Source organism: Dioscorea cayenensis, chromosome 7 (genome assembly GCF_009730915.1).
Source record: "Dioscorea cayenensis subsp. rotundata cultivar TDr96_F1 chromosome 7, TDr96_F1_v2_PseudoChromosome.rev07_lg8_w22 25.fasta, whole genome shotgun sequence".
In the NCBI taxonomy this organism is placed as follows: domain Eukaryota; kingdom Viridiplantae; phylum Streptophyta; class Magnoliopsida; order Dioscoreales; family Dioscoreaceae; genus Dioscorea; species Dioscorea cayenensis.
In genome coordinates, this window is record NC_052477.1 from 18,697,229 (window position 1) to 18,755,315 (window position 58,087).

Consider the following 58,087-nt stretch of genomic DNA (forward strand, 5'->3'; position numbering starts at 1 on the left):
TAAAATAGATGACAACTTAAAGATTTAGATTTAATTTATCCAATTAAAAAAGTGTAGGGATCCAATGGGAGGAATTTGGAGTCCAAACACCAAAAGATAAGAGAGAGAAAAGTACAAGGACTATTTCAGTGATTAAACTTTTTATATTTATCCAATTCGGAGTCCAAAGTATTTTTTTAATTATTAAACATAATTTTATTTAACTTATTAATTTTCCTATATTTTCAATTTAAGCTCTAAAAGAGAAGACATTTAAGATCAGGGAGAAAAAAAATAAAAGGAAATCATATTCTCTTGTTGTGTAACTTTTAATATGTTAAATTTCACCCTTGTATTTTCAATATATATTTTGAATGATTTATAAGAAAATTTTTAAAATTATTTGCAAATAATAATATCATAGAAGAAACAGTGGCAAGTATTTTCTAATCACTAAATTTTGTATAATAGTAACAACATTAGTCATTAGAGTGGTTAATTATAATATATTATTATGATGCTATATAGTCATCATTGTAACAATAAGTAAATGATTAAGTAATGAAAAAATTACTTATCACAAAAATTGTGAATTGTAGAGACTATAATAGTAATTTCTTTTTTGAGACAACATTTAGTAGGCGCTAACTAATTAATTTCAAGGAAAAACATTTTTCTCACAACAAATAAAAATATAGTGTGTAAAATTTATTTTGTCACAAGTACATTTTATTTCTACCGATATTACTTTAACTCCAAGTTTCATATAATTTTAATTGCAAACTTTAGTGACAAAGATTGTGACACTACTAGTATATTAATGGTGACAGCTTAATTATGAGAGATGCTAAATTATCAAAATTACAATAGTATTAGTGACAAAAGAATAAATCATCCCAATTAATACAAACAATAGTATAATTTTTTTTTTCCCATTAAAAACCTCATATTTGTGACGAAATGATCGAGCCACAAAAAATTGTTACTAAATGTCTTAACTCTTGTGATGTATATAATTCATGCATCAAAGCTCATATAAATCAATCTCAAGCAAGTCTATATAAACCGATATAAAAGTATCCTAGGGTTCTATAATATTCAGATAGCAAAGGGAACTGATAGGGAATGGAAGCATTTGTGGCGATCAAGTAGTAAAGGGTGCTAAAGAGCAGGGTATCAATCAACAGGGAAAATAGAGTCTATCAGTATTAGTCCTAATTCTGAAAACTAGCCTACTCAAAGATGTTGAATGTACAAACAAATAAGGAAATCTAAATAAAAATCAATGCATATGAAAACAAGTATGGTCAAACAAGAAGGGGAAATAAGATGCTCAGGCATAGACTACTCCCTATAGGGTTTTGTAAGTCCAGGACAAAGATTGTAAGTTAACAATCCTATTTGAATTGTGAGAAATCCTAAAGTATACTATCCCTTTTCTTAAGGTGAATAGTAATTGATCCAGTACAGTGTTGATATAGACAATCCCACGATAGTTATGCACTCAATGAAATCTAAACAAGAATCAGCAAAAATTCAAAGTGTAGACATCCCTTCCCTTGAAGTGATCGCAGCTAATCCCATACAAAGTAGAAATCAGATTTCTCTCTCAATCTACTCCGTATAATTACAAAGAGAATGGAATTGCTTGCTAATTCACTTGGGAGGATTGGGGGAGGATAAATCTTACTCCAAAATACCCTATTTCTAGGCTTACTCATAAATCCCCTCAAATCACAACTTGCCTATGATGGTTGGATCTTTCAACTCGTCACACAAGAAAATCATACATGAAACTAGGGCTTTTGCCTCAATAGCATTCAAGATAATAATAACAAGAGATTGATTTCAAATATAAAGGACTACAATTACAAAATAATTAAAGCATGAATGATCCACAACCAATGTCAAATAATCCTAATCCTAGAGTTCATCTATGTTCAAACATCAACAAAATTAGTTCTCTATCAAGGGTGAATAATCGTACAATTCACAAGAGACAATAAGAATCAATGAAAGCATGAAAACCCCCTTTTCTATTGCCCTCTTGGGATTGCTGTAAAATCTTCACAAAATCCTTCCAAAGACGCCACCAGGATGCTCCTTAACCACTGCAATCTCTATCCTCAAAGGTAGGTTGCTCCTTCTCTCTGATATTTCATCTCCAAAGGTTTGTAGAGAAAACCCCCTCTCTTTCCCCAACCATCAAAAGATTCAAAGATCCCTTTCAAAACAGTCATTAGACATATTTATAGCCACTTATGACCTACTTAAAGGAGTAAGAATGAGGCTGTAAAGAGCTAGGGATGATGGGTTGTGTATCTTACGGGACCACTTATGGCCGTAAGTCTTATCAGTAAGGTTTTTTTGTGTTTGTGTTACAACCCATATTATGGCCATAAGTGCTGGGCTATCATCTTCTAGACTCCTCTTGCGATCACTCTTACAGGCGTATATTACTCCTCGTAAGCTCCTCTGGATAGCTCTTATGGTCCGTCTTACGGGCATAAGCATGCCCGTAAGATTCTCTGCCCTAAAGCTTATTACCGTAAGCAAGGATATAAGGTGCACATAAATGGTTCTGTCTTTCCTATTCTTCCATTGTTAATGCTGAGAGAGCTCCATCTTACTCATTTTGGCTTTTTCTTGCTTTTTTTTTGCTCTATCTCTCATCTTTAAACATTGCCCAATGCCTAAGAATATAATTTACACCATGTTTAGCATCATATTCCACAAAAGTATTCTAATATATGCCTAATGAGTATACAAAATGATATTAAATAACTTATAAATGTACACTCATCAGAAATTGATTCCTTATCCTAAAGAGGTTCTCAATACAAGCCAAGACAAAGTAACTCAAATGAAATGACATTATAAAAAACATCCTTGAGTTCCAAGCCTATTTGATAGAATCCCTTGTGAAGAGTGTGTCCTTCTCCAATCATACATAAGAAATGTGATATCACCATCTCCCAATTGCTCCGTTAAACCCTAGTTAACCCCATCTATAAGATGGCACAAAAGATTGATAAAAGTCCGCAAAAAATTCCTCAAAGAATTGCGACTCTGTCTTTTATACATGGAAAAACAGGCTTAAACACAGGTGTTTTAGGCCATGTACTTAAACCCTTAGAAATTTGGAATGAAGTTCTCAACAAAATATCTCAAGGTATTGTTTTATTATGCTATACATGGGCTTGAGTTTAAACAGTCGTGTACTTGCTCATGTAACTCTTAGGGATTGCTACAATGATTTTGCTAATGCCTTGATTCTAGTGCTTACGATAGTAACTGATGTAGTACATTGGCGTGTTTCACTTGTGCAGATCCCTATTTGATCATATATGACTCAAAATTACTCCAAATTTACTTTTTTTGCTCCAAGTGTATAATTTCGGGGTTGAACATGGAATGTAAACAATCAAAGTTCTAGAACCACTCAATTTGCTAACAACAACAAGCTAAGTGTATCAAATTATGATAGAGAAATATATGATCGCGAAGTTATTAATGATATTTAATTTCTTATAGCCAATACACACACCAACCTCTTACCATATGAGTTGGTATGAGTTCATTATTTTTATTTTAACTAAAGTGATGGCCCTTTGCGTAGGTACTACTTGAGTAAGACTCACCTAACAATTATTGGAGATAGGATAGATTATACGTACATCCATAAGATTGATTATTTCCATCTTTACCACTTGTTGTATGGTTGTGTTTAATTTGTTATAGGATGAATTAATGGCTTGTAGTTTTCCTACATTAAAATCTTATGCATGCAAAGTGATATAATTATCCCCTTAATACCCTTTAATGACAGTCCAATAGCCTTTCTATGTTTCCACAAAGCTTCCAATAAAAGTGTCTCCTCCTCAACTACCAAGGAAGAAGAAATAATTATGGGATATTTATTGTTTTCTCCTAAGAAAGCATATTTAGTTAAACTTTCAGAAAATCTTTCTTTTCATTACTCTTTGCTTGAATATTCTCTTTTTCTTCCATTGGTTGCATTGCATGCTCCTTCTCAACCGATTTTTCTCCGACTTTAACTTGGAGATCCTCAACTTCATTGGTGCAAGAATTCATAATGTATTTTTTCCATTACATCATCCATGAGAATATCTTGTAGAGCATCACAAACCAATTGTTCAACATCAACTACATGAAAGTAAGTTGAGGTGAGAGAATAGATGGTACACCCCTTGCATATACTTTGCAACTGAACTGGTTGTAAGAAGTAGTATAATGTACCCGAAGGTTGGGTAGTCTAATCCACACTGATTAGCTCTTCTAATACTAGTCCCCCTCCATAATCAAGCCGATGAAATAGATTAATTGTTAACCCGAATCAAGAAAATCTAACTAAGGCGAAGAGATGACAAACTTTGGGATGAAATCAATGGATGTAACAACACCCTAAGCTCACTTTTCTAAAGAGAATTGCATAGATTTCCCATATTGGCTATTGGTAGAGCACTCTTAGATCGTGGAGATTCCTAGAATAGTTGATCCCTTTGGTCCAAACAATCAACCCTAATCCCATATGGTAATAGAACATTACCCTATGATTGCATGATGCTTCATGAATCCCTCTATTAGGTTTAACCCTAATCTGGAGAGTTCGACACCACACACCCTATCCTTAGGCGTGCACTCAACCCCTATCTTTTATGTGTGACCTATCATGATTGATTTCTCGGTCCTAATCATGTCAATCAGATATGCAATTAAGGCTCTCGCACAATGTACTTTCAAGCATGAAGCAATATAGAAGATTCACAAGAATGCTCATAGGCAATATAAAAAGTAGCGAAATTAAATATAATTAGTCTTAAGATTCATGACCCGGGTCACTTAATGACAGTTTAGCTTATCATGTTCAGAAACAATAAGATTAAATCCAAGATTATAAACAAGAATTAAATCATAATGAAAACTCCCTCAAGCTCCTTTCAATGGTTTCAATTGAATCCGGGGATGGAGAACTTCGAATCATTAATTATTTCCTCCAGACCACAAGGGCAGCTTCAATGCACCCCTAAATGATGGCCTTTGGCTCTCTCTTCTAAACTCTAGCCATCCTCCCTATTCCCCACCAAAAAGTCCCTTTCAAAACCTAACTTTTAGGCCTTTAAAAGCATGTATAACTAGTGCATGGCCTTGTTGAGAGAGTGTTTGAAGCAATGCATTTTACTTACAAAGTTCGGGACTCGAATTGGCCAAAAGTATCACAACTTGGTATTTGCACAACTCCATATTGCTGAAATTTCTTTTTTCTTGTGATCTACATAGGCATAAGCACACTCGTACTTCCTTCTACATAGCCGTGGAAGGGGAATGCTAGGACGTGTTATACTATGCACTCTAATTTATCAACCCATGTGATTTGCATGGCCTAAGCATGACCATGCTTTCATCTGAGGTGCTTTTTTCTCCCTTATGAAGCTCCGATTCACTCGTATTTTTTTCTTTTGTCCCGAAACCTACATACCTATTCAATAAAGCACAAAATGCCCAAAGTAGCCCTAAAAATATAAGAAGTTGCACTAGAAGACTAGCTAAGTGCATGCAAAATACATAAAAATACTCTGTACAATATGCACTCATCAAAAACTAGAGCTTTGATTCAAATTTCAACCATCAAAGATAATTTATTCATCATTAGAATATAAAATCAACTTCCATTTAGAAATGTGCATTAGCACCCTTGCAGTCCTTTCCTAGAATGATAGGAACATCCAAGTTTGCCTCAATGTCAAATGCCATGAAATCAACACAAAAAATAAACTTGTCATTAATCGACGAGAAAGATAAAATTTTCTACTTTCACCAACACATTTTATACAATGTCCTTTAGCTTCTTCCAGGATTAGTTAGCGAATTCCAAAGAAATGTTAGTCTCACTCATGTCTTCAAGGCCAAGCTTCCTAAAAATTAGATATTGACAATAGATTAATTCTTGCACTTAAATCATATAGAGCTTTGTTAAATTATAAGCTTCTGAGATTACAAAGTATAGTAAAAGTCCCACCTTCCACTTGGGAGATAGCTTGTTTAAATGATAATGTTGCACTCCTCTAATGTGTTCTCCGCAAGTGCACGGGACGCACATAAGTAGTAAAGTAATACCCCGTGAGGGGTAGGGTTGTCGAATCCCAGGGACTGAACTTTAAGTACTAATTTATCTTCTGATATTTAGTTAAACCAGAATTAGATCAAAGTTGAATTAAAAGCAAATAACAAAGGGAAAAAATGATGGTAGTGACTCGGGAATAGGGTTGAGAATTCAACAACAAAAGAGAAATGCCCCAGGACGATCCCTATGAGCTATATGTATTATACTGACTTGATCCTAAAGCCTACTAGGTACATTCTATAGTTTCAAGTGTGTGCTCAAGTGCAATGTTGCATCTATGGTTCTCAATTACACCAAGTTTTGCTAAGGTAACTGTGGGCTTCATACACATTGAGTTTTGCAATCTCACAAGGCAACTACAACTATGGCAATCCACACACACCAAGTTTTACTTAAACAACTGTGCAAATCAAACATATTAAGTTATGCAAACACAAGATTAAACACAAGAAACCAAAAGAACTTCGTATACATTAAGATCAAGTAGTCAAAGCATACAAAACAATATAGTTCACATCTCGGGGCACCGTGGACAATTAGTCCCTCGTGGATGGGTACAACGAGGAAAACATAGATGAAAAACTAGAGAAAGAAGACATGACTCCCTTCTCTTCAAGATAATCTTCCTCGCCAATCTCCGTATGCTAGCCCCACTTCTCTTGTGTCTCTAACTTGTCCGTGATCCCTTTAAAAGGTGTGGGGAAGCCTGATCTTTGCTCTCTTCAAAGTTCTCCCGGTGGAGAATAGAGTCCCCGAACAAAGATGATTGCAAAACCTAGAAACTTGAGTTAAAAAGGGCTAAGCACAATTGTGCTTAGACCGTGTTTCCATGGTAGGGTTTTGAGTGAATCGGCTAAGTGCCAGCCTGGAATTTCCAGTGGGAGGAAGCGTGTACTTTCACTGTTTCACTTGAGTATGATCGTACTAGGAGCATCCAACGTGTACTTTCCCTGTTGAGCAAAAATTAACTCCAGCCAAAGATTTCCAGGGGGAGGGGCAAGAGCGTTCTTTGATCATGTTTGACTTGGTGACCCCCCCCCCGGCAAGCTTTATCACTCCGTTGTCATGAGGCTGGGATATTCAGGGGGATAGAGCATGACTGTGCTCTGCCCGTGCTGAGCTTGAAGACTTAGCAAATTCCCCAATCTTCACTCGTTTGGTATCCTCATTTACTCTTAATTGCTTCGAGTTCCCCAATCCCTGCATCATTAACAAACATACCCAAAATAGCACCTAATGTATATAAAAATATGCTAAGAGGCAAGCACAAGTATGAATTGAGTGTAAGAAAACATGATATGAGTTGCACTCATCATCCTCTGTTATCCATAGCATTTCTATATCTTTTATTTGCCTTTTGTTCGAAAAATTCCCTTTAAAATTTAGCATGACTCAGCATTTGAGAAAAAGCTTCAACAAAAAGAATATTAATGTGCAATTTCTTGAATATCTCAAGTAACTTACCAAATTGATCATCTAACTTCTCATTTTTTTTTTATTCTTTGAGTAAAAAGGAATGTTAGAAACATACTTTTCTTTTTGTGGTTTCATTATTTAACCTTTTCTTCTTTCCCTTTACTCATGTCTTTATCTTTATTGATTTACTTGATTGACACTCTTCTAGTGGAGTTTCATGACTTTTTTCTTTGTCTTCCTTCTCTTTCGCATCTCCCAAACGCTTCCACTTCTAAGAATCATTGGTTGCACCTGCTCTTTAGAATTTAGCTGCTATTACGTGGCAATAGGCCTTAGTTCCTGTTTGATAATAAGGCTGCTATTTGTCCTAATTGTGTTTCAAGGTTCTTCACTTATGCTTCAAAGTTATGCATCCTAGCCTCATTAGCCACATCATTCTTAGGCTTCTTTTTTTCAAGCCTTGATTGCTTTCATTGAGATTCGAATCTGGAATGAGACAACTTTATGTATTATTTCCATTCCATGAGAAATTTGGATAACTCTACAACTGATTATAGATTTCATTATATATATTCCCTTATTTATTCAGCCTCATAAAATTGTTAACAAAATTTTCTTACTCTTGCACTTCATTGATACCCTTTGAGTTCTGTAATTGACATTCATGATTCGGTCGGGTAACCATCCCACAAGAAGTCACAAATTGATTTACATTTTGAAGTTTCTTGAATTTGAAAAGTATCAAATATCTTGCTCAAAGCATCCATTTGCACAAAAAGAGTTGTATATGTATCTGCATTATGTACACTGGGTGCCCTCTTCATAGGATACCTCTTAATTGGCTATTGGTATGAATTTAAAGCCATTTCTCTGAGTAAATCATAAATTTCCGTGTCATTTCCTCTAGATTCAAATTAGTATTATAAGCCATCTAGAGGAAATAATACCTCTTTTTTTCCTCCATATGCAATAGATATTATGTTTCTAGTAGATATGGTAGCCTTATTGTACAATGTTTCTGCTTGAAAACAAACTGGTGCCATGCCTCGACCTTAGTAGGGCAGGTGGCAATTACCACGACAAGGAGGGAGTCCCATATCACCCCACATCTAAGTCACTGTAAGTCTCAACATAAACCTAATATCACAACCTTACTAAAAAGAAAAAGACAAAATCAATAATAAAAGTATAGTAGGGTTCCCCTACACTGGGACTTAAAATACAAGAAACATCAGTAGAAATACAGGTGATGGTTTAAAAATACAACCAAAGTATAAAGAGTATAAATACAACATGAGAACATAGAAAATCAGGTCTAGTGGATCTCTACAATTTACGTGCCAACAGATAAACTAACCTAGACACTGGAGGGGACACAAATTACTCTAATGACTACGCAATACAACCAAATCCAACGTCGCAATCTAAGAGAGAAGAAAAGAGAGAGTGGTGAGTAACAGGTGTTACCTAGTGAGTGGTGACAGCATAAACATAACAGAGTAATAAAACATCTCAAACAGTAATCATCATACTAATAATAACATTTAAAAGATTTTCCTAGAATTTAACAACTCAACAGTTAAAACACAATTCAAAATCATAGGTTGGCCTTAAATAATTCAAAACATAGCGTCCCTTGCCATTGAGATCCCCGTGTGGTAACCCCAGGTCTTTCACATAAATGAAGATATTATCCTTCCTAAACTCTATCAATGGCTCTACGCACCTCTTGACGAGAGATAAACACAAGATTGACCACGCCACATCCCATTAGGTTAGACCATGGGTCCCCCACTGTAGTGTCCGACCAAAGTCCTGGGTTAGGTTTTGGTTTGTAGTCACCATCAAAGTCAAACACATAAATATAAATATTTCAAATTCCCAACTCAAGAAACCCATCATACAATGGCTAAATAACTAAATACACATCAAACCATATACACTTGGAATGTAAATACATATGCATACCAGCATACTTCTTCAAAATAAAATATGTATGAGCATTATAGGTTTTGAAAGATACAACCATAAATTTCAAGTATTCAAATATATATATTCAAACTCATTTAAATAAATTCATTCTCGATAAAGAAAATGAACTACTAATTTGATATAAGAAAATAGGGTATAAAACAACCACTCACAGAGGAAGTCGTCTCACCTTGAGATGCACTCACTGCTTGGGGATTTCCTTTCCATTAGAAGATATTTCGCCACCTAGACACAAGTAGGAAATCCAAGAAGCAATGAATACAAGAACAAAAAACTAAAATGCATGCGAGGTTACATGTGGAACATGTAACACTAGGGTTATAAGGGCAAACCGACACCATTTTGGACCCACAAAAACCTTAAACTAGAGTAAAACTAATTCTAATGAAGTCAAAGTATGAAGAGCTTCATTTTTTACCAATGAAATACAAGAAACGGAAGAAGGATTTTGGTGCTACAGTAATATCGAGAATTTTACAATACCTATGAAATTGCTACAATAAAACCGCATTAAGTATGTAGTTTCTCTCAATTTACAACATCAAACATCAAAATTTCCTTACCAGTATCAAGAATAACAAATGGCAACATTGAGGGCTCCATTTTAAGACCATAATTTCACACAAAACATGGTATAATCTATGGTTTCGACCTAGGTTTTCAAACAATAAAAATGGTGGAAATACAAAGAAAAATACAAGGTGAAAACTTGAAGAAAGCCTCCTACTGTACTCAAGAGTAAGTAAGAAGAATCGGTCACCGGAAAATGGTTAAAGGTGAGGCAGTGTTTAGTTGAAGAAGAAGAAAGAAATAAAAAAGAAGGATGGAAGGCAGGTAGCTTCATTTTCTATTTTTTTTTTTTAAGAAAAGACAAATTATCATTTTGCCCCTACTAAAAGAATGAAGAAAGAAGGCTCAAAATGACCAAATTGCCCCTATTTTTTACTGAATTTCTCACAAAAACTACTATGGAAGTATGCAAGGATGATACTAGTTCTAAATAACTATTTTACCCTTAATGCATGCACAATATCTAAAAATGCTCGGAGTTCAAATTAGGACCGGGTACAATACTGGGATAACATGATGTGGGCACTTGTCTTTACAAATCTTTGAATCTCTCCCATGCTTCATACAATGATTCAAAGTCACCTTGAACAAAGGTTGTAATCTCATGATTCTCTACCTTAATGTTCTTCATGAGAAAGAAATACTTACCTAGAAATTTTTTGCGTTATTTCCTCCGATATTATGATCAAACCCTATGGTAGAGAAGTTAGTTAACTATTTGCCTTGTCCCTAAGTAAGAACAGAACTAGCCTCAACCTTATAGCATCATCTAATACTCCATTATGTTTGAAGGTTTCGCATTTTTCGAAAAATTCACTATGTGAGAATTTGGATCCTCATAAGCTAGACCTCCATCATTATTTTTAACCCAGCCTAGGCTCTAGTCATGCAACTTTATGAGTCTTAACGAGCTAAGCATGGGGTTGTTCAGGTACAGCTGGTATATCTTTCAAGCTCAAAATTTTGGCTAAAAAATCACTCATTTATTTTAATAAACAAACCTGGCTTTGACAAGTCGAGCCTCCGAGTTCATTAAGAGTTAATTAGTTTTAATGAACTCAGTGATTCATTTAATAATATTTACCTTAATAAACGAGATTCACTTTAATAATATTTATCTTAATAGACGAAAGCAATTCAGTCTTTTTTACGAGCCTTAACAATTAAATCTTTTTTAACGAACTTACAAATGCAATGATTCATGCACGTTAATAATATTCATTTAAAGGAAGGCTATGGCAGAGCATTCAACTAACATGACTTATTTACTTTTAAATGAATATTATTTATTTACTTTTAAATTAATAATATTCATTTAAAGGTTATGGCAGAGAGGCGGGTAGCATCTATGAGCCCTCTCTTAATTTTAGCATACCCAGATATTTTCATTCTTTTTTTTTTACTCACTCTGCAAAGACTGCACTATTAAACATGAAAGGAACTTTTACTAATAAGCATTATAAAGAGCCTGAAAACATAGACAAAGGTTAAGACTTTGGATTTGGAGGGGGTGCGCCGGGCCCAAGCAGTAGTGCAACGCAAGGGCGACGCGCGAGGACCCCACTAGCAAGCTAGTGTGTGTGGGCCCTCCCCAACAAGAAATTAATTTAATATTATAGTGGACCGATGACCCACGTATCAGATATTAAACTGATAAGAACAGATACTACACTTGATCTTAGCCAAAAGGCCGAGAAAGGTATGAGGTTGACAAGAAACATTCATACCCTATTTATAGGCCTTCGTACAAGATTGGCTGTCTCCATAGCCGATGTGGGGCTATATTATTATCCTTGGTGTTCTTTTTATTTTATTTTAATTTATTTAATAAAAATTTACTGCAATTATTTGAGAGGAAATTGAGAGAAGGGAAGCAAATTCCCGATTTTTCACTTGTCATATCTTTTGAATTTTGAAAATAAAAAATATTTTCTTTATCTCAAATTTTTAGAATAAAAATTTTTTTAGAGATAACTTCAAGATGGTTTTTTTTTTTGACAATGTGGTTACACATTTTATTACTAGAACCTTAATTATGCATTAGGAATATGATATTTTGATCGCTAGGCTATTGCCTTGATGGCTTTCTTTTTATTCCTTAATTTTTTTAAATTTTTATTTTTAATTTTCTTTCTTTACCTTCTCCTTTAAAACTATTTTTTAAATGAGACATAATTAATCTACCAATTCTTGGGTATATTCTTTTAAAAACAACCATTTCAAATTATGAAAAATCCAATAATTATATTTCCTTTAGATGTCATAAAGCAATAAACCAAAAGATGTCATAAAGCAATAAACCAAAAGATGAACTAGTAAAGGTTCATATAAAAAATTTCAAATTATAAGTTCTCAGTTCACTGAACTCTTTAGAGAAAGTTTTTTTTTTAAAAAAAAATACTGTTAATGAGTAAATAGTATCTCTAAAGTTAAAATATTCACAAAAAATCCCCATGACTTTGAGTATTTCCAAAGTGTCCCTCTTTTTTCTGACATGTTACTTTTCAGACCTTCCTGCCATTAAGGTTATTGATGTTGACATAAAGGTAACTGATATTAATAGGGTTGGCTCTAAGTTTTTAAGTGAAAACAACAAATTTTAAGCTGAAACCCATAATTTTAAGTGGAAAAGTCAAATTTTAAACGCAAATGTGCTATATGTTAAGTTAAAACTTATATGGTTAAACAGAAATACGCAATGTTTAATGGAAACTATATATTTTAAACGGAAAGTACATGTTTTAAGATAGAATAAACTGACGGAGTGAGCTACATTAATTGAAAAGTAAACTGTCAAAAAAAAAGAGGAGTTGTCTGGTAAATTCAAATGTCAAATGGTTTGCCTGGGATGTTTTGAAACTTTCAAGGAGTTATAATTCATTTTCCCAAAAAAAATACTTAAAAAAAAAAAATAAGAAGAAGACAATGACACCATAAACAGCTCTTTTACCAAAAAAAAAAAAATCCAAACACAATAGCAAACCCACATTCATTCACACAACAAATTCACTCAAATAGTTGTGTTTTGACAATCAGAACCTGGAATTTGATAAACGTGAAACATGAAGATATCAGACACATTTGCAAAGAGTAAGAGAGAGAGAGAGAGAGAGAGAGAGAGAGAGAGAGAGAGAGAAACCTTTTTAATGCTTTCTTTGAACTATGTTTCTTATTATGCTGGCATCAAAGTCAAATTTTACAATTGAAGGAAAGAAAAGTATAAAACTTGCGGGCAAGACTTGGCAAAGCGATCATTTAATAAATAAGGAAATCATAAAGCTAGTATATTGGATGCATTGATTATTCATTTCATCTATCTTTTGTGTAGTAAAAACAATCTTTCAACATGTGATCCTACTTTTATGTGTTTATGACCTTTGCATGTCACCTTAAGGGTGTATTAGAGTTCTTTCACGGAAGTTCACCAAGTTGCCCAAACTGCTAAATCATTGATGGAGTGCCCACAAGGAAGTCTAACAAGTAACACGGAAATCACTAACAAGAGTCACTTTAAATAGTGGAAAAGAGTTACCTTCCCTTATGAGAAGTCATTTGAGCATGAAAGTGTAGGGATGAAGGAGAGTGAGCTCTTCAGAAAGGAGAATGGGGTAATTGACCTTGAGGAAGTTACAAAGGGAAAGGAAAAAGAAGAGCTTAAAATACCGGAATATTAACTGAAGCGACCCTATTCGGGCAAGGTCAAGAAGGATTAACAAAACGAGCAAGTTAAAAAGTTCGTTGATATGTTCAACACATTACACATCAATGTGTCGTTTGTGAAGGCATTGGCGCAAATGCCACACTATGCAGAATTTTTAAAGGAATTGTTTACAAACAAGAAGAAATTGGAAAAGGTTTCCACAGTCACACTTAGCTAGGAATGTTTAGTTGTTTTAACTAATCAACTCCCGAAGAAAATGAAGTTTCCGAGTAGTTGCACTGTTCCTTGCACCAGTGGAGGAGTGGTTGATGAGAAAGTCCTAGCTACTTTTGGGGCAAGTGTTAATCTCAAGGCCTATATAATTTTCACAAACTTGGACTCGTTGTTCTAAAATCAATCACAATGATTCTCCAACTCGTCGACTGTTCCATTAGCCAACCAAGGGTATCATCGAAGATGTACATGTAAAGGTTGACAACTTCATCTTCTGGGTGGACTTTGTTATTTCAGATTTTGATGATAAGGTGGAGATACCATTGATCTTAGGACGACCATTCTTAGCTATCTCTCAAGCATTGATTAATGTCAAGGATGGTAAGTGACAACGCCCCTTGCGTATGTCCCACAAGTGCATGGGTTTGTCGAAGTAATAAAATCCCAGATGAGTGGGGTACCGTATCCACAGGGAGTAGAGAATAAAAACACTTAAATTGTTTCTTAACTAAGTGAAAGATGAATAGTGATATGTGTGACAAGATGTGAAATAACAAAAGTAAAAAAACAAGAAAAAAAACATAAGCAAGTACCCACTAGGGGGTTTAGCTCTCCATGGAGCTAATTACAATCAATGAAATCAAATGTAAAAGCAAAGAATCTATAGAAAACCCCCTTGATAGTTGTGGCGATGGTCTTGTGGAGAGTCATTTACTCGTCCAAGGGTCCCTTTGTCCAGCCTAGGATAAACCTCACCGGATCGGTGCCAACGAAAGCTCTCACACTAACCTTCTTCCAAACGGAGAGTGATGTCAGAGCCGTAGAACCTCTCCAAATCCCTAGCCAATACCTCTCAAAACCCTAGCGGAAGCCCTCTCTCAAGTTGGGGAAAATATGGAGAAAAGAATGCTGAAATCGGCCTTAAATAGGGCTAGAATCGGGAATCCACACTCCCATGTGGGTGCCCCTGTGGATTTTTCACACGGGCGTGTGGAATTTCCACACGCTCGTGTGGATTCTCTATTTTACTCCTTCTTCGGCCAGCTGTGAACAGTAGCTGCTACAGTGTTTGCTACATTACTGGCCTGAAACACTCCCGAATCCATGTTTTCATCGAGGTAACGTAAACGGGCACACGTTTACGCCGTAGATCGCTTTGCTTCTTCAATAAACGGACACGTTGGTGGAGATCTTGCTATACATGCAAAAGTCGGAATACTTGAATGTGACTGCCCTTGTGCCTCTCCAAATCGTTGTGCTAACTTGAATACAAGGAGGTTGGCACACATTCTCGCATCTTAAACCCGACTTATGTCTTCGCGTTTGAACCTTCCCAAGACTTCCTCCAAATGGTGCATTCACGATTTACATTGGCTTCTTTCTCTAACCTTCGGCTTCACAACCCTATATGCATAAAAGTAACATAAATGCACACATATTAGCGTTAAAACCCGAGAAAAGTAATGATCATCACAAGGAAAGAATACTTCGTATTCTTATCACACAAGCACATATCAGTAAGATGGTCCTAAGGGTGGTTAAGGAGAAAGTATCATTTAAGCTCGAAGATGTTATGAGCCACTCAATAGATTTTGATGACTCTTGTTATTTTGTCGATAATCATGGTTCAAGGATGAGTTGGATGACCTATTAGGCGATGAACATCCTGATGGTGACATCCAAACTGTTTCTACAAGTACACAAGGAGAAACTTCCAAGGCCAAGAAGTGGTGGAAGAGGATTGGCATCAAGAAGAATAGAGAACCATCGATGGAACCTCTTTCGACTCCACTTACTGCTATAGACCTAAATTTTGGTGAGAAAGAATTAATTTCCATGCTACAACCACTCATTTTTCCTAACACTTTTGTGGCAGGAATTAGAGAGGTTTCAGCTTCACAAGCCTCCTTGATGTGTGATCAAGTATGTCATGCTAATAACATTAAACAAGCACTACTTGGGAGACTACCCAAGTCTTGATGTTTCATTTCCTTTGGAAAGGTTTGTCTTCTTAGCATTAGTTTTGATTTTGTTGAGTTGCATGTTAGCTGGTGGTAGTTTGTGTTTTCAGTTATTTTCTCGATGTCCTTCTGCACTTTACTGGTTTTATTTACCATCTTTGAGTGTTTTGTGAATGTACAACACTTAGAATTGTGAAAACATGGCAGAACAAAGACATGATGTTTCCCTAGTCTAAACATGGGCTAGGCATGGCAATGCTTTTGTAGACGTTTACCTTGAATGGTGAAGAAAGCAAAGATGGATGATATAACTCAGCAATCATAATAAATAAAATTATATATTTCTATCTAATGGAGTACTTCTTTATCAATCGTTACTAACATAGTATACAAGTATGATATTAGATTCTCAATTTTGTAAGGCACATCATAATTTTGATTGTCACTTGCTACTTGTATTGGGAGAATGTTATTATGTATACATGCAATGTAAAGATTAAAAATGGTTATGAAAACATATATATCTTTATAATGATGTAAAAATTCACACACACGCACACACAAAACACTGGCAGCCCAGTGGTATTCATTAGAATGGTGAATCAGTAACCCTACAGTACAACACTGTAGAAATACTTTATAGTACTATTCATTTATTGTTCAGTAAGTTTCTTATTGGGGGAGATAAATTCTCCATCTCTCTAGGGTTGTATGGTAGGGAGGATTTACTATCGTGGTATTATGGTCCATAATATATCATCTTGGATGCATGTGGCAGGCCGTCATTATCTCGCATGTTTGCCCAACCCATATGGTAGATTCCCAAGGGGTCGTTAAGTCACCATAACTAATGTATCTCCATACTTTTGTCCTTTGATAACACTTGTTGCTTTTTTTAAAAATTTATTATTAGCATCTATCTCTCAGATATTCCTATAGTTTGGTGTGTTGAACTAAACAACAAGAATGACCCTCTTTAATAAAAAATTGAAAAGTTAGGTCAATGAATGTAATACATTGCAAAATAAAAGCCAATGAATTTTTCTTAAAACGAAAGGGAGGTTTAATTATCTTTGATAGAATTAAAGTATTCAAAGGAAGAAATGTGTAATACAAAGGAACACTTCAAGAAATGTATAATAGAGAAAGGCTACAAGAAAAGACAAGCAATTGTGACTCCCAGTCAAGGCAACAGAGTAATTATTATGAGGGTCAGTAGGATGTTATGATCACCTTCTCAAAATCAAAGGTTGTCTAGAAATTTTAGTTCGCCAATATTTTTTTGAAACAAAATAAAGGAAAACAAAAGGTAAAATCCCTCAAATGGTCTATCTATTATAACCACTCCACCTTTTTGGTCACTCTATTATAAAAATTACTAATTTCATCTCTGTTTTTTCAATTGGGCAAATCAAGTCCTACTACCAAATGGTCTTCAGCTTCTCTGTTAGATCTTGCTAGCGTAGTTTAAAATATTAACAAAAAATTATTAAAACATATTAATTTTATTTTAAAATTATAAAAAATAGTAAAAATTTATTAAAAATTATAAAACATTATAAGAAATATTTAAAATTATTTAATAAAATCAAAAGGACTGCCACGGACCATGCCATGTGTTGCCACGCCATTACAGATCCGTGTATGAAACTCAAACTCAAAACCCTAAACTAACTCTCTAACCTATCTTCTCCAACTTCAATCTCTGTCTATTCAACCATATTCTACTTGTCAAAATTGGGTTATAAAAAATAGTTAACTTTTTAAATATTTTTTAATAAATTTTAATCATTTCTATTTCTTTAATAACTTTAGTACTTTTTTATAATTTTTAATACTTTTTTATAAAATAATTATAAAAAATAATTAATACCTTTTTCAAAATTTTCAAAATTATTTTTTTAAAATAAAAATTTATAAAAATTTAAAAAAATATTAAAAAGTATTTATTTCTTTTTTCTTCCTAACCTTGACTAGTACCACATGGTTAGAAAGAATCAAGATTGGTGTTAGAGAAGATAGGCTGGAGAGTTAGTTTAGGGTTTCGAGTTTGGGAGTTTTATACCCAGATCTGAAATGGGATGGAAACACGTGGCATGATACGTGAAGGCACTTTGATTTTTTAAATAATTTTTTATAAGTTTTAATATTTTTAATTTTTTTAAAATTGTTAATATTTCTTATAATTTTTTAATAATTTTTAAATTTTTAGCAATTTCAAATATTTATTTATTTTTTATAATTTTTAATATTTTTATGATATTTGATAATTTTTTATTAATATTTTAAGCTACATCAGCAAGATTAAATGGAGGAGCTAACGACGGTTTGGTAGAAGGAGTTGGTTTGCCTGATTGAAAAAACAGAAGGATGAAATTAGTAACATCTATGATTGAAGGACTAAAAGGGCTGAGTGATTATAATAGAGGAATTATCCAAGAAATTTTACCAAAAAGAAAAAAAGATGTTAAGTTGTTTTTTCATCTTTTACGGTAAGAGAACTCTCCTCTATAATTTTTTTAAAATAGATAAATCAAAATAATATACTCTCTGTGAAATAATAAAAGTATCCCAAATTATAATTTTAACCTTTTTTTTTTATTAATGTTGAGATAGCAAACCATATTTTATATATAAAAGGAAAACTAAAACATATGTAGGAAGTAAAATAAAATAAAATTTAATTGAATTTTTTTATATATTGGTTAATCACATTCCACCATAATCATTATTATGGTTTTATTTATTTATTTATTTATTTTGTAAAAGTGGATAAATCATGAAATTTAATTTAAAATTATGACATCATTACTTGTTATCAAACAGTATTTTATTCAAATTGTAATCATTTGAATTGGTTTATGTCCTAATTGAGTGTAATAATTTGATGTAATTCAAATAATTAACAATTCACAATACTATGAGGTCTAAACAAAAACATCTCAATCGGTTCATATACAGTTGAGGCCCACAATTTGGAACTGTCCATCCATTGGCTTTAGGTCTAGAAAACAGTTTAGCTTATCGCCTTTTACAAGAAAGGGTGTGTTTTAGATCAAGAAGGCCATGCTTTGAGGATATTTCTTGTCCGACTTTCATAAGAAATTTCTTAATTTATTGACTAGGAGATTTCACTCAAAATAAAAAGAAAAAAATAACTTTTTTGCATTTGGACTATAGAATAGATCTCTAGTGAAGGATCTTAAACTAAAAGTAGGTGGCAAGTGACCTTTTATTTTAGTTCGATGACTGGTACCATGACCAGATTCATAACAAAGGAGCATTTTCCTTCATGATTTAAATTAGATAACAACATGTGCCCCACTCAGATAAGGAACATGGTTGCTCTTAAGAGTGAGTGTTCACGGGCCACATTTTAAAATTTTTATTAAAAAAATATAAAATGATTGCTATTTTCAAAATTAATTTATTTATACATGCAAATTGATTGAAACCAAGGTATTCAAAATAATTGAAATGGCTCACATGTTGCCATTGAATAAAATGGACTCACCATGACAAAGCATTGGTTGAAACACAACTCTACCAACCTTTTGGATGGGGGTAATGGAATGAGAGGGAATGAAGTAATGATAGAGGGAGGAAAAGAATGGATAGGGGAGGGTAATGAAAAAGGCGTTTGGTTGGAGGGTAATTCATTGGGAATAAGAAAAGTAAAAAGTGGAGTTGTGATAAAATTATATTTTTACCCCTAATATAAAAAAAAAATTATAGTTATTTCTAATAATTATTATTTATAAATAAGTATAACATAAATATTTATTTTATTATTAGTAATTAATGTTTAATCCAAAATTAAATTTAAATAAGTATTCATTTAATTCTGTAATTAAAATTTATTAATGAATTTCAAATGAAATTTATTTTAAATAACTATTATTATGTATATAATAATTAATACATAAATATTTATTTTATTATTATTAATTGATGTTTAACTAGAAATTAATTTTAAATAAATATTAATTTCATTCTGTACCTTATATATTTTAATTAAATTTGAAATGATATATATGTAAATATTTATTAATTATAAAATAATTAAAACATAAATATTTATTTTATTATTATTTAATGTTTAATTAGATATGATATTTATTTTAAATAATTATTATCTATAAATAATTAAAACATAAATATTAATAGAAAATAACAATTTTAACATTTTCACACAAGCTAGGATCAAACAAGATTGTTTCTCTTCAATATCTCAATAAAATAACAAATAAAAATCAATTTTAACTAATTATTCATCATTCAATTAACCATTCAAAACAACCACTACAACACATCAAAAAAGAAATCCAAAAAATCACCTTATGAACAAGATTGTTCCTCTTCAATATTTCCACAACAAAAACCTCCACAACTCTTAAATCAAGAACCCAAGCAAACACCTTAACCAAAAATAAAAATAAAAAATCAAGAACTCACCATTCATTATCTCAAACACTTGAACTACAAAAACTTAAAAACCAAAAACTAGCTCATTGTTTTTTCAACATGCATTCACAATACTACCTCATTGTTCTTCAATGCCATTCATATACCTTTAACATATGCATGGATTTAAAAGCTCATCACTAATGAGCAATTAAGAAGAAGAAGTTGCAATTTTTCAACATGCACTCACAATACTAGCTCATTGTTCTTCAATGGCATACATAAAGCAAAGAGTACTAGAAAACATCAATTAAAGCAAAAATTCCAACCAAATTCCAACCATTCATTATCTCAACATGCATTCACAATACTAGCTCATTGTTCTTCAATAACATTCATAAACTACCAAAGTTGCACAAACAATTCACCAAACCATAAATAGTAAAACATCATAAACTTCAACTATGATCATAGGGTCCAAGACTTTCGGGTTATTCCACAAAGTTCTATTCAAAATGATAAGTAGTACCAACATAAAAAAAAACCAACTCCTTCCCGTACTCATCTCCTCATTCTCTCAATAACGTTCCTAGCGTTAGCATGTTTCATATTGAAAAACTCTTCAGGTGTTTGTGGGTGACGGCCATCGGCCCATGAACTTAAGTGATACCTCTGGCCTCGAAAAGGTGCAAGGAATCCGGGGCAATTTGCATATCCGGCATCAACTAAGTAATAGAAACCTAAGATACAAATTTGTTGTTAGACGCATAATTGATTAGAATGACTACATTAAAAACAACATAGTGCACAAAACTCACCGTCTGGAACTTTTAAACCATTTGGTTTTGTAACGTCATCCCTCAGCACTCGGGAATCATGTGCCGAACCCTCCCAACCGGATAGGACATATATAAACTGCATATCTTGTCCACAAACGGCAAGTACATTGGTGGTAATTTCAGATTTTTGTGATCTAAACCGTGGACGATCGGCGTTAGGTACATTAACCCTTATATGTGTCCCATCCAATGCTCCAAGGCAATTCTACGTCGCATAAAAGAAAGCATTATTTTTAATTTTTATGTAATACCCCACTATAAACAAAAAAAATAACCCACTAAATTTTATTTTTTACCTTAAACCATTTCCACTTATGATCGTTTGAATTTTCTGGTACCGGTTCCGGTTTCTTTAGGAGAACACCATAGCAAAGAATAATTGACCGCAACACAGCATGAAAATTCCGACTAACTGATCGTACAAAATCAAACTTGATTATTATATTTTTGACATGGTGGGCTACAATGTTTAAAATCATTGCAACCATCTCCTCAATCATAACATTTCTTGTGGCCCGTAGTCTACCGGTGGTAGTTAATAGTTCACACAAGTTATGGAAACAACGTCGATCCATCCTTAGCTTGTTAATGCATGTTATGTCACTTTCATAAATCACTCGCCTCAAATATTCATGTTGTCTCCGCCGCCTACTCGATGTTGACTCAATCTCGTATTGAATCAATCGACTTCCATCACAATGTTGTCTTTTCGCACGTACAACGATCATGACGTTTAAAACATAAAAGTAACACATGTACATTAGGAAATATAGTTTCACTTCATCAACGTTGTCCATATCTGAAATTACATGTCCATGTGTTAAGTTGCCGAAAATCTAAATTGCTAAGTTAATAAAAAAGTAACAACCTCATGAAGCATATATCAAATTTAACCTCATTCTAAAGGTTATGGTTGAGTTAATAAACGCATTTGCTATATCGTAAAAATATATGTATATATATATATTTAAGGTCTCACAAAAAAAGAACTTATTAACATGATACATATATAGCATTTAGAGGAGGATCAAGTAATAAGATCTAAATCTTTAGGAACTAAAGTTGTCATGCATATCCTCCATTAAATTGATTCTGCAAGTTTTATTTCAACTTCATTGCAATATAAATAAAAAAAATAAGAATGATAGTACAATCATATTTCTCATATGAGTCATATTAGTTGTTATTTTCTTGAAGTTAATGATTTTTAACTATAAACAACTTAGATTTGTACAAATAATCAAGATCGACTTTGCTTACAATCACTTATTGTTTCAATCAAATACATATTAAAATTTCAGAAATTTGATTACTTGTCACTCCCATGTGATATTGTCAATTAATATCTTTTTAAAGAAAAATGATGGAGAAGTCTAGTTTAGCTTAGTTATCATTTAATTCCATTGTTAGCATGCATGGCCAAGAAGATGAGTCCAAATTTTAGAATATCAATCACATAAAGTTCTCACATTTTGATGGCCCTATCTATTTATAAACTAATCATAGCATTATATTAAAATACACATGGTGTGGTCTGTTTATGTGGCTAATATTGCATAGGTTCATAATTTTTTTTTTTTTATTAAAGTGGCATAGGTTCATAATTTTGTTCTAATCTAAAAATATGGGAGATTTCAATTAACACAGTGAATATTGTAGTAGCATTCTTGATGGAGTATATATACAGTGAGTAGCTAGGTGGAAGGAGGGCTAATTAATGATTGATTTAAATCCTTAATGTTTTAAGGATTATGATCAATATCCACCTTTCCAAAAAAGAGAGAAGAAAAACGTTGCTATCTGGTGAATCAAAAGCCAGCACGCAGCCTTTCCAAATCATAGCATTCACACAGCTTTGGCTACTTAATTTGTTGCACATGACATGAGATTAAATGCTTTAATAGCTCCTCTTCCCATGGATATATGATAAAATAATATTATGATCGATCCATAGACGTAAATTCGTTCAATGGCACTGCATCTTTCATTGATGTAGTATCATGGCCCATGCTTAACCTTTGTAAGCAATTAAGCACTAGTGATTCAATGCATGATTTTATTTTCAGAACTCGGTTGATAGTGGAAAGAACAGTGCAATTTCTCCCTAGTTAAAAAACAGGGGGTTGAAATTAGTGATAACTAATGCTTAATTTGTTAAGGAACTTGGGCCGAACACAGGCAGTTCTTCCCAGACACATATGGAAAAGCTGCAGCCAAACCAATAAACATTATTATTAATTAAAAAACCATTATTAGTTTATTGATTCACAGGGCATTTCATAATGATGAAGCTATGATAAGGAGGAGATTAGCTCATGAAAATTGGTAATGTGATTGGCAGAGCAACAAAAAGATGAGTTAAACAAATGGCTGGATCTCTGAAAATACAGTTGAATCATGCATTTTCCCATAAACTAGTTGAAGTTTACCATCCCATGGAAAAGCCAAACTATCATAACAATAATTCAAAAAAAAAACCACACACACACAAGAATGGTGACCTGATGGCGGTGTTGGTAATGCCGATGTCGGACGGACACTCGCCGGCGATGATGACGAGCGCAGGAACCCGATCTCAAGAGCCTTGCCAACAGGGATGTGCAGCTTCTCAAAAGGATGAAGATGGCAAGCTAGGGTTTGGTTATTTAACTTTTATAATGTGTCTTTTTGTTGTTTGTCAAGGGCAAAATAGTCATTTCACAGGGGGGAATGAACCATTCCCCCCATATTGGGGGGAATACTTGATTACCCTGTGGGGGTTAATGGTGACCCCCTCAGGGTAATGGTGACCTCTCAAAAAAACTTCCCAAAAAAAGGCATTGGAATGTGTAAGTAATGGTGACCCTCTTGGGGGAACCATTCCCCCATCCAAACATACACTTAATTTCTCTGCTGTGATCTTATTGCTGGCATTCTGAACACCTCTCTTTACAGTAACTTTTGAAATCTCACATTTTTCCCATAGCTTAATCATGGAAATTGCCAACCCTTGATGATTCCTGTTTCTCCCTATGGAACACAAGCAAAGGAAATTATATAAGAAGTTCGAAGTCAATCATAAGTATCATCATTAAAAAGAGCTAATTTCACCTAGTGCAAAGTGACAAGGTAAGGGGCCACTAAGCCTTCGTACTATAGTCATTTCTCGATCAGTTAGTTTTGGCTGTACTTCAAACGAAAGTAGACTGAACAGCTTCCTGAATCTAGGAACAATAGCTGGTAATAAATCAACGTCAACTGGTAGAGGGTTGGAATCCAACCAATCAGTGAAATGTGGACATAATCCATCTAATAACCAATCAGCTTCCATTTCCATTTAAATCTCCCCAGGTAGTTGTAGCCGTAACTTGTTAGGTGCGCCCCAATTTTACTCTGAACAAAGCAAGCATTACATGAACATTCGAATCATATCTCAGGAAAGCAGACACATTTCTAAGTACTTGAAAACACTCATTTGAATCTTGAATCATATTAAAGTTGACGATAGATGTATGAAAGTTTTCATAATCTTTTACAGAGGTCAATATATGAGGCCTAAAGTATATAAATCTTCTTTCAGTTTGGGGTCAAATTGGTTATGGAATTTCAGCAGGTGCGCACCTGCTGAAAAGTTTATTGAATTTAATAAACAGTGGTGTGGAGATTATCAAGGCATTCCTTTCATGATCCCTGGTCTTTCAGTAGGTGCATGCCATATAGACTGGCCATTATCTTTCTTAAATCCTTTCTTATGATTTACACAGCTTAATTAGCCTTTCTTCTTCCAAGAGTTCGTGTGAGACATCTTTGGGCCAACAACAACATGTCTAGGTTCATCAACAGCACCGTCAGTACAAGTTGGAACCTCGTGAGAGCATTCATCAGTCTCTTGAGAAATGTTGTTCTTATGTGATGTTGGATAAGCACCCACAACATCATCTGTAGTGAAACTTTCTTCAAGAGGTTGTGTGGTTTTCTTTGAAAATGGATTTTCTGGAATAAACACTTGTTGTGCATGTTCTATGTTTGAATCATCCAGTGGAAGTTGAGGACTCTGTGATGAAGAGATTACTCAGAAGTCTGTGATAATAGTTGTGTTGACAAGTCAGCTCAGAGGAGTGAAAGCTAAACTTAGTTGACCTTGCTAATAGTGTCAGCAACAATGTACCAAGTTGATTAAGGTTTGCATGCTGATTGGATTGGAGAGAATCGAGTTTGAGCAAAAATGATTGGACACTGCACCTTTTCTTCGCTTCCTGTCTCTTTTGTTAGCATTGTCAGCATCCTTGTAGGATTGCTTTTTGTTGTCTTTATATTCAAGTCTCTTGTTATGTTCCAAGTCAAGTTGATTACATCAAGGTTTAGTTAAAAACCTTTTGTGTTCTCTTCTTCATTGTGTGAGCTATGAGTGCTTGAATTAAATCTTTAACAGTGAGTGCTTGTATTAAATCTTTCACAGTGGTATCAGAGAACTGGGATGATGTCTTGCAGTTCCTCAAGCTCTTCTCAACCAATGTTCTACTCTTCAAGGGAGAGAACTATAATCTCTGGAGTCTCAAGGTGAAGACAGTCTTCAGGTCTAAGGATCTATAGAGTATTGTTGAGAAGGGGATAGCTGAAGAAGCTGATAACAATAGGCTCACTAAAATTATGAAGAAAGATGCAAAACGCACTATGTTTAATTCAACAGAACTTGGATGAATGGGTTCTTTTGAGGATTACTGAAGCAAAAATGGCAAAACAAGCATGGGAGGTGCTGAATACTTAGTATCAAGGGAATGCAAACAACATTACAGTCAAGCTTCATTCTTAAAACTGAGAGCTCAATGCAACTAAGATTGTACTACCAAGGTAATTGATATCGTCTAGCAAATCAAGATGTTGGGAGAGGAGTTTTTGGAGAAGACCAAGGTGACTAAGATTCTAGGGAGTCTAACACATTGGTTCACCAATGTGGTGTCTCCATTGTTGAAGATAAGAACTTGAATACTCTCAAAGTTGATGAGCTATATAGCTCATTAAAAAGTCATGAGTCCATACTAAATAATGTAGGAGAACAAGATGAAGAAAGAGCCTTGCATGTTCAGTCCATGCCGATCGGAGATCAGCATAACAAAAAGAGATAAAGGTCGAGGACTTGGTAGCTTCTATATAATGAGAGATAGAGGCCGCGGATGTGGGAGGAGCTCAGATGTCACTCAGTTCATAGATAGCTCCAAGCAGCATTGAGGATTCTAGTGTTTCATTTGGAAAAAATTTGGCCACATGAAGGCACAGTGTTGGTATAAGAATAAAGAAACTAATATAATGGAAGAAGCAAAGCAAGAAGATGAGGGACTTCTATTGATGGCGAGCTCTGTATTTAAAAATAGAAGAAGAAGGAACCATGCTTATCGACAGTGGTTGCTCCAACCACATGTCAGACAATAGGAAACTTTTCAAGAACATTGAAGCTTCACAACAATGACGCATAAAACTTGGTGATGGCAATAAACTTCTCGATGCCGGAGTTGGGATAGTTCTCATTCAAGCAAGCAATGGAAGGAGTCATGTATTTACCAATGTGCAATATGTGCCAAAGTTGGTACACAATCTATTAAGTGTGGGCCAACTCATGAATTCTGGTTACAATGTTAAGTTCTTAGGTGGAGAATGCATTGTCATTGAAGCACATTCAAACACACAAGTGGCCAAAGTCAAGATGACCACACATAGATTGTTCCCACTTGAAGCAAGTGATGTTGAAGTTGCACATGTAGTACAAAGAGAGGAAGCCACATTAACGCTCTGGTACAAGAGATATGTGATACAACCCTTGCGTATCCACAAGTGCACGGGTTGTACAAGTAGTAAAGTGTACCCAATAAAATAGGGTAGTCAAATCCATAGGGACTGGTATAGCTCTCAATACTCACTCATTTTCCAATTTCTAGCCGGTTCAAAGATTAGGGTTGAATTAATTAATCTACTAAAGAATAGAAGAATAGAGAAGAAGGAAGAGACGGGGTTTGGGTCGAAGAGATAGCAGTGGGAAGGACAGTGCCCCGTATTTATCCACTTGATAAATGTAATGACTAGGTAATGATTCAAGAGTTCACTTGGATCGTGGTGAACACTACGGAGGGATTGGTAACATACGTCCTTACCTATGGCTTGGAGCGGACTCAACCCCTAACCTGATGTGTACCCTAGCTAGATGAGTATCACCTGCTAGACACTAAATTAATCTAAGGTTAAATAGCAACTTCAAATGCAATGGCAACCCAACATGGAAAACAGTAATGAAAATTCACGCATACACGGCTAGTCGACAAGTCCCTCATTAAGCTAGCAACATACAAGCATCAAGGCAAGAAACACAAAGAATGATAAGCGATATGAATAACAGGAAGACGACAAGGAAACTCAAGAATCAATTTCACTAAATTCAAAGCATTAGAAGTCAAGGTTCATAATCCGCGGCACCGAAAGACGGTTAGCCCCTCATTGTCTTACAAACAACCATAGGTAAGCAACAAGAGAAATAGAGAGAATCCATTAAACTCCATTCTTTCTTCACAATCATGTCGGAGGACGCTTGACAAAAGTTGCCAATGACGATCCTCCTTTTCCACACTTATCTCTCCTCCAGATCTAGCCCTGAACAATGCTGACAGCTATCCTCACTGGCGCCTCCCAAAAAGAGAGAGGAAGATCCCTTTGAACTCTAACTTTAGGGATTGATTTCTGCTTAAATCCAGTAAATCGCACTGGGTTAAGCATGCCCGTGATTATTGCCCTCTCTTAGAGAGCATACTCATTCAAGGAGCACAGTAAACCTACTGATCTTCTCATGAAACTTCCAGTAAAATGCACGAGGTAAGAACACCCGTGCTTATCCATAGTGCTCCTTCAGCATAATGATGCAGTGAAACCATGCCTCAAGCAAACACTCGGCTCTCAAGAAAAGAAGATGAGTGCATGACCTCGAATCTCATAAAAAATAGGGAATTCAAAGACAACAAGGAAACATTAGAGACTAGTGTGTAAACAGTTGATTACTCAAGAAATAGATTTACCCAATACTCCATACTCCCCTTGTGTATGTGTGTACACCCTAGGAATGTGCCCCATGTTCCTTGGAGAAGAAAATTAGTTCAACAGGCCTTATTTCTGACTAAACTAAGTGGGTAGTAGCTTCATACTCCCTGGAGGTAGCCCTTTTCCTCGGTAGGTGATTAAGTGAACAATGGTAAAGCCCAAGATCTGACTACTCAAAGGTGGCTTTCACAATTCAAAAGGAGATAGATCTTTCTATTATCTTTTGCACAAACTATTTACAACCGTCGGTAGGGCATTCATTCGAATCCAACTTTCGGACAATGACAAAGAAAAACAAGTTCTTTTTTTTAACTAAAGAAAAATGGTCTATAAACTACAATCTTTCCTAGGATACAAGTAAGCCCACAACTAAGGTAAAAAGTGAACTAGAAAGGGTTTCCGAAGCATGGGTGAAACAACGCTTACCACAACAAAGTACACTAGCTTTAATGTCACTCCTAGTCTTGTAAATCCCTAACAACAAGTCATAGATGATTTTATGTCATGCACCACCACAGTGAATACAAAAAATAACCCTCCCCCATACTTGAACATTACATTGTCCTCAATGTACACATGAAAGAAGACAAATAAATAAAAGAATACAATAGAATAAATTGAGGATAGTTATTAGGGCTTCCCTAGACATGGAGAGTGATGATGCTCTCTCAACATGAACAACTCAAAATTCCAAAGATGGCATACACCTAGAGAAGAAAGAAGGGTACATCATGAAGCGTAAATCCAAAATAAAATTAGTGAAAGAAAGTACTGAAATAAAATACAAAAAAACTATAAGATAAACAGTTTAGTAGGGGACTCCCCTTGTTAACTGTGATAAAAATTACAGGACCAGTAGATAAATTACAATGTCCAAATATGAAAAAGAACACGAAAATGCTAGAAGGAATGCTTCTTAATCAGACTCAGATTCTATAGGCTCCTGAGTCGCTTGGCTATCTGCAGCTGTAGAAGTGTCTCCTAAGTCAACACCATGGTCCTTCAAATCATTGGTATCCACTCCAATACTACACGTAAGTGATAAGGATCTGATGGAAGAGGTTTCACAGTGATTTGTAATTCTCTGTAAACTCTGCAATAGCCATAGGTCAAACAGAGAATCATAGGTCAAAGTTGAATCGGTATCGATTTGAGGATCCGGGGGTGCCAAACATCAAGACCGAGATCCATAGTTAGTGCTGAGAGGGTTATTACCGTTGACTCCTTGTGGAATGAATAACCCCATCGCGTGCAAACCAAGAATAGTGATAGGCTTGACCTTTTCGGCAATTGTCACTTGATCCATGGTTTCCAATAAGTTCAACACCCTTGACAGTCGCAAGATATAGGGCCCAACAAAAATGATTCCATCTCGACGGGTTGTTACTTGATGATACAGAGCAGTGGCTAAAATGTAACCTAGATACAGTGGTATTCCATCTTCCATGCTAATCAAATATTGGAAATCTCTGCGAGTGACCACTCCCGTGCTTGCACCCCTACCGGTAACCAATCTGCTCAATAATGAATGAATCATACAAAGACCTGGGGACCAGAGAGTTGAAGCGTTTGGCGAACGTGGATCAAATAGCAAATTATTACTGCATAGACAATGCCACTGCGGTAATGATGGTACACTCAGGAGTGGAAGGTTTGTATACTTCATTGTTCGAGTGAATTCTTCATTACAAACCCCCATTAGAAGTGCCAATTTTGTATAGCTCATTACAAAACACTTCTCTAAAATTTGAAAGCTAAGTGCATCTGGCCTATTCCAGGACACCTTCCCCTTTTTCTTCTCGAAAGTGGCCAAAACATCCAAAGTTAACTCACAGTAAGTAGGGTCAGTGATATAAAAAATTTGAAACCATGAGCCCACACTTAAATACCGTTGCACTTCATTGATGAGATTAGCTATCTTCAACATTTCATAATCAATGGTGCGGAGGCACCCAAAACGACGGCTTAGGGTATGCTGGTAGCATTCCCTATGTATCTGTGCTTTGAAGAAAGGTTGTGGAGAAATAGTCCCTAAACTCTCTGGGTTATGTGACTTCCCCGATTAGGGACCCTTACTGGTCTTCTTCATAGGCATAATGACCTGAAAGCGAAGAAATGGTGAGGAATCAGTCAAGTTTATGTGGCCTAGAACAGCATGGGCATGCTTCCGGGAAACACAACCATGCTTAAGTGCAGGCTCTAGACTAGGGCTAAGCAAAGCATGAATCTCGTAAGGGAAAAATTGTAGATAAGGTGCAGCCAACTAGCTATAGAAAACAAGGGGAGCCAAACAAAACAATTAGAGAGAGATACCCTGAGCTTCCATGGAGAAATGAAGGAAAAGGGAAAAACATACACCAACCATCGGCCTAGCCACCAAAGGAGAAATACGGGGCTTTAAAAAGAAAACGGGTAAGCCATGGCCGTTTTGTAAGCCATCCTGTAAGCCCATAATCTTCATCCAACCTCTCTCACCAATCACTTTGATGTTGGTGCACAGTTTTCTCTAAGATGTGCTTCAATTCGCTATTTGTAACCTCAAATTAACCACTTATTTGAGGATAATATGCAGTAGCCGCCCAATGATTCACCTCAAATTTTTTCATTAACTTCTCAAACTGAGCATTGCATAAATGAACCCCCTTCGATCGCTAATAATTGCTCTAGGACTACCAAACCACGCAAATAATTTCTTCAAGAATTTTACTACAACTTAAGTGTCATTTGTTGGCATTGCTTGTGCCTCCACCCATTTTGGCACGCAATCCATAGCCACCAAAATGTATTTGTTCCAATTTGAGGTGGGGGAAGGACCCATGAAATCAATTCCCTAAACATCAAACACCTCACATTGTTGGATAAGGGTCTGCTTCATCTCATCACATTTAGTTAAGTTACCGCTCCACTGACAATTGTTGCAAGCCTCAATAAATTTTTGGGCGTCATGGAACATTGATAACCAGAAGAAACATGCTTCTAAATTTTTTTTCATTGTTCGATTTGCATTCAAATGTCCTCCAACAATTCCCAAATGACAATGATGTAGAATCTTCCATCCTTCTGCATGTGAGACACCATCTCACCATTAGGTCAGTACAGATCCTATAACGAAATAGGTCCTCTAAAACAAAATGCTTAACATCCAAAAGAAAGTTCTTAAGCTGCTGAATGGTCAAATGAGCCAGAATAATACCTCCCACTAGATAGTTGGTAATATCGGAAAACCAAGGATTATCTGAGTCTTGATCTTTCTATTCTTGCGCTAAATAAGGATGCTCTTTTGGGAATGCATCATTCACTTTTTGATCCCTTCTTATCCCTGATTTCCAAATCAAACTCCTGAAGAAGCAAAATCCATCTAATCAACCGCGGATTTGCATCTGATTTGGCCATGAGGTATCACTACCCATCATGATCAGTATACCACTACCCTTGATAACACTAAATATGGGTGGAACTTATCGAAGGCATACACGATAGCTAGCAGTTCCTTTTCTGTACTAGTATAATTTTCTTGGGTCAGCGTTAACATCTTGCTTGTATAGTAAATGGTATGGAGATGCTTATCATGCCTCTATCCTAGGACAACCCCCACTGCTTGGTCACTTCCATCACACATAAGCTCAAATGGAAGGTTCCAATTGGGGGCCCTCATAATAGCTGCTCCAATTAATTTTTCCTTCAACTCATGAAATGACTTAAGGCATTCATTATTGAAGTGGAAAAGGTACATCCTTTTCTAGAAGCCTAGTCATTGGTCTTGAAATATTTGAGAAATCTTTTATGAAGCGCCTATAGAACCCCATATGCCTTAAGAAACTTCAAATATCCTTAGTCGTCACTGGAGGTGGGAGTTTCTCTATAGTTTCAAGTTTGGACCTGTCCACCTCAATCCCCACTTTTGAAATATTGTGGCCCAAAATAATTCCATTTTCACCATGAAGTGGCATTTCTCCCAATTAAGGAGAAAATTGGTTTCTTCACAATGAGTAAGCACCATTTCTAGATTACAAAGGCAACACTTGAATGAATCCCCAAATACCGAAAAATCATCCATAAAGACTTCCATAATGTCTTCAATAAATTCATTAAAGATGGATATCATGCAGGGTTGAAATATAGCGTGGGTGTTGCATAATCCGAATGGCATTCTCCTATAAGTGAACGTGCCATGCAGGCAAGTAAATGCTATCTACTCTTGATCTTCATGTGCAATCGGTATTTGCAAATACCCAGACATTCCATCCAAGAAATAGTAATACATGTGCCTAGAGAGACGTTCCAACATTTGATCGATGAACGGTAATAGGAAGTGGTCTTTTCTTGTCACATCATTCATTTTTTGGAAGTCAATACAAACTCACCATCTTGTCACTATACGTGTTGGAATTGGCTCGTTATGCTCATTCTGCACTACTATCATCCCCTTCCTTTAGTACCACTTGCGTAGGGCTAACCCATAAACTGTCAGAGATTGAATATATTATCCCTACATCCAAAAGCTTTTTTACTTTTGCTTTGACTACCTCCTTCATATTGGAGTTCAATATTCATTGCAGTTACACTCTCAGTTTGATTTTATCTTCCATCAAAATTTTGTGGGTGCAAAATGATAGACTGATCCCTTTGATATATGAGATTTTCCAAGTGATTGCTCTTTTGTGAGTCCTTAATACTTGAAGTAGCTTCTCTTTTTGAGATAACTCTAAGTCTGCTGCTACAATTATTGCCCACTTCTTATCATTCCCTAAGAATGCACACTCCAAATGCTCGGGGAGCTTCTTTAATTCCAACTCAGGGGTCTCTTTGAAAGATGACTTCATTTTGTCCCAATCTAGAATCGAGTATTCTCTGTCAAAAGTATCAACTTCATGCCTCCCTTCGCTATCACCTTGCTTCTCTAGAGGTTGGGAATTGCTTCTCTCTATCTCAACTTCAGTCTCCTTTGGGATATGTGTTGAATTCAACACTGTATTTGATGAAATTGACATGAATTACCTTGAACAATGTATATCTCCTGGATCCTCTGACACTATGTTACCTTATTGCAAAGATTTCTCATGCATTGCGATAATCATTGTCTTAAGACTATTGTCATCCTCGCATTCTCCAATACAACCAAAAGAACTTTCTTGTACAAATGGAGATAATAGATCGGTGAGATGTGAATCTTCATGGAGAACATTCGGATAACATCTCAAAGCTTCCAACAGCTCTTCCATATTCTGGCCTTCCTGAAATAAAGAAAGAATTGAGAGATTTAGAAAACAAAACCAAAATAAAAGAAAAAGAGATATATACAAAATAAATAAATAAATGGCTAAATTACTAGATAATAAAACTTTCTCAAGAGTTGCTTGATAAGTGCTTGTGTATTAGTAATATGAAGTATTCTTTTCTTACGATGAGCATTACTTTTATAAGATTTTAGCACTAATATATGTGTATTTGTGTTACTTGTGTGCATGTAGGGTTGTGGAGCCAAATATAGAGGAAGAAAGACAAAGTAGATTGTGATTGCATTTTGTTGATGGAATTTTGGAGTGAACAAATGTGAAGACACAAGTTGTGCTCGAAGATACGTGAATGTGTGTTCCAACCTCCATGCGCTCAGGCAATTACATGGTTTGGAGGGGCACAAAGGCAGTCACATTTGCGTATTCCAACTTGTGCAATGTTAGCAAGATCTTCATCAATGTTATCCCTTATTGAAGAGGCGACGCGATCTACGACATAGACGTGTGCCCGTTTATGTTGCCTTGATGAAAAGTCTAATACTAATACAGACTAACACACATGATAAACATAAAAATCATTCAAAATAAAGCTCAACAAACCAACAAAACAAAATTTACAAAAACAAAATACTCCAAATGTTTAAGCAAAACGAAATTTAATGAGATAGTTTATAAAAATGGCAAAATTGTAAATAATTTAAATTATATATATATATATATATATATTATTTTTAACCGGGGATGAGGACCCCGCGGGGCGGGGATATCAATCCCCGTCCCTGCCCCATTTAATAAACGGGGACGGGTTGGCCCCCGTCACGGCTCCCACGGGGGGAATGAACAGGGGAATCCCCTTCCCCATCGGGTCGGGTCCCCGCGGGGATCGGGGATTCCCCGCCCCGTTACCAGCCCTATTCGGGAGAGTTTTTTTGGCTGAGTACTGTAGCAATTTTCTGTTCACAGGCGCTGAAAAACCAAGTTCTACAGATTCACACGGGCGTGTGGAAATTTCCACACGCCCGTGTGGATTACTGATTCTAGCCCTATATAAAGCCGCGATTATGCCCGATTTCGGGATCCTTCTTTCCATCTTTTATCCATCTTTTCCCCATCTTTGGAGAGGCTTGCGGCTAGGGTTTAGAGGGGCTTTGGCAAGGTTTTTGAAGTAGTTCTACAACCTCCGACAGCGCGTTCCTTTGGAAGAGAGTTATTGGGGGAGCTTTGATAAGTGCTTGTGCGATAAGAATGCGAAGTGTTTTTTTCCTTATGATGAGCATTACTTTTATCAGGTTTAAGCGCTAATACATGTGTATTTGTGTTCTTTTGCGCATGTAGGGTTGCAAAGCTAGATATTGAGAAAAAAGCCAATGTAGATCGTGAATGCACTATTTGATGAAATCTTGGGAAGGAACAAACGCGAAGACACATGTCGGGCTCAAGATACGAGAATGTGTGCCAACCTCCAGGTATTCAAGGAGTACAATGATGTGGAGGGGTCATAGAGGCAGTCACATTCGAGTATTCCGATTTGTGCATTGATAATAAGATCTTCACTAATGAGGCCATTTATTGAAGAAGCGACGTGATCTATGGGGTAAACGTGTGTCCATTTATGTTACCTCGATGAAAAACATGGATTCGGGAGTGTTTCTGGCCGGTACTTTAGCAGGTTACTATAGTTAAACATTGTAGCAATTCACTATAGTAGTACTGCTCACGGCTGCCTGAAAATGAGATTTTCAGAGAATCCACACTGGCGTGCAGAAATCCCCCACGCCCGTGTGGATGCCCGATTCCAGCCCTTTTAAAGCCGCGATTCAGTCCGATTTCAACATCTTCTTTCTCATCTTTTCTCCAACTTTTTGGAGGCTTGTGGCTAGGGTTTAGAGAGGTATTGGCAAGGATTTTAGAGAGGTTCTACGGCTTCAACACTGAGCTCCTCTTGGAAGAAGATTATTGGGGGAGCTTTCGTCGGCATCAATCCGGCGAGGGTGGCCTAGGCCGGACAAGGGTACCTTTGGAGAAAACAAGGCTACTCCACAAGACCATCGACACAAATACCAAGGGGGGTTTCTCTATGGATTACTTGTTTTTACATTCGATTTCATTGTTGATTGTAACTAGCTCCATGGAGAGCTAAACCCCTAGTGGGTACTTGGATTTGTGAACCCTAGGATGTATTTGTTTCATTAATCTTCTATTATATTTTCCTTAATTGATGTCTTTAATTGAGTTTCAATCTTGAATGCTTGTTGCATGATTTCTCCCTTAGAGTGACACTATGGTTGAGAGTCTACATTGGTAACCTTTGTGAGTGAGTGACACACCATGAGAGTTAGACATTGCAAGATTGAAGAGGGTCGAGAGGGTGAGTTGAGAGGTAGCGGAGCATCCCCTTTCCACTCGCGATGTGATTTATCCTACCTCCACGTTCTAGTACGGTCATAGTAGAGTGAATGGGCTAAGGGATGACCTCCGTTGGGGCTTAGTTGCACATGCAACGGAGTGAACCGTTGAAGTGACTTTAGCACCTAGGGCTTAATTGCGACTTAGGGTCTTTCGCGTGGACCAAAGGGTTAGATCTATATATTGGAATAGGGTTTATCACTTGGAATCCCTAGAGTGTCTTGCAACTCTACACAGTGTGAGGTATTGATATTGATTGATTTCTCCACCGGGACATAGTGTAGAGTTAGTCACATTTGACCTTAGGATTAGGACAGTGTGTTTAAGGATTTCCATGACTCATTAAGCGTCAATTAGGAGATATAATAGTTGATTTTGTACTTGAAGCAATTGTCCTAGGTGGAACAATATCCGCGTACCCCACTTCTATTGATTGCCTTATCTCTTATCTATTTGTGCTTCTCTCTTTCTTATTTCTTTTATTCTTGGTTTAGTTACATTTTATCAACAAAATCATTATTCCATCTTTGCTTGGTTAAGTAGCAACTTAAGTATTTTTATTCCCTACTCCCTATGGATACGATACCCCAGTCACCTGGGAATTTATTACTTCGACAAACCCGTGCACTTGCGGGTCACACACAAAGGGCTTTGTCAAGTTTTTGGCACCGTTGCCGGGAGTAGGTGTTTAGAAATGCTTTGCACTTTGCTATTTTAGCTATTGATCATTCATTCTATTTCACATTTTCTTATTCTATTATCGTTCTGATTTTTTCTTTACTTTTTGGTTGTAGCTCTAGGTTATGACCCGAGGGAACCCTTCACAAATTGTTGAAGGAGATCCTGAGCTTGAGCGTACACTTAGAAGAAGGGGAAAAGAACCTGTACAAGAACCATCGATCCGAGCTGAAGTAGAAGGTCAAGGGTTGGATAATATGGCAGAACAGAATGAACAACATATAACACTCTCTGATTACGCCAGACCGTCGGTATTGGGAACACAATCTAGCATTGTGCGGCCCCTAATCACAACTCAGAATTTTGAGCTAAAGCTGGCATTCATCCACATGTTACAGCAGTCCGCACAGTTTAATGGTTTGGCCGATGAGGATCCAAACAGTCACATAGAGAATTTCTTGGAAGTGTGTGATATGCTCAAGATCAATGGTGTTACAGATGATGCCATCAAGTTGAGAGCCTTCCCATTTTCCTTAAAGGGGAGAGCGAAGCAATGGCTACGCTCATCACCTAGAACATCGATCACTACATGGGAGAAGATGGTAGAAGCTTTTCTTGCCCGTTATTTCCCTCCTAGAAAATATACAAAGTTTAGGAATGAGATCTCATCCTTTGTGCAAATGGAATTGGAGTCTCTATTCGAGACATGGGAAAGGTTCAAGGAACTCCTGCGAAAATGTCCTCAACATGGGTTTCCAGAGTGGATGATCATTCAGACTTTTTACAATGGTTTGAATCCAAGCACAAGACAGTTACTTGATACAGCGGCAGGAGGTACTTTAGGTAGCAAGACCCCCGGAGAAGCTCGGCAATTAATTGAAGAAATGGGGTTGAACAGCTACCAATAAAATGCTAGGGAGAAGAAGAAAGTGGCTGGCATCCATGAGATCGATACGGTTACATCGTTGGCGGCCCAAGTGGAGGCATTAAGTAAGAAGTTAGATATTATAACTTCTTCGAGATTGGTGGCCGTAATGAGTTGTGATGGATGTAGAGGGGGACATGCCCCATCCGATTGCCCGATAGCTGTTGGTGGTACACCCTCCGTTGAGCAAGTTGATTATGTAGGTAATGCAATAAGAAACCAAGGCAATCCTTATAGCAATACCTATAATTCGGGTTGGAGGAACCACCCTAATTTCTCATGTAACAACCAAGGGCAACATAAGTCCATCGCACCATCGAGGTTTTCAACAACAATAAGCCCCGAACATGGAGAATAGAGTTTCAGGCTCGGAGACCCGGATGACCGATTTGGAGAAAGCCTTGAATAGAATTGTACAATCATCGGATACACGGTTTCATTCGGTCGAGGCTACATTTCGCAACCACACCGCTTTATTACACAACCTAGAGAATCAAGTAAGGTAAATCACAAAGTCTCTATCGGAGAGACTACAAGGAAGCTTGCAGAGTAATATTGAGACTAATCCAAGAGAACATGTGAAGGTGATCACTTTGAGAAGTGGTCATGATGTTGAAGGTAGGCTTCGAAGTGAGAAGACCAATGTTGAAGCACCTGAGGTCATGGAGGTTGAGGAGAGAACCAACAAAAAAAAAAAGGAAGTGGTACCCTCACCTTACAAGCCGAGGATCCCTTATTCCTCTAGATTGAAGAATGACCAAACGGATGAAATGTATAAGAAATTTCTGGGTTTGTTTAAGCAATTACACATAAACATTCCTTTTGTTGAGACATTATCCCAAATGCCTAAGTATGCGAAGTTCTTGAAAGCTTTGTTGACCAACAAAAGAAAATTGGAGGAGAGTGCCTCCGTGATTCTAGATGCATCTTGCTCGGCGGTCTTGCAAAAGAATATGCCGAACAAGAAGAAAGACCCAGGAAACTTCATTATCCCGTGCAACATTGGCAATTTGGGTGAAGAGATGGCATTATCAGACTCAGGGTCAAGTATCAACGTCATGCCATACTCTTTCTTTCATAAGCTAGGCTTGGGAGAGCCTAGGCCCACTCGAATGACTTTGTAATTGGCGGATCGAACGGTGAGATATCCGAGGGGCATCATTGAAGACATGCTTGTCAAGGTGGACAAGTATATATTTTTGTAGATTTTGTAGTGTTGGATGTCGATGAGGATGCAGATGTTCCTTTGATACTTGGGAGGTCATTCTTGCGCATTTCCAAGGTATTGATCGACATGGATGGCGGGGAGTTGATACTGAGGATTGGAGATGACAAGCTCACATACCACCTCGCCAAAATCATGCGACATTATCTTGACTTTCATGGTACTTTATATTTTCTTGACACTACTGATAAACTAATTGATGAATATGTGTAGGAAATGTTGAATCCGGACCCATACGAGGGGTTGGTAGACCAAGACGAGGAGAACGAGGAGTTGATGATGCTTGGTCTAGAGGAGAAAATACTACCTACTCCGGGGATTATGAAAAATATGCTCCGGAAGATGAAGTGAGTGAGAAGACTCCACAAAAAATGCCCCAAGGATGTTGGGGATGTGCATGAAAGGAACAAGGGTGACAAGCCCTCAAGTGGTAATAAGCTCGACAACTCTCCCTTTACCTTCAAGAGGCTTTGCTCATCGTGCTTTCAAGTCATAGGTAAGAGGAAAACCTTCATCTATGAGCCCCCGTGAGGTAAGCAAGGCACGTCAAGCTAAGTGACATTAAACAAGTGCTTCTTGGGTAGGCAACCCAAGCATTTATTGTTTTGTTAGTTGTTAGTTTAGTGTTTACATGAATAAGACGTTAGGTGTTGGTGTCTATATGTTTTGATGCATTGCTGTGATTCTCTTACGGATGAGTTGGTGTTATTGTGTGCTTAAATGCCTATGGCGAAGTTGTTGGTCATTTAAGGATGTTTTGTGTTTTTCTCTTGTATATTTTGCATGCTAGAAGCAGGCTCTGAGCGTTTTTATATGTACAGAAATTTTCTGCAGAGCCTGCAGTTCTCCTAACGCATCCAGAGAAAACGCACGGGCGTGTGGAATTTCCACACGCCCGTGGGTCTCTACTGAGAGCTCATCCAGAGAAGGCACAGGGGCATGGACTCGCCCCTGTAAACGACCTTGTGAGATTCATATGCCCGTGGGTAATTTCCACACGGGCGTGTATCTTCCTACAGAGACTTAGAGATTTTTCCCGAGAAGACACAGGGGTGTGGACTCGCCCCTGTGGATAATCCTGTGATAAGCACATGGGCGTGGGTAATTTCTACACGCCTGTGTGGATCTCTGCAGAGGAGCTCTCTTCCATCCCGAGAAGATACAGGGGCGTGCGAGTACACCTGTGAGCTGACCCTATACAAGTCCACGCCCATGGGGAATTTTCGCACGGGCGTGTGAAACACTTAGAGTTTTTCTCGGGTTGGACAGAGAAGCCATAGGGGCATGGAGATGCTCCTTTGGGTCGGACCCACGGGTGTGGGTATTTTTCGCAAGCCCGTGTGGATGCGTTTAGATGCAAAAAGTGTTTTAACAAGAGCACACAGGGGCGTGCATCTTCCCCTGTGAGTATCTCCTGTGGAATCGCACAGGCGTGGGTAATTTCCACACGCCCGTGTGGATGTACATAAACTCTAAAGTCATGGGTTTTCTTTAAAATCTATTCGAGTTTCTCTACCTTCACACTCTCAACTGCTCAGAAAACACACACACTCACTCGCTCGACCTTGCATCATCATTTTAGAAGGATTTTACTTGATTTTTCCGGTTGATTTTAAGTTCTACATCTTTAACTCGTCGGTAAACCCTCTTCCCTTCTGTTCTTCGTCAATTCTTGATTTTAATTGTTAAAACTAGTAAATATTGTGTCGTCTCTACAATTAGAAGGCGTATGCATGCTTAGAACTAATGTAGAAGCGATTTAATGATGTATTTGTGAGTTCTTAGCTTGCGACCGTGCGCTTTTTCACACCCCGTGGATCCACACGGGCGTGTGGAAATTCCCCAAGACCATGTGGATTTTTGCAGCATTAACTAGTGAGTATTCTTGATCAGATTTCTTTTCAAATCTTGCAATAATGGCCCCCGGTCGAAGAAGCAAGCTGACAGGCGTCCTCGTAAGCATTCCCCTGAGTTGGATCACATAGAATTTGCTATTCCCAAGCATAAGGCTCGGTTTGAGCGGCTGTCTAAGCTCAAGTTTGGTCAGACCCGATTTCTAGACATAAGCATTCTCAAGAAAGTTCAGTTAGTAGAAGACATGGCAGATGAGATCGAAGAGATGTTGTTAGTGGGTAGCTGGAGGCGTCTATTGTCTATCCGAGAACCAGCTATTCGTCAGCTCACTTTGCAGGTACTTTCATCCTTTGAGTTTGACCGATCTTACTCGAGATTCGACAGTATCGATACTATACAGTTCAGAGCACTCGGTCATCATCACACTATGTAGTGTTATGCAGTTATCTGTCTATCTGGGCTTGTATGATGAGGTTCACACAGATACAGAGGAGTATGATCGATTACCCATAGATTATCCCGGCAGTCTAACACCTCAGAGAGCATATAGGACACTTTGTGGGGAAGGGCAGTATGAGCCAGGAGTGTCCAAGGCTACTTGCCTTTCTCGGCTAGCATACAGATACATCCACGTCATTCTTAGCCGATTTGTGAACGGGCGTGGTGATAGCACAGGAGTACTGAGCATACAGGAGCTACTATACCTGTACTCCATGGTGTAGAGAGAGCTGATTCATTTGGGGCACATTCTGGCTGAGTACATGCACCACCGAAGCCAGTATGTCAGAGCAGGAGTCATTTTCACAGGCCCATATATCACGAGACTAGTCATAGGCATGGGTCTCCTGGATGCGATTCGAGGGGCCGAGAAGGCGAGTATACCTACTCCCCTGAGCATAGAGACGATGAGGCTGATGGGGATGGTTCGTAGGGTCCAGTCCTGAGTATATGCTTTGATTATGCCCGCTTCAGAGATGACCGAGGATGAGGGTGATGATGCTAAGGCTTCTCAACCCGCCCCTGAGCCTCAACCGACACCGATGGAGACCGAGGCACCTCCCGTGGTAGAGGAGCCATCCCCAGTATGCATGTTTTCACTGTCTCGAGCCTATGATCGTTTTGAGAGGCTCAAGAATGCTGTGGGGGTGCTACATACTGAGATCGCCGAGGTTCATGTGACACAGGCTATGCATGACACCGAGTTCCTGGCACATTTTGACACTTTAAAGCAGATTTTAGAGCGAGATGTCGTCTCATCATTTGTCCTGCGACCGAGGACCCCTCAGGCACCACCATCACCTATTCTAGCACTAGTTGATCCACCTTGTGCATCATCACCATCACCAGCATATGTTATTTCTTTCTTGTTATTTTTGCTTTATTTTGTATTGTTGTTAGACCTGCACTACTCAGAAAGGATCTTCCTTCTGAGTTTATCTTTTATGTTTGTCTCGAGTTGTAGTTTATTGCTTTATCTTTTATCTATACTCGCGTTGTTTTTGTTTTTATTGAGATTCACTGAACCCTCTTATGTATGCGTGCAGATGGTCTTGTCAGTATGGGAAATGAGGACTAGTCATGGACACGGCCAATGTGGGCCGTGTGTGCTTCACTCCCAAGGATTTAGCTCCATCAAAGGCAATACTAGGAGTCAGGGGAGTATTGTTTCAATTGCCACTCCCACATATATGCTTGATTGATTTATTTTCTATTGTGCTTGCATGGTACATTGGGGACAATATACATCTTAAGTGTGTGTTTGTGTGTGTGTGTGTTGGGAGGGGGGGGGGTTCACTTTGCACATGCCTTTTACACTAGTTTTTTGATTGATATATATGCTCACGTAGCCAATGGTGGTTCACCTTAGTTGTAATGCTTGTATTCTTGAGTTTAGGAGAGGTTTTAACATTGAATATTCTCATGCTCTATTTCTTACTTGAATTTTAGGAATTTTTGCCGATTTGTGCATTTGATAATAAGATCTTCACCAATGAGGCCATTTATTGAAGAAGCGACGTGATCTATTGGGGTAAACGTGTGTCCATTTATGTTACCTTGATGAAAAACATGGATTCGGGAGTGTTTTTGGTCGGTACTTTAGCAGGTTACTGTAGTTAAACATTGTAGCAATTCACTGTAGTAGTACTGCTCACGGCTGCCTGAAAATGAGATTTTCAGAGAATCCACACGGGCGTGCAGAAATTCCCCACGCCCGTGTGGATGCCCGATTCCAGCCCTTTTAAAGCCGCGATTCAGCCCGATTTCAGCATCTTCTTTCTCATCTTTTCTCCAACTTTTGAGAGGCTTGCGGCTAGGGTTTAGAGAGGTATTGGCAAGGATTTTATAGAGGTTCTACGGCTTCAACACTAAGCTCCGCTTGGAAGAAGATTATTGGGGGAGCTTTCGTCGGCATCAATTCGGCGAGGGTGGCCTAGGCCGGACAAGGGTACCTTTGGAGAAGACAAGGCTACTCCACAAGACCATCGACACAAATACCAAGGGGGTTTCTCTATGGATTACTTGTTTTTACATTCGATTTCATTGTTGATTGTAACTAGCTCCATGGAGAGCTAAACCCCTAGTGGGTACTTGGATTTGTGAACCCTAGGATGTATTTGTTTCATTAATCTTCTATTATATTTTCCTTAATTGATGTCTTTAATTGAGTTTCAATCTTGAATGCTTGTTGCATGATTTCTCCCTTAGAGTGACACTATGGTTGAGAGTCTACATTGGTAACCTTTGTGAGTGAGTGACACACCATGAGTGTTAGACATTGCAAGATTGGAGAGGGTCGAGAGGGTGAGTCGAGAGGTAGCGGAGCATCCCCTTTCCACTCTGATGTGATTTAGCCTACCTCCACGTTCCAGTGTGGTCATAGTAGAGTGAATGGGCTAAGGGATGACCTCCGCTGGGCGTTAGTTGCACATGCAACGGAGTGAAGCATTGAAGTGACTTTAGCACCTAGGGCTTAATTGTGACTAGGGGTCTTTCGCCTGGATGAAAGGGCTAGATCTATATATTGGAATAGGATTTATCACTTGGAATCCCTAGTGTGTCTTGCAACTCTATACAGTGTAAGGTGTTGAGATTGATTGATTTCTCCGCCGGGACATAGAGTAGAGTTAGTCACGGTTGACCTTAGGTTTGGAACCGTGTGTTTAAGGATTTCCATTACTCATTAAGCGTTAATTAGGAGATATAATAGTTGATTTTGCACTTGAAGCAATTGTCCTAGGTGGAACAATATCCGAGTACCCCACTTCTATCGATTACCTTATCTCTCATCTATTTGTGCTTCTCTCTTTCTTGTTTCTTTTTTTCTTGCTTTAATTACATTTTATCAACAAAATTAATATTCTGTCTTCGCTTGGTTAAGTAGCAAACTTAAGTATTTTTATTCCCTATTCCCTGTGGATACAATACCCCACTCACCTGGGAATTTATTACTTCAACAAACCAGTGCAATTACCGGTCACACGCAAGGGGCGTTGTCAAGCTTTCATCAGTATTGATCCGGTGAGGTGTGCCCTAGGCTTGACAAGAGAACCTTTGAAGAGGACGAGGATATTCCACAAGACCATCGAGATGAATACCGAAGGGGTTTTACTTATGGATTGCATGTTTTTACTTTTGATTTCATTATTGATTGTATCTTGCTCCATGGAGAGCTAAACCCCTAGAGGATACATGGACTTGTACACCATAGGATGTTATTATTTCATTGACCTTTTATTATGTTTCTTTAATTGATGTTTTTAATTGAGTTCCAATCTTGAATGCTTGTTGAATGGTTTCTCCCTTAGAGTAATACTAGGGTTGAGAGTTTACATTGGTAATCCTTGTGAGTGAGTGACACACCATGAGGGTTAGACAAAACAAGATTAGAGAGGGTTGAGAGGATGAGTTGAGAGGTAGCGGAACGTCCCCTTTCTCCTTCGGTGTGATTTATCCTACCTCCGTGTTCCAAGGGTTCTTTGCGGTTATAATAGAGTGAAGTGCTAAGAGAGGAACTCTGTTGGGGCTTAGTTGCGTGAGCAACAGAGTGAAGTGTTAAAGTAATCCTTAGTGCTAGGGCTTGTGACTAGGGGTCTTTCGCCTGGATCAAAGGATTAGACCTAGATTAGGGAATAGTGTTTATCACTTGGAATTCCTAGAGCTTCTTACAACTGTACACAATGTGAGGCATTGAGACTGAGTGATTTTCTCCACCGGGGTATAGTATAGAGTTAGTCACGGTTGACCTTAGGTTTGGGACTGTGTATTTTTGGATTTTCAAGACTCATTAAGCATCAGTCAGGAGCTTAATAGTTGGTCTCTCACTTGAAGCAATAGTCCTAGGGGGAGAAATGTCCGGGTGCCCCACTTTCTATCGATTGCCTTTCCTCTCATTTTATAGCGCCTCTCATTCTTACTTTCTTTATTTCTTTGCATATTTATTTTGTTCACACTACTTCCGATTCATCTTCACTTTAGTTAAGTAGCAATCTTTGTGTTTCTAATCACTATTCCCTGTGGATTTGACTACCCACTCACCGAGGTATTATTACTTCGACAAACCCATGCACTTGTGGGTCACATGCAAGTGGTGTGTCATTGCTAGTCCCCAGCAATGGGGGCAAAAACTTGGTATGCCCCTTACATATCCGCAAGTGCATGGGTCGTATAAGTAGTAAAGTGTACTCAATAGGATCGGGTAGTTGAATCCACAAGGACTGGTATAGCTCTCAATATTCACTCATTTTCCAATATCTATCCAGTTCAAAGATTAGGGTTGAATTAATTAATCTACTAATGAATAGAAGAATAGAGAAGGAAGAGACAGGGTTTGGGTCAAAGAGATAGTAGTGGGAAAGAAAGTGCCCCAGATTTATCCCCTTGACAAATGCAATGACTAGGCAATGATTCAAGAGTTCACTTGGACCATGGTGAACACCATGGAGGGTTTGGTAATATACGTCCTTGCCTAAGGTTTGAAGCGGACTCAACACCTTTCCTGATGTGTGCCCTAGCTAGATGAGTATCGCCCTCTAAATAGCAAATTGATCTAAGGTTAAATAGCAACTTAAAATGCAATGGCAACCCAAAAATTAACGCATACATGGCTAGTCGGCAAGTCCCTCATTAATCTAGCAACATATAAGAATAAAGCCAAGAAACACAAAGAATGATAATAGATATGAACAACAGGAAGACCACAAGGAAATTCAAGAATCAATTTCACTAAAATCAAAGCATTAGAAGTCAAGGTTCATAATTCGGAGCACCAAAAGATGGTTAGTGCCTCATTGTCTTACAAAATACCATAGGAAAGCAACAAGAGAAATAGTGAGAATCCATTAAATTCCCTTCTTGCTTCACAATTACGTTGGAGAAGGTTTGACAATAGTTATCACTGGCGATCCTCCTTTTCCACACTTATCTCCCTTCTAGATCTGGCCCTGAACGGTGCCGACAGTTGCCCTCATCCTTGCCTCCCAAAAAGAGAAAGAAGATCACTTTGAAACTAAAACTTTAGGGCTTAAATAACCTTTTCTCAATGTAAGCATGCCCGTTCTTACAGAGCATGGTCGGTTGCAAAACCTAGGGATTAATTTCTGCGCAAATCTAGTAAATCGTATTGAGGTAAGCACGCCCATGCTTACCGACCATGCTTCTTCAGCATGATAGTGCTAGGGATAGTGAAACCGTGCTCCTTAATTATGCGCAGACTCTAGCAAAGCGCACGGGGTTCAACACGCCCATGCTTCCTACCATGCTTTCAAGCACACCTGTGTTGGGGACCCTACTTTTCCTAAAACTTGTATTCCAACGTTGTTTTGCTTTGGAATTCTTATCTTTTTGTTCCTTTTGGTCCATAACCCAATTATCTACACACTTTAGCAAACATACCTCAAGTAGCATCATTTTATAACAAAAACATGCTAAAAGGATAAGTAAAACACATAATAGGGTATATAAAATATCTACATAAAATGCACTCATCTGTAAACAAGCGCATCACCTATTCCCTAAAGTATTTAAATGAGAACCAATTAGTTAAAGGCCTCCCAACTATCATTAAAATACAACCCTGCAAAGCATGTGTTATCAGGAAACAAGCGCATCACTTATTCCCTAAATGCAAGCAGATCGGGCATCAACTCCACTAGAGCTTATTCATGGAGATTTGGTTGGCTAAATGCAAACACCCTTCCTTGGAGGTGATTTGTATTTTTTTCTTATTAACTGATGATTATTCGAGATATAGTCAGGTTTTCTTCATCCATTATAAGTTAGAAGCTCTACAAAAATTAAAAACCTTTAAACTATAGGTGGAGAAGTAGTGATCACTGCTAGTGAAGGTGTTTCCTTTTGATTGAGGTGGAGAGTTCACCTCAGGAGAGTTTAACTCATTCTACAAACCTTCTGGCATCAAGCGTCATCTCACCATCCCTTGGACATCGTAATAGAATGGCATTGTTGAATGGAAGAACAGAATGATAACGGAGATGGCTAGAACAATTTTAAGAGAGAAACACTTACCCACATAACTCTGGGCAGATGCTATGGCCACTGATGTCTATGTTCTCAATTGGTCACCGATAAGCACACTTGAGAAAAAGACCGCATATGAAGCTTTAACTAGCTAGAAACCAAACGTTGACCAATTGAAGGTTTTCGGGTGCATTTGCTTTGGATTGGTTGACCACCAAACCCGAAAGAAGATGGATGCCAAGTCAGTTAAATGAATCTTCATTAGCTACTCTTAAGAATTGAAGGCGTACAGGTGTTTTGATCCTGTAATGAGGAAGGTCCACATCAGCCTAAAGATTTGTTTTTTTTTTTGAAGAAAAGCCTGGGATTGGAGAGCTAGTGCTAACTTAAACACAACAAACTTCGTGTCCGTAGCTGATGTGGAAAGTGATTTAGTTATTAATGAATTGAATGATTCTCAAGCGTCAGATTAGCTTGATGGATGGATGGATGAATCTCAAGACTGTATTAATTCATCCTCTAATACAACATCAAATCTCAATGAGAGAGAAGGCTCTTTTCCATCTTCGGTGAGATACAGAAACCTGAAAAACATTTAAAATTGTTCATTTACACTAATTGCTGCAAATCCAATACTATTTGAAGAAGCTTCAAAACATGATGTTTAAATGGCCGCCATGGAAGATGAAATGAACTCCATTAACAAAAACAAAACATGAGAGCTCACAACTTTACTGGAAGTAAAGAAGGCCATTGGGCTAAAATGGATTTACAAAACCAAATTCAATCCAAATGGTATAGAGCTCAAGAAGAAGGCCATAATTGTCACCAAAGGTTATGCACAACATTAAGGTGTTGATTTCACTGAAATCTTTCACCTGTGGCCCGTACGGAGACCATTTATGTATTCTTTGCAATTGGGGCACAAATGAACTAGCACATCTTCCAGTTGGACATCAAGATAGAGTTCTTAAATAGGGAATTGACTAAAAAAGTCTTTGTAAAATGGGCTAAAGGGTTTACAGTCAATGGGAAAGAACATGATAAGTGCATTTTATATAGATATTTTATATACTCTATTGTGTGTTTTAGCATGTTTTTATGATAAACTGATGCTATTTGAGGTATGTTTGCTAAATATTACAGATAATTGGGGTTTGGACCAAAAAGAACAAAAAGATACCAATTCTGATACCAATTCCGAAGCACCCAAATAGTCAGAAGCATAGGCGTGCTGAACCCTCATGTGTTTTATTAGAGTAAACACAGAACTAAAAAGCATAGTTTTAGTCCCTAGAACCACATCTTGAGGGTGCACAAGCGTGGGCATGGTCACTGTGCTCCTAGCATGAGTGTGCTCTCTAAGCATGGGCAGTAAGCATGAGCGTGCTTACCCCTGTGTGATTTACTAGTTTTGCACCAAAATCAATCCTCAGGATATGGAGCCAAGCACGGTCATTAGCACACCCATCATCATGGTAGTGCTTACATTGGGAGAGGGTTATGTAAGCCATAAAATTAGATTTTGGGGGAATCTTTTTCTTGCTTTCTTGAGGCGCGGATTAAGGCATCCGTCGATACCATGTAGGGCCGGCTGGAGTCGAGACAAGCATGGAAAAGGAGGATCGTCGGCAACAATCATTGTTAAGCCTTCTCTGATGCGATTGGGAAGCAAGAAAGGAGTTTAATGGATAAGTTCTATTTATCTTATTGCTTTCCTATGATTGTTTGTAAGACTATGAGGGCTAACCATTTTTTGGTACCCCGGATTATGAACCTTGACTTATAATTTTTTGATTTTAGTGATATTTATTCTTGAGTTTCTTTGTGGTCTCCCTTTTTTTCATATTACTTATCTTTCTATGTGTTGATTGCTTTGATGCTTGTATGTTGCTAGTCTATTAAGGGTCTTGTCGATAGCCATGTATGCATTGATTTTTCTTTGCTATTTCCCCCGTTAGTTGTCATTGCATTTTAAGTTGCTATTTAAAATTAGGTCGATTCCTTGTCTAGAGGGTAATCCCTACTCGTCTAGCTAGGGCACACATTAGGGAAGTGGTTGAGTCTGCTCCGAGCCTTGGGTAAGGACGTTTGTTACCAAACCCTCTGTAGGTGTTCACCATGGTCGAAGAAGAAACTCTTGAATCATTACCTAGTTATTGCATTTGTCAAGGGGATAAATCTAGGGCACTGTCATTTCCACTGTTATCTCTTCAACCCAAAACCCTGTCTTTTCTTCATTCTCTATTCTTTTCTCATTTAGTATATTAATTAATTCAAACCAATTTTTAATTCAGCTAGATATTAGGAAATGAACAAGTATCAAGAGCTATAATAGTCCTTGTGGATTTTACTAATTGATCCTATTGGGTACACTTAGTACTTGTACGACCCATGCACTTGCAGATACTCAAGGGACGTATCAAGTTATGCCGCCATTGCCTGGGACTGGAAACTCTTGAGAAAGTTTTACTTTCTAGTAATTTAGCCATCTATTTCTTTTGTACATATTGATTCTTTTTTCTTTATTCTGTTTTAAATCTTTTGATCCTTTCTTGGTTTCAGGAGGGCTAGAATATGGAGAGCTACTGGAAGCTTTGAGACATCATTTGAATGTTCTCCACCAAGAATCACATCTCACAGCTTTGTTATCTCCGTGTGCACAAGAAAGTGATGATGGTCAGATTTGGGAGTATGAGGATAACAGTAGTTTAGAGACAACGATAGCCGCAATGCATGAAATATCTTTGCAGTGGAGTAACACATCGTTAGAGGGTCACGGAGAGATATGTGCACTACAAGAAAATTGACCTTTTGTTACTAACTATTTGTGATGGCTCCAAACAACCCTTGCAAAATGTATTTTTAGTTACCAATAGAATTTGTAGTCGAAAAAGCTATAAGCTTTTGCGATGACAATCAAAGTCATTACGAAAACTATAAGCATTTGCTACCGCCACTTTCTTTGGTCGCAAATAATATGTTTTTTTGCAACCAAGAACAATATTTGTCGGAAAAAATATGAGCTTTTGTGACTAAAGAAAATGCCCTCGCAAAAACAATGTACTTTTGTGACCAAACAAAATGCCCTCGCAAAAACAATGTGCTTTTGCGACAAAACAAAATGCCGTTGAAATAACTACGAGATTTTGCAACAAATATTGATGGTTATCATAAAAACTATAAGTTTCTGCAATGACAATCAACATCATTGCAAAACCTTTAAGCATTTGCGACTACCACTTCTTTGGTTGCACATATTATAAGATTGTGAGATCAATTGTCATACTAGTCACAAACACTATGATATTTTGCAACCAACAACAATGCATGTCGGAAAGACTATAAACTTTTGCGACTAACCATAATGTCCCTCACAAAACTATGAGTTACTGCCACCAACATTGATGGTTGTTGAAAAAATTGTGAGACTTGGTGACAATATAATTGTCCAGCAAAAACTCAAAGTAGTTAGACCCAGACCGGTCCTACCGGTTCAACCAAAAAAATCGGGAACCTGCCATGTGACCGGTTCGGGTATGCCACATTGAACAGGGCATAAAAAACTCGGTGCTAATCCAGTGACTCGGGCTGTTCTACCGAGAACCAGTCGACCTGGTCGGCCGGTCAACTGGGTCACAATGTTAGGATTTATTTTTGACAATATTTACTACTTTATTATTATTATTTTCTGATTAAAAACCACAAAATCATGTAAATTCATTAATATTAATTTCCAATATATAATCAATAAATTGAATTACAATATATATATATATACACACACATCATAAAACATAAAAACTAAAATTAACATTTAAAAATAAAATCCATTAATATGTTATGGTAAATACATTATAAAAATTTATTTTATTCAAAAAAATAAAATAATAAATGATTGTAATTTTATTATAAAATATAAAAATATTTTTAGTGTTTTTATTTGTAAAACACTTATAATTTCTTTTTTCTACGGTACTTCCTCAATATAAAAAAAAACCCACAATCTAAAAACCATACATTGTATCTCATTTATCTTTACTTTTAGTTTTTCTTATATTACATTAAATCCTAATAGATCTAAAAAAAAGTTGGAAAAACTTATTGTTGAGTTGTGTTGAGTTGTGTGTAGCCTTAGTTTTGGGTGAACCATGTAAATTTCTGTGTTTTTCTTTTACTTATTTTTTTTTATTCATGCCTTTTGGTCATAATTATTAGAAGGATCACATCCGATACCTAACTTTTTGAATAATTTAGATTTATTCAACATTTAAAATATTTGTCTTAAATAATTTAAATTAATTATCAAAAACTTAAAAATTTAAAATTTCTATTTGGTTTTATTCTTTAAAAATTATGAAAATATTTAGAAAATAGAACAAAAATACAATAATACAATACAAAATAAGAACATTTTCTTCTTTCGATTGTATATATATTTTTAAAATTTAAAAAAATCTTTTCTTTATAGTATTTGGAAGATAGTATAGAAACTTTTAGATTTTAAGGGTGAATTTATAAAATTCTATTAAAAAGTTGATATTTTTTTAACTTGAGAAAGGAAACATCTTTGGCTTCTATCCCTAATCTCCTTTCCGGTCCCAATCTCACCAACCACCGTCTAATCCGGTTTGCCACCGCCTTTCTTTCTCTTCTCCGGTCCGCCGTTGTTCATCTTTCTTCGGTCCACTGCAACGCTCCTTGCTACTCTGGTCCGCCGCTGCCCTTCTTTTGGCTTCTCTGGTCCGCCACCGTTCGTCTATCACCGGTCCGTCACCATTCGTTTATCACCGGTCAGCAGCAGTTCCCCTTTCTACGATCTGCCGCCTCACTCCTTCGTCCATCTTCGGTAAGCTACACTTCTTCATCCGCCTCACTCTTTCTTTCTCTCTCTTTCTCTGTCTCTCTTGCTCTCTTTGTCTTTGACTTTGGCTGGTGATTTAGAAAAACTTTGAGTTTTGGATTGATTTTGATTCTATGGTTGTGTTGCTTTTGTATCTATATAAATTTCATTCACTGTGAACTTTTCAGTGTGTTGGATTTTAACCCAATTGAAGACTGCTTCCTCTGTTTTCCGTTTTTTCCTTCTCTAACACTTGGGCTATATCTATGTGAAATTAATGCGAATAATTTAGATGATTGCTAGATGTGATCATGGATAAAGAGAGTTTGACTTCTACACATATGTTTAATCCAAGGGATAATCTTGAAGTTGGGTTGAATGCCTAACAAATTTCTTATTGATTCAGCTTTTACAAGGAATAGGAGTTTGAGGAGATTTAGGATTTTTATTATCCTATATGTTGCAGGAGGTGGCTTGTGTTTTTCCATGAAAAGTGTCTGAGAGAGTGAGTTAACAAATCATACTATTAGTTGGTATGACTCTTGTACTCTCATTATCTTATTATTTCATGTATTCTTTGATGCCCCATGGGTTTCTTTTTATTTAGGTTTTCCATTGTTATTGTGCTACTTGCTTAATTACCTGTGTCTTTTTATTGTTTAATATTTTATTATCATCATCTGTTTGGAACTAGGTAGGTCTGGTTACGGTTGTGAAGGATTTCATCTATACAAGTACTTGTCCCTTCCCTGAAGAAGTGGTTCTGCCAAATTTACAATAAGTTGAATCTTATTCAAAGTTCAATTGATATATATATATATATATATGTATGTATCTTATTTTGAGTGTTTTATCTATAGTTTGAATCTGAGCAGGATTTGATTTGGTTCTTTTAGTTTTAGTGAGATTTTATTTATGTAGTCTATATAAAATGAAAATGTGAGAGATCAACCATCAATCATTGGGATTTGGAAGGAAACATATAAAGTTGTATTAACTGTAAATTCCCTTTATAAGATTAGATGTTGTTGCATCTTTGGACTGAAATAAAAAAATTTATTATCATATATGACATCATTTTCCCACCTTTCTATGTTTATTCAATTAACCAATGACAGAAACTTTTTCACTTTTTTTTAAGTAATTAAATTAATTTTTTATTCTTTGTGACTTTGCAAGGATGAGTGAAATAGCCCTCTTTTTCAGCTCCATATTAACAGCTAAATTGTCTCTTTGATGCTAAATTTTGTTGTATTTATTAATTGTTAGAGTAGGATTGTATTTTAATATCTTTCTGGTTTATTACTTAGCAGAGACTTACTCTACTCATTGTATAAAGTAAGGGGCCGTTTGGTTGCAAGGAATGAAATGGAGAGGAGTGGAGGAGTATTGAAAATGAGAGGGATTGGAAAAGGCATGAGTATGAAAACTATATTTGGTTGGAAGGATTGGGGAGGTAGTTTATTGGGAATGAGAAAAAGTAAAAAAAGAAGATACCATAAAATGACCGTCATGCCCTTTTATATAAATAAATATCATTATTATACATATAATGAGGTGTGATAATTATTTTTAAAATTATTTAAATATTAAAATAAATTCATTATTATAAAAAGATATTTAACTTTAATAGCTCACATGTGACACTATTTGTTAATATCCAAATTTTTGTTAATATCATTAATTAACAATTAATTAATCATAATAAATAATTATTTAATTTTAATTTAAAAATTAAGTCATAATAACCATTCGTATTAATTATTATTCACTTTAATTACAATAATTAAGTATTAAATTAAAATAGTTCACTTTAATACTATTCATTTATTTATTATAATTAATATTGTATTTAAATATTTTCGGATTAATTATTATTTAATTATTATAAGAGATTATTTAGATTAATAGATTTATAATTAAAAAAGTAAAAAGGTAAATGGGTAAATTTACCCATCATAACCCTCATTCCCCTCCCACTCCCCTCAAAAATGAGAGGCATGGAAACTCCTCCCCATGCCTCTCTCACTCCTTGCCCATGCCTCTCTCACTCCCATTACTCCATATCCAAACAAGGGCTTTCTCAATATAAGTAATGATTCTCATTTCTTTCCTTCAAACTAAACACCCCCTAAATGATGTTTAAGTTGAAGCTTTAATCCTTTACTTATTTAAAAAGAGCTGGTGTTCCAATTATAATCTAGAGAGAGACTATTCTTTGGGTTGTTAATGACAACAGGCTTGAATTACTTTGGATCTAACCTTTATAGTTATTTTACCAATGAATTCAAGATTTCCTTGTTTCTTTTAATAGTTGGCATTTGAGGCTGCATGAATCCAATACCTCTAGATAGTTTTTTTTTTGTTTTTATCTAGAAATTGATCAGCTTTGTATGGCGCAAAGATTCGTTATAAATTGATTGGCTTTGTATGGCGCAAAGATTCGTTATGAATTTATTTTGGCTTGTCATCTTTTTTTGTATGCTTTTTATCTGGAAATTGTTTTCAAGAGAACGAGAGGATTGTACGGATAACATGCTGAAATTTGGTCTTAATAGACTCCAATTATGAGGAAAACGTTAAAAAAATTATGCCTTTAAGTGTCATCCCCCGCAATGGAAGCTTGATAACTTCTTCTAAATTAATTAAGTGGATCGTTCATGATATCATATATATATATATATATATATTTTTATATAAGAATTAATGCACCGCTCTGTGTCCTATGTATAAAGCAGGCATGCAGATAATCTACATGAAACAACATCTTACAACCATGCAAAACATATATTTATATAGAAGATGTTAATTTCCCTACGTGATGCTTAATTTCACCTACATATGCATGTAATATTTATGATCAATGTGATTCAATATATAAATAGGCCTTTTGTGTGATTAAATCTTGAGAAAGAGTAATTTTCAAATAGCCTCAAATTAATTCATCATAGAATGAATGGGATATATTATTTGGATTTTAGCATATGAGCAATTTAATTTGAAAGTAAATTAAGAAATCAGAAGCAAAAAAATATGGAGCCGCATCTGGAATTGTATATATATATATATATAAAAGTAAACCAATATCTTTTACCATTGATTTTAACCATAAGACAATCACTTATAGTTTTTTATGGGAACATGCAGGCAAATACTCGTTTTGCTAAAAGATAGCAACACATTCCATCTTTTGCTAAAGGCAAGATAATGTTATAGCTTTAATTAGTTACATGTTCCCATCATATAGTTCAAGATTTGTTGGTTATGGATCAATATGATTAATGTAGATATTTATAACCAATTGTTCTTTACAAATTCTTTTTTAAGTGTTGAATATAGCTAAATATAAATTGGTTATTGCAGTACAATATCATGATTGGGTTCCTTTATTTTAAATTATTGAAAAGCTATTATATCTTAGTGATTTAATTAATTTTTTGCATAAAGTTAGTATCTATTTACTAATTTTAAAGTGATTATAACATCATGACAAGGTTCCTTTGTTTTAAATTCTGGAAAAGCTATTATATCTTAGTGATTTAATTTCTTTTTTTTTTTTGCATGAAATTATTAACATGTGGGTGTTTCATGTATTACCAATAAGTATGTTTGCCGCATAGACTAAAAACCTTGATATTACATGCTCATTCTTAATCTCTATAAAATAAAGTTTTAAAAAGAAGTAATGTTCATATGCCATAGGAAACCGACGACAACAACATTGATAATAAGAAGCATTGTAGAAATTGAAATGACTCTTGATAAGTCTTGGATGAATCTTCCTACCAAATCATGTATAGAGTATTTTAATGGAGTTGAAAAATTTCTTGATTATACATTTGATCATGTGAAAGATGAAGACATGAAAATTAATTGTCCTTGTGTGGACTGCTGCAATAGATATCGACTAATTAGAGAAGAAGTCCATATCCATTTATTATATAGAGGAATTATGCGGACTTATAACTTTTGGTATTTGCACGAGAGGAAGATAGTGATGGTGAAGACACAGATAAGTTGGTTTCTGAGGAAGAAGTACATGAGATGAATATGAAAAAAGTTGATGATATGGTTGATATGATTGCGGATGTCTATCCCCATCCCCACATAGCAGATGAAAGAGAACACAATTCTAATAACCCTCAAGAGCCAAATGAAGATGCAAAAAAAAAATTTCAAATTATTGGATGACGCAAAACAACCTTTATTTACTGGTTGTGACAAGTATCCTATCTTGTCTTTTGTGGTGAAATTAATGCATATCAAGTGTATGAATGCTTGGAGTAATAATTCGTTTAATATGTTGCTGATATTGTTGAAGGATGCATTTCCTATGTGTAAAATGATGCCAAATTCAAACTATGAAGCAAAGAAAATGGTCAGTGATCTTGGTTAGCATTATGAAAAAATCGATGCATGTCAAAATGATTGTATTATCTACTACAAAGAGCATTCGGATGCAACTCAATGTCCGGTTTGTGGCTTTTCAAGATGAAAATCAAATGAAAGTAGTGATAGAAAAAAAAAGAAAAAAATTGCCAATAAAGTACTAAGATACTTTCCTATTACATATAGATTACAAAGACTTTTTATGTCTCCAAAAACAGCTAAATATATGAGGTGGCATAGTGAGAAACGCATAAATGATGGAGTTCTACGTCATCCAGCAGATGCAGAGTCTTGGAGAAATTTTGACAATATTTATAATCAACTTGCTTGCGATCCTCAAAATGTAAGGCTTGGTTTAGCTACAGATGGATTCAATCCTTTTGGGAACATGAGTATTGCATACAACATTTGGCCGGTTATTTTGTTTCCTTATAATCGTCCGCCATGGATGTGCATGAAAGAGTCATATTCATTTGTAACTTTACTGATTCTAGGACCTAAAGGCCCAGGAAATGACATTGATGTATACATGAGGCCATTGATTGATGAATTGAAAAATCTTTGGGAATCCGGGGTGGATACTTATGATGCTTCAATGAAAGAGAATTTTCAAATGAGATCAGCACCAATGTGGACTATACATGACTTTCCTGCATATGGCTATGTTTCTGGTTGGAGTACTCAAGGAAACCTCGCTTGTCCTTGCTGTAATAATAAGACATGCCATTATCATTTGCAGAATGGGGCGAAAACTTGTTACATGGGTCATGGTCAATTTTTACAACTAAATCATAAATGGCGTGAACAAGCAACACAATTTGATGGTACAAAGAAAGAAGAGCTTCACCAAAACAGCCAAGTGGTGATGATGTTCTTATAACCAACTTCGTCATTTGAAGCAAATGGAGTTTGGGAAAGCTGGGAAAAAGCAAAAACTTCATGGGCAGGGAATTGAACATAATTGGGAAAAACATAGTATTTTTTTTAAATTTACCCTATTGGCATAATCAAAAGTTGCGTCATAATTTGGATGTGATGCATATTGAAAAAATTGTGTTTGACAATATTATTGGAATACTGATGAATATTGAGGGTAAAACAAAAGATTCATTGAAGTCTCATCTAGATTTACAGGAGATGGGCATTCGACAGCCCCTCCATCCGAAAGAAGTTAATGGAAGGATAGTGCTACCTGCTGCTTGTTATATATTGTCAAATGATGAGAAGAGAGCTTTGTGTCAATGGTTACAACAAATTAAGTTTCCCGATGATTACCCAGCAAATTTGTCAAAGTGTGTAAATGTGAAAGATAACAGAATATCTGGAATGAAAACACATGATTGCCATGTGTTTTTGGAGAGGCTATTGCCATTAGCTATATGAGATCTATTACCTTGACCAGTTTCCGATGCTTTGATAGAACTAAGTAATTTTTCAAAGCTTTGTGTTCTAAAATTTTAAGATTAGAAGATTTGGATCGACTTCAAGAACAAATTGCACTTACTCTTTGTAAGTAGAAAAAAATATTTCCTCCTTCTTTCTTTGATATTATAGTACATTTACCTATTCATTTAGCTTGGGAAGCCAAAGTTGGTGGCCTGGTGAACTATAGATGGATGTATTCTATTGAGAGGTAATTAAATGTCAAAATAATTAATTATTACTTAAATGCTTTTGTTGCTTTTGAAGGATTTATAACAAGTCTTCTTGTGTAGATATATGCATAAACTTAAGGGGTATGTTCGTAATAAATCACGGCCAGAGGGATCCATTGTAGAAGGTTACCTAGCTGATGAGTGTTTGACGTTTTGTTC

The 58,087-nt window shown here is 36.4% G+C and overlaps 1 long non-coding RNA gene and 3 other non-coding genes across 7 annotated transcripts; 2 read left to right on the top strand and 2 right to left on the bottom strand.

Moving 5' to 3' along the window:
• Positions 1-10,610: 10,610 nt before the first annotated feature.
• LOC120266013 lies at positions 10,611-10,714 on the top strand. Its single transcript, XR_005537857.1, has one exon. It is a non-coding gene; the product is annotated as a small nucleolar RNA R71 (small nucleolar RNA).
• An 893-nt stretch (positions 10,715-11,607) lies between these two features.
• On the bottom strand, positions 11,608-11,805 carry LOC120266287. Its single transcript, XR_005538127.1, has one exon. It is a non-coding gene; the product is annotated as a U2 spliceosomal RNA (small nuclear RNA).
• Positions 11,806-37,207: 25,402 nt separating this feature from the next.
• On the bottom strand, positions 37,208-37,314 carry LOC120266077. The gene has a single exon (XR_005537921.1). It is a non-coding gene; the product is annotated as a small nucleolar RNA R71 (small nucleolar RNA).
• Positions 37,315-51,588: 14,274 nt separating this feature from the next.
• LOC120264604 lies at positions 51,589-52,951 on the top strand. 4 transcript variants are annotated; one of them, XR_005537497.1, is made up of 3 exons: positions 51,589-51,890; positions 52,291-52,417; positions 52,583-52,951. It is a non-coding gene; the product is annotated as an uncharacterized LOC120264604 (long non-coding RNA). The 4 variants fall into 4 exon arrangements; XR_005537496.1 differs by having other exon boundaries at positions 52,351-52,417; XR_005537495.1 differs by lacking the exon at positions 52,583-52,951 and having other exon boundaries at positions 52,291-52,522.
• Positions 52,952-58,087: the final 5,136 nt, after the last annotated feature.